Source organism: Nothoprocta perdicaria, unplaced genomic scaffold, assembly GCF_003342845.1.
Source record: "Nothoprocta perdicaria isolate Ctin4 unplaced genomic scaffold, notPer1 scaffold_10, whole genome shotgun sequence".
In the NCBI taxonomy this organism is placed as follows: Eukaryota; Metazoa; Chordata; class Aves; order Tinamiformes; family Tinamidae; genus Nothoprocta; species Nothoprocta perdicaria.
The window spans coordinates 2,321,666-2,393,754 of record NW_020454094.1 but is presented as its reverse complement, the minus strand read 5'-3'; the positions used below and the strand labels follow the sequence as shown (position 1 = coordinate 2,393,754).

Genomic DNA, 72,089 nt, shown 5'->3' with positions numbered 1-72,089 from the left:
ACATCCAGAGCTTTCAGCACCATTCTGCCCTGATCACCAGGGCCAGATCTGCAAARTTTTACTGCTCCACACTATTTCATTTAAGTTATTAAGCAATAAACCTCTTTTTTCCACAGTGCAGCAACAGTCAGCATCCCCAACATCCATATGATTTAAACATAAGCAACCAAAACAGGTTCTAGCTTTTTAATTCCTGTTTATTAACTTGATTTTATTCTTCTGGGGGTGAAGCTGTAATAGGGGAATTAACAGGGTACTTTGCCCAAATTTCATCTAATTYATGCATATTCTTACAGATATCCTCCACCTGTGTTACAGAACAACACTCACTTTTAATTCCCTGTGTTTTCTCTTGCAGATGAWAACAGGATGAGACAGGGAAGAACATGTAGAATCCCTCAGCTAACATGATGCTCATTTAGTTTTCTTCTCCATGAACCTAAGACACTGCTTTCAGGCTCAAGATAAATGAAAGCTGTTTACAGCATTTTATTGCATGCCTCAACCTCAACATCAGGACATCTTATTTGCACATTATAACTACTTTTTCTTTACAGAGATAAAGGGAGATTTAGATGAAATTGTAGACCCCCCCCCAAAAAAAAAACAGTTCTGGGAACTGAAAAAAATATATAGTTTCTGGATAAACCTCAAACCGATGCTGTTGGGTCTTGCGTGCACAGCTTCTAGAGGGAGGAGAGAGAGGGTCACATGCAGCCACAGCTTGGAGCACAAAAGATGAAGGTCTTTGTCCTACCAGCATACCCACCAGCAGATCGACGCKCCATTTTCCCCTGCATTGCAACTGGTCTCACTCTGGTGCTGCCCAGTCTGCTGCTTCTTTAGCTGCTGATTGCTTCATTTACCCTGTTGGGAAAGAAAACTTCTTTCCTGCAGGCCCAAAGGTACCTCCTTGGGCAGCCAAGAGGGAAGCCTGAGTGCACCAGCCGGCCCTTGGGTATTTAAGTGCCAGAGGCAGTCAGCTGTGACCCGTYCCAGACAGAACGAGTCCTTTAAAGAAATATGAAACCAGCAAGGTTTCATATCAGGGATGTGAAATATCAGGGATGATGATAACAAAGAAAGGGGAAAAAAAAAAAGAAAAAAAAAAGTCAAATTGTACTTTGAGCAAATCTGCTATCACAGTGTTTACCTATAAAAGAAAAGAAAATTTTTAAAAAAGTGTAAGGTAAAATCAGTATGTGTAAGTAAAATCAGTTTACCCATAACTGTACAAGAAAGGAAAAAAAAAAAATGTAAGTTAAAATCAGTATACAGAAAGGCAGAAGCATCTTCTCAAGGTGTAGATCAGATTTATTTGATAGATTCCATCCTATATAGCTAAAACTATCTGTGGTATTGAAGTTAAATTGCCCAGGAGGTATTACCTTGCTTTTTAGTATCCAGACTTGCTCAATTTCCTCCACGTTCCCTACCCAAGTACTGAGCCACCATCTCCATTTCCAGCTGCAATTCCTCCTGCCCAACCAACATGAATTCTCTCTTAGATTATTGGCTATTTTTTTTTTAAATAATGCAAATGTGGCAGCTTTCATGTTTAGCATGTCACAGGATAGGTTGCCATGTGGAAAACCACTTAATTCAGCTGTAGAAAGTATGGAGTGATTTGAGCTCTGTGAGCCAGGGAAGAGGACATAGCAAGGAGAATTTATAAGTCAGAACTTATGGAAACCAGGGGGAAAATAAAAGACACGGGTCTAATTAAGAAAATTACAGCAACCATCAGTATGAAGAAAAAAGTCTTTTCGTTCCTTTGGATGAAAACATGCTCCAAGATATATTAGACAAAGTATTTCCAGATGAGAATGGCAATTATTAATTCCTACTGACAATGACAATAGTAAGAAATACTATGCAGTGTTCTGATCACCTGCAGAAAAGTAACGTGATTAATTCACAGTGAGACAGACAGTGAAAAGCACTATGTGGAGGATCAGAGGAAGASAGAGCCCATCTTATGAGAGGAACCAAGTAATTCATGCCTGGAGATATGATTATTTTTGCTAWGTAGAGCAAAGAGAGAAGAGCAATTTAAGATAGAAGGCAAATTTGAGCATCAGCTCCTCACAAATAAATTTTCACTGGAAATTAGGGGGAAGACAAAAAAAGAACTCATTTTCTGAGTGATCTTTTAGGAATGGGACATGACATCCAACTGGCTTCAGGCTGGAGATGAACATGTTTATGAAGGAGGTTACAGCAAAGGCATTAAGAGAATGGGTGCAATGACCTTCTGAGTGGATCCTCTCTTTCGTGGTCTCCAGCAGGTAGACACAGCAWTGAGAACTGCTACTACTGCTGAAGCACATAATAGGACATCTCCTTTTGGTTACCTGGTAAAGACCTCAGCTAAGAGTCAAGATTTTGTCTCTGGCTTCCCACTTAAAATTTATATCAGATGATTCTGTTAGTTTAAGCCATGTTTGAACACCTCAAATGATTGCAGTGATTGCCACTGGGTGATTTAGGACTCGCTGGGTAGCACTGAAAGCTGACAGAAGTGTCTTGGGGAAGTTGGAGGTAGATAAGATGCACTTTGAGCAAAGAAAGCGGCCTATGGGTGAGCAAGCAAAGACACTGTCTCAAATGTGGACAGGGCAAACTTCAAGTGATGGCCACAACACAGATCTTGTGAACGTGCAAAAACCTTGGAGCTATGAGCCCTTAAGGCAAAGGAACAAGGTAGTGTGGACCCCTGAAGTCCACCGTCTCTGAGCTCTGGAGACACCCTGAACATCTCATCAGGAGTTTGGCAAGAGACACTGGGGCAACGGTGCTCCAAGTCTTGCAAAACCATCTCTGCCAGTGGCCCTCTGTGCTACTGTCTTCTTTGGGCTTCTCATTGTCTGGGCCTGCTCAACCACTTCCTGCCATGGAGAGGTGGCCACTGCTATATTTTGCATTATATTTCAGGCAGCTGAAGTTTGATGTTGCTCATTTAATTCGCTCACACTGTAGATGCAAATYCACCTGCCAAATTTTGCTGCCTTTGGGAGAAAATCAGGGTAGTCTTATATCTCCACATGGCATTTTCCACAAGATCATATTTTTATGAAAGACCATGGGTTGCAAAGGTCTTGCTAGAGCCCAGTGAGAGTATAAAGACTAATGTCTGCTTAGCCATGGTTATCTTAGCTAAGTGTGGTTTGCTCAGTTTTCTCTGCAAGCCATTCATCTGAAGAAACATCTAAGAAACGTGTAAGACATATCTCTGTTATAAATAAAACAGTAACATTAATACTTAATGTACTTAATAATCATCTATCTAGATCCGTAAAGTAAATTAAGACTTCATAGTCCTGATTTGGATCTCACTTACATTGGTTTTACAGCACAAAAACTATTAGTTTCAGAAGGGTCATTTGCAGTAGAAGGACTGAGGTCGACCTGACCTTGCATCGCTCTAATAAACATATTACTGTAATAGAGCATCCGGAGCCAAGAGGGGTTTGCCACCGGTTGCAACCGTAGCAATGTGTGAATAATACATGGATATAAGAAAAGCAATTAAGTCCCAATATCAGAGCCATATCATGAGTGCACTCTGCTCTGCAACACAAGCCGGCTCTATTGGAATTAATGCCTTYTTAAAATAATAGTGTTACGGGTCGATGAGATATTTAGTTTGCTCCTGTAGGAAACTCTTCTCCAAGTTTAGTATCAGCCTGATTTCTTTTTAATAGGATATGAGTTTTAAGGAGATGAGCTCAGTTTTCAGAGGARAGAAGAGCTAAGAGCTGGCTTTAGACAGGCTCATTCCAGGCCGATCCAAATTTCTGTGAGCAGGAGCACCAAAAATGCACCCCTGAGAGCTTTCAGAATAAGCTTTTGGTGGCTGGAAATGCAAAAGCACAGCAAAGACAGGAGTCTGTCCCACATCTCTTGGCTTTCATTCGTGGAAAGTTCCAGCTTTCAGTTCTGTCATACAAACTATCTGGCAAAAGGCCCAYGTTGGCCAAGTCTAGTTTGCCGCAAACTCTACGTGGTTACTGTTAGCAGCTTCTCACCACAAAAGCTGCAAGGTTGAGTCTTAGTGTCAAATAGAAGCAAAAAAATCTTCAAGGTTTGCTGTATGATCCAAAAATAAGCCCAAAATTTAGAAAAAGAATGAGTGTATAAATATGCATATAAATCTGCAGTATTTGAGTGGTCTGATTTTTGTAGGGGTTATGCCTGCCATGGACTCYAGTGATACACTCACCCAGCAAAATGTAGCTACCAGTGTGGATGGATTCCAGTCTTTTGAGAAAACTGTTGAACTGAGGCCTTTCCAACTATAAGCAGAGCCCAGGTGTGGAGCTCACCTGCAAGCTCTACAGCAGAGATGTCTACAACTGGGATGCATTTAATGCAAGTATTATTTTAAGAGCTCCGTAATTGCAGGAGAGAGTTCAGGTTCAACACTTTTTTCTACCTCTGTTTCTCCATCTATGAGCCAAGAACATGAATGCAGCATCCAGCAAAGTCCATTAATGGTCTTCCAGCTGTTTAAGGTCACTGGCCAAAAAGACAACACAAGTTCTCACACGTCGATAGTCAGAGCCTTTCCACGCTAGGCTGTTCTTCATGCAGTCAATGAGCTGGCTCTTGGCCTCAGCTTTGGCCCAAGCATTTTGTCACTTAGCAGATACCTCAGTTGGCCCTGAAAAGTGATGAAACTCCGAAGTACAAGATGAGCCTCCTTCTGTCTTCTTGTGCAATGATCATGGCAGAAGGAGGGACTCAAGGCTGACAGTTCAACTGGGCAAGTCTTGGTCTAGGTGAATTATGGATGGATAACTGAGAGACTGCATCAAATACCTGTCCTTTGCAGCAAGGAAAGCCTATTATCCTCCTGCAATTTTAATTAGCCATAAGCATGGCACAAAATTATGCAGCAGAAAGCAATAAGCACAAATTAGAAAGCCCTTCAGTGAGAGTTATGGAAATAATATTGGCTTGGGCAAGGGAACAGTACCAAGCTATTTTAATGGCTTCTGAAGCTTCCATTCTAAACAATTATGTGTATTCATAGACACATTAATATTAATGAAGAACTCTATTAATGCATATTTGTGTTTAAGAAGTACCCAACTGTACATTTGAAAAAAAAAGTTTCATAGCCAAAATGGAAAGTATATTCATAGATTGCAAAGGAAAAGAAACTTATTGAGACTGACTTTAAAAATGATATGCTTATTTCTTTCTGCATCAGGCAACGAATGCAATACACTACTTTGAAAGCATATGTTCTAATATTAAATATTTGGCACCTACACTTACCAACAGCACAAGAGTACTTTGATGTCCAGACAAGAAGCAATATTTCCTMAGCACTCATGGTATGTTAAGATATTGCAATGCAATAGTGTGGCATTAATGACTTTCTTTGTCAACTTCCAGCTAATATTCTGCTTGATGAAGTCTTCCTACAGTTCAGGTGTTGTGCCATTTTACCAGGACTTACCACTGCTGCAGCATGTTACTACCTACGGTTAAAGAACGGTGTTTCACCCCAAAGTGAATAGAAGTAGCTATTTTGGAATTCCTTAGCTTGAAAAGTAAAAAAATATATATATTTATGCATTATTTCTACTGTTCTTTAGCACAAAATTAAAGTAATTCATAGAGCTGGAAAATGTAGAGGAATAATCCAGGTTTCTAGCCAGGAACTCTACGAAGTGGGAATCTTTTGCTCAGTTGAGGACTGCAGTTCAGGCTGCATAAAGAGGATGGAGAAAAAGCATTTTGTAGCAAACATATGAGCTTATCAGAATGCTTTTGCGTACACAATACGTCAAAATCTCTTCTGCCACTTCTGTTTCTGCTGTTTTTACAGCAGTGCTGGGCAGAGGCAGCCCAGCTGTCAGTAAATGCTCTGGTGCAGGCCGTAGAAGAGAGACAGACACAAGCGCTGGTCAAGGTATTTTACACGTACTGCYGTGTTTGCCATTATTTTCTTCAGCTATTCATGCTCTTGTTTCATTTAAAGAAAATAAAATCATGCTGAAAATTAAGAATTCTTGAAGCTTTCCCATTACAGGCTGAGAGAAGTTGATTTATGCGGCCACTGCCTTTGCCTGCTCTATGATATTACGAGGTTTACTAATCACAAAAATTTTTTTAAGCCTAARTTCAGCAGAGCCCCCTAAAATTTTCACTGTGGGTGCTCAGAGGAGTGTTTAACCTGCGGGATGGGAACCAGCCACACCACGAGGAGGGTCCCCACGTGGCAGCCGGGTGCACGTGGCACCTGGCAAAGAACCTTCGGCCTCTTATCAGCTCCTCCTCACCTCACCTGGCACCTTTAATGATCAGAGCCGCTGAGATGCAGAGTATCTGCTRTTTTGCAAGCTGAAATCACAGGCTGTGACTAAGCCACTGAGCTATATTTGTATATAGGCGTGCTACCAGCCTTGTCTTTGGGATAAATTGTTTGGCACCTGATTAGCTAAGTGTCAGTGAAATCAGGGAAAAAATTGTTAAGATAGCAGGGAAGTTATTATTTGGGAGGACTTGGCGTTTTGGGTCACTAGTGATCCCTGGCAAGGTCTGTTTGGGGAAGGCCCCTGCCTGTATCTGTCTGTCGTCCTTCCCCAGCACCATCCGGTTCCAACGCTGAATTTCAGTGAACGTGGACAGCAAGTTAGAGCTCTCAGAGACACGCTTTTCCCATACAGTTTGTGAAAATTCATAGGAAWTATGACAAAGTCCAAAATGAAGAGCTGTTCTAGCCGCTATAGATATATTTGTGCCTTTACCAGCTATTGTAGAGCTCACAGAGGTAACGAATCTCAGCTGAGGAGTGAGTTCTCTAGTGTCTAATATGGCAGAAAATCTGATTTAAGCTCTTCTTTTTGAGGATTTGTAACGTCTCTCTGTGAGGTCAAGCCTCCAAGGTCTGTCATGGAATCAGSTCATTTCTGCCCTTGCTACGTATTAAAAACAACCAACAAGAAGTCTGCCGCTCGTGACCCAGAGGAAGACAATTTTCCTCAGCTCCACTGCTCACAAAGCTCTTTTGGACGCGCTTTAGATTTTATTAGCTTCTAGACAAGCATGATTTCTCCCAAAGCCTTATGTGATTGCTTAGCTCTGCTAGCGRCAGGCATTTCGCAGGAGACTCTGTGTTAAAGATGGATAGAGCAGATCACGGGCAGCTCAGCTGGCAGCACAGACATAAAACACAGAAGTGCGTTTTATTGACATGCTCATGAATGGCACATACACAAATTCAACTTTCAACAGGATTCAATGGTAAGACCGCAGTTATTTACTGTATGGAGTCCAGGTTTCTTCAAAATTAGCAATATCAGTGTGACTGGTGGTTCAGGATCAGCTCGTGTCCCAGGTGGTGAAGGATCAGCTTGTGCCAATGCGAGTGAAAGATCAGCTCATATCTCCAGTGGTGGTGAAGGCTCAACTTGTGCCACYGGTGGTGAAGGATCAGCCCATGTCACTTGTTGTTTAGGAGCAGCTCATTCCACTGGTGACTAAAGATCAGCTCACTCCACTGGCAGTGAATAATCAACTATTACTCRTGTTCAAAGATCAGCTTGTGGCACCGGTGGTTCAGGATCATCCGCTGGTGGTTCAGGATCTGCTCATGTCACTGGTGGTGACCGATCAATTCATGTCACTTGTGTTCAAGGATCAGCTCTTGCCACTAGTGGTCAAGGATCAGCTCATGTCACTGGTCATGAGGATTACTTCACTCCACTGGTGGCTAACAATCAGCTTACATCATTGGTGATGAACGATCAATTCGTTTCAGTCAACGATCAATTTGTTTTACTTGTGCTCAAGGATCAGCTTGTGCCACTGATCCTGATTGCAATGGCTGATTTCAATGGTGGTGATGGATCAGCTCATGTCATTGGTGGTGAGCAATCAATTCATGTCACTCATGTTCAAAGATCAGCTCTTGTCACTGGGGTTTCAGGATCAGTTTGTGCCACTGGTGGCTAAAGATCAGCTCATGTCGCTGGTCATTTAGGATCAGCTCATTCAACTCATGCCTGAGGATCAGCTCATGTCACTGGTGGTGAATGATCAATTCGTGTCACTCGTGTTCAAGGATCAGCTCTTGCAACTGGTGGTTCAATATCTGGTGTTTAACACCTGATAAGCTACGTGTGATAGAGCAGGGCTGGGGAAGGAGCTCAACTCTCACAGCCCACCCTCCTTGCTTGGCCAGGCTAGACCACGGCCAAGGTGCATTTGATAACTCGTTGTCTCCATATCTGCAGAGCACATGCTGCATTAACTGCCGTGAGAAGAGCTCGCTGCAAATGTCCGGCATGAAACCATGTCACCTGCCATGGGTTCATGCCCTGGGGTTCTTCCTCTGTGGCGTTCGTGTCCCACTGTGTCTTTCCCCCATTGCCTCTGTGCCCCACTGCACCTGATCTGCATGGGGTCCATCTCCCGTGGCCTTCATCCCCGTGGCATCCATCCTCCGTGATGCCCATTGACTGTGAAGTCTGCCTGATGTGGTGTCCCTCATCATGGTGTCCGTCCTCTGTGGCATCTGTCCCCTACTGCGTCTGTTGTCCGTCGCGTTCCTCTCCTATCATCCATTCCTCGCCGCGTCCGTCCTCGGTGGGATCCGTCCCTCACAGCATCCATCCACCCTGACGTCCATCCTCCATGGTGTCCATCCCCACCCTGTCCGTACCTTGCCGCTCCATCCCTGCCGTCTCCCTCCCTCGCTGCATCCGTCCCTGCCAGCCCACGGACTCTGTCCACAACAGATCCATTGTGGAGACGGTTGCCACCTTCCTCCTGGTGACAGCTGTGATGGAACAAGCCATGGGGACCCACCCTGTCACCTTGGCCACCTGCGTCACACGTGGTCCTTGGCTCCCATAGGGCTTCATCTAATGCCTGGGCCAAAATGCCCTTTTCTCACCCCAGTGAGAGTGCCACGTTGGGCACCTGCCCTCATTGCCGTGGTTGCAAAGCCCATGTTGGGTTTTTCAGAGCCACCCAACACACTTCTTTGTCCTGGGGCAATTAAAAAGGTCCTTTCCCACCCTGCTGGAGATGYGGGAGCATCTGTGTCTCAGCAGAGCTGGGCACGATGCAAAGATGGGCAGCACAAGCTGGGGGCACTGTGATGGCTTGGAGATGTACGAAGCCCTGGAGATGTAGAACACCTAAATGACAGCAGTTAYCCGAGTGCTGCCAGCACTTGGCTACCCAGGAATAATCTGCAGTTACTACTGCTCATTCACAGCTTTGGAGCTGGCTGGGAAAAAAAAAAATAGACATATATATTCATAAGAAGGTCTTTTTGAAGAGCTGATGCCCGTGRTGGAAGGAAGGAGGCCAGGCTCTGTGCTGACTCCATCCAGCAGCTTCCACACCCAGAGGCACCTTGCTGGGTCCCTCAGGACTGAGAAAGCAGCAGCCTAACAAAGCAAAAGGAATCACTTTGCCACCCCAAAGCTGGGTTAAAACACAACATGTGTTGCCAGACAGCACTGCTGAGACCCAAAATATAACCCGGCAATGAGGAGGCTGTGGTGGAACACCAGCTTCTGAAGGGTCATTCCCTCCTTTCCCTGATTCTTCTACTCTTAAGTATCGACTCCTGMGTGCTAGCAGAGACAGAACCCAGTGAAACACTCCTCCAAGTCACCATGGGCCCTTATTTATACTTCTTCAAAGCAAGGGCTGCAAATGCCGCTACGGAAAATGACGGATGCTGCAAACCTAAGGAAATGAACCATTTTGCGACTGCTTGCTCAGCTGAGCAATTTGCAACGTGATAGACAGCAATTATATCATACAGTGTAAATTTGCCTATTCATTTCTCCCTCTCCACGTTTCCTCTTCTTGATTGAATAATCACCAACCATAATCACAAGCAGCTGTAGGAAGGAAGCACATCCATCAGTTTTGATGTCAGCAGGAATGAGAGCTGCCTCCTCCGGTATTCACCGCAGTGCTGCATCCTCAAAGCCATTTACATGTTCCTTACAGCAGCGCAGCCTGTTAACAGCAAGAACATATTATTTCTATCACCTCTATCTGTTTTGATTTGTAATCTGGAACAATAGAGATGCACAGGAAAATATCCAATTTCAAATATATATATATGCTTGTTCCACTTACTATTCTGTATTCCCACAAATGCTTTTATGYCTTAGCTCCCCTGACGCTGAGAATATTGATGGAAGTGTAAGCTTCTAACGCGGTGCTGAGATAAACTAAATCAGAATCAAGCAAGATGGATTTACTCTGCATTATTCCTCTCTCTAAGGCACTCAACTTGCAAACCAGCCTGCGCATTAACCAGCTATTTGCTTATCATTGTATTAAAAGTGGTTCGTGTTTGCCACGCAGCTCTGTCTGTGCTCAAGTCACTGCAACGACGTGCTGAAAGGCAGCGATACCTGTCAGGCACGTCAAGGGGATCCTGCAGGCTGCTCAGTGTTATTTTAATTCATGCATTCCATGGCTTTGAGGCCCTTTAATGCAGACAGCTGAATTGCAGATTTGCAGAAGTGATTGAACCTAAGCGATCTAGCTCAAATTAGTCGATATCTGGGTCGATACCAGTGAGGTTTGCAGGGCCCATGCAAAGAGTGGCACTGAGTTTATTCTGCAGGGTTGAAAGCCTTTGTGAGCTCTAAGGTAGGAGCCCTCAGGTAAAAGTTTGAAGCTAAGTGGACCAGGAGCAGGATGAGATCAAGCTTTCCAGGATGGCAATATAAGAGATATAGTCCAGGGTGGGCACATTTCCAGCTCGTGCCAATTTCAAAGCATAGTGCAAAACGCCCCACTTCTTCACACAACTGCCTTAGCAGCAGCTGCAACAGCCTAAAAACCCCTCCTTCCCACAAGGACAACTGCCAGGAGTGAATCCCATGTGGGAAAACGAAATGGAGCAAGAGGGAGGTGAGGAAAATGGTCCTTTTGCACACAGCAATGATGTTAGTTGTTACTTCACGCAACGGGTCTGGACAGCCAAGGACAGAGCTGTTAGGAATGCGGAGTCAGGCAAAAAACGTGGATTGCGAAGGGTGTCTGGCACAGATTGCCAGGGCACACAGTAAATCACCTTGTTTTGTCGGTATGTCCTGTAGACTGCAACCCAGGATCTGACATTCAAGACCCAGCGATCAAAATACTGAATTCTCAACAGATGACAGAGCTCCACRGCGGCAGTCTCTGGATACGCGGCCCCATTTCCACCAGAAAGGAGAGCTTCAAACTCTCTGTGCAGAGACCCCGAAGAGCAGGAGACACACAACTAAGTTTGGAGGCACAAAACGCGGCTGAGAGCTTGCCTTTCAAAGAGACCTGTTTGAGTGGTTTATTCAATAGAATTAAATCATCTTTCAGACACACTGGCACGGACAAAGGAAAGGAAATACCCTGATTACTGTTTTAGTTATGGCTTACATCAATTGTTAGGCTTTCTATTACAACCATAATATAGCTACAGAAACACTAAGCAGAAATTACAGAGTGGAGAAAGAGATAAGTGAAAAGAAAGGTGAACTAATGGACATGATGTCATTAACAGCAGCATGAAACTACAGTGACTCTGCTTGGATTTCTCCACCATGACCATAACTACCATATAGAAATACCAAAAATGAAACAAACTTTATTTTTGCAATACCTCAGGCTCCATTAGCACAAAGACCCGTAGCTTTGCTCCAGTGTTTGCAAGCTGGAAATCTGTTTTCTTTCCAGTGAAAATGCGGGAGATACTCATCAGAAAATATCTGCTGAACATAGTACAAGTTACAGGGGCTGAACGTGGATGAGACCTCATGGTTTAAAATAAGGAGGAGCTAGAAATGAAGCAAAAATCACCACGTGCTGTCCCAGATAGAGCAGGTAGGAGCATTTGTCCTTGTCTATAGAGACAGGCTCTAGTGTCACATGTAGAGACAGGCTCTAGTGTCACACGTGAATAAAAGGGTATCACTTTGGCAACACCAAGTGGCAGAACAAATAGGGATCAATTTAATTCTGTTTGCTCCTAACCACTAAAACGAGTTATAATCATAGCCTTCATAAGTTGGATGGAGCAACTGAGACTCTTCAGTGTCTTGGTCCATCTCAAAGCACAGTTTCAGCTAGAACAGACATTTCAAGATCTAGCTAACACGGTATCTGATTTTGCTGGGTTTGTTACCATTCTACACGCTAACACACTTTRCAGTGATTGGTACAGCTGAAAATACACAACTTCTCCAAGGAACAAACACCAAGAACGTTTATGGCTTCTATAGGGAAAGCCTGCTGYGTCATGAGCACTATTTACAACTTCCAACCCTCGCACAACTGAGGCAGTTCTGTCTCTTTTTAAGCTCCCCACTAAGGCCTCATCCTTCATTTCTGGCTTTCCTCAAGCCCTTGGGGCTGCAGGAAGCATTCGAGGGGCCGGCTCCTTCACTCTAGCACRTCCCAAATGCGTCGATTTCCCTTAAGGTTACTTAAAAAAGCACTTAAGTACAATTGCTTGTCCATTTTGAATACCATACAGACAACGCAGCGATGCCCAGCAGCCTCACCCACGTTTAACAAGACATAAAATGGTAGTAGTTTGGGAGGGTCTTTTCAGAAATATGGGTTATTGGTGCAWGCACCAATGGTACAAGTACAATGGGTACAAGCACAGGGTCCAAAATTTTTCCTATTGAAGCCAACTGCAAAAGTTTTGCTGGCTTCCAAGGGAATGGGGCTGAATCCTGTCTGGAAAAYATTCACGTCACTGATGAATTCCACATGGCTATTCTAAAGCAAGCAGGAAAACACCTCTTCTCTCGCGGCACGTGATTCACACAGATACACAGGTAGCTACAGGGGGTTCATAGTGCCCGTGATTCGTAACAGCAATTAGCACTGCCACAACAAAACGCTTTGCATAGATGGTTTCTGAAAAGATGAAAGTGCAGAAATCTGGAAGGGAGCGAGACGGCCACAAGGTTTCTGCTTCCAGAGAAGTTCGTTGGTTACACACACCATTAAAAACACAGTATTGCTACTGCGCCGTATCTACAGTATATTAAAAATATATTTGGAAACAAGTAAATAAAAACCAAGAGGCTGCTCTTTCTGCCCAAGATGAGGGCCCAGTTGTGGAGGCTTCCTCTGAAGTGTACCGAGCTTTAAGGGATTTCACTGGATTTTTGGAAAAAATGTTAAGCCTAAGTACTGACTCCAGGTGAGCACCGGACTTTCATTCCCAGGGCATCAGCTCTCTCCAGAATTTTCCAGGGAGTTCTGTCATTAAGGACTGCTGAATTTTGCCATGTTTCCTTCCTAAAACACATGCAAAAGCTCCAGGGGTTTCTTCAGCTCAGCTGCAAACCAGTCAGGGCAGCGGGATCATTTCAGAGCTCTCCATKATCATTACCTGAGCTTGTGCCCTGTAAAATCAGAGCCTTGGTGWCAAGCCCCCGGGCCGCAGAGGATGCAAAGGAGAAATCCTCTCCCGCTCCATGTCCAACACTGCATCCGCCTCCGTTTTCCTTTCCRGAGACTGCTCCCTCCTGCTGTGTGCAATCCAGCAGGACACCTACCTCCTGCCAGGCCACTGAAGCCTGGGGAGCAATGTCGTGGCTCCAAGCTCCTCCAGTTCTCCCTACAGGACCTTTCCCAGGGGCTGGCAGTCCACTGCACGTCTCCTCCCAGGCATCCCAACGTGAGGGGCAGCCACAGCATGGCCCCTGCTTTGCAGTTCCCGAGCTGACCTTCCAAGCTCGTGAGCAATCACCCACAGCACCCTAAAAGACCAAAATGCACCTCTTGCTGTTAATTCATTTTAGCCAACAGCGGAGTTGGATTCCACGGATCAAAAGCAAGACGCCGTTATGATTTCAGCTAAATACTTCTTTCCCTTTGATCAGAGCACTGGCAGATCCATAAGCCTCCTCTGTTGACCCGGCAGTAACGGAGCAGCCGTCCTGGCTGTGTCCCTCTCAATTTGCATTGCCAGCATATGCACATCTCAGGAATTTCTTAAGACAGGCTCCTCACTAATGCCAGGAGTGAGTGATTACCCCATAATAATACCACGAGTGAGTGATTAACCCATTATATTATCATTTTCTCTCTGCCTGACTCAGATTTCGTATTCTCAGCAGCAGAGCCAGGATTAGTCTGAGCCCAGGAAGCGAGACCAGAGTTGACAGCCTTAATTCTTGGATGGGTTTTTGCATCGGGGGGTTTCTCTGGGATCCACAGGCTCTCCTGTGGGGAACCACATGCTGAGCAAACACTGAAACCTCCCTGGTGCTCTTTGCCTGGTGGCCCTAGGGAACAGAGCGGCTCGGGGGTCTATCCTTGGGCCTGGCTCCTGCGAGCTCCAACGGAGCCACTTCCATGGTGCTTCACACAAGACACCACGTGGCAGCAGGAATTTGATTTTACAGAGCCCACTGCAACGTAAAGAGGCCATATATATATATATATATATATATATATATATATATGTATATATGCTTAAACTTATGGCATTTCTAACAAAAATGCCGTAGCTTTTCTTCTATCATTTTTTGAACACTGTCAAGAACAAGAAAGAAAACACACTGCAATATGCGTGCCTTTTAAAGGACTATTTTATATATATTTCTTTGAAGATCTCTCGGCTCCCTATATCTAGCTATACACCTATGTACATCTTCACAGACATGTCTGGACCTGTTTCTGCAGTCCCTACACAAATAAATCTCCATGAATGGGAGTTCTTTCCCAATAAATGRTGCAGGATTCAGCCTTTGGTGTGTATGTGTGAGTATCCTGCACACACATTTTTAAATCATTAGAAAAATATAGTAGCTATAGGCTTAGAATCAATCAAAATCTAAAGTAAAACTGCACTTATTACAGAATAGCCTAGAAGTTACATTATTCATTTGCATGAAGCAAACAAAGGAAAGGAAATGTCTGTGACTCTGTTACAATTTTGCTTATCCTTTTTCCTGCCCCGAAAGTCCAAAACGACTTTTGCAATTATAAGAGGGATCTGCACCATTTCTTTCCACTATGTGGATGATTTTTCATGTGCTTTCCCATCTTTTTTAAGTATCTCTTGCAACATATCAGACTCCTTTCCATTCCTTTTGCTCACCCCAATCAACAAAGTGAAGAAAAAACCTTACCAAAGAAAGTATCCTTAGCAAAGCAGCAGCAACAAAGCAGGGCTGAAGTCACCCCGAGACCCTCACTCGGGCAGAAAAACAAGCAAGGGCTCCAGGTTGGAACTTCAGCATCCTTCTCATTATTATAAAGCTTAATGCACAGCAAAACGGCCAACCCCAACGGGTCACGTTGCTCTCTATATAGCACTTCTGTTACAGCACTTCATTATCAAAGCCCTTTGCACATTAACTTACGAAACACGGTGAAGACAGAGACCTCTTTTGCATATTAAATCAAGGAAAACATTTCATCCACGTGTTCACTCTTGGGGTGCTGCGTGTCTCACAGCTGGGCAATGCGGCGCTTTCGTTACTAACGCACGGGACAACTCCAAGACAAAAACCACGACGACACAAACAGGAAAAGCTTCAGCACAGGTCCCTGCCTCACCTCTGGCTGGTATTTCCCAAGGAAGCTCTGACACTTTTTTATGAAGGACATGGATAAATTAATTTGGAGTCAAATTCATCTGGAGTCTAGTGCAAAGCTAGAGAAATACCCACTCTCGTGCCATCCTGGCCACCTCTGCTCAGTAGGGGCTTTGAAATGGTGACCATCACGTTTCGCTTCCTTTCTCATCACCTACCTGTAAGGGTGAGCAACTTTCACAGCTGTCAGCAAAGCACAGGGACTTGTACAGAAATCTGGTGCTTTCACGCCTTATAAAATGAAAACCCAAGCCCTGATTTAAGCCCTCTCCGGAGACAGAAAAGTATCTTTCATACAGGACCAGCACTTGATACTCTAGCTCCTTGACCAAAGACCTTACAATCTAAGAAAGTCAAGGTAGAGTACTGAACAACAAGTGCTTTAATCTATGAATTTATACCAAAAAACTCCATTAATTTTGGTATGTTAGCACAGCTCAACRAGCAAACCTCACCCTCGTGCATGCAGTCATACCAGTATGGAAGGRCACAGACCAGCAGACCACCACCCTGTGGTTCAGCAGCCAAAATAAACCACAGCAATATATGTTATCTTTTCTCCATCAGGATTTTGCCAGTTTTAATTATATTAGGTGAAAAAACGAAGCCTGGCATAACTCATGGAGTCATGCTGGTTGCTTTCTAAAGAATATACCAGCCCTTTTATTGCCCTGCCATAAAAACATTCTCAACACAAACAAAAGCCACATTAGGACGTCTGAGGTCTTGAGATGCATGATTTTAAAACATGCATCACAATCCAAACCACAAAATATATTCACTCGCTTCTAACTTCATTTCCTGCAAGTGTTTATCATGGATGCCCAAAAATATTTCATTCGACCTGCACAATAGTCGACTGACATTCAAATACTCTTACAAAATCTTCTATAAAAAACAAAGAGGAGAAGCCTTTACTATGCTATGCTGTGACATTTAAATAAAAAMATCGACCCAGGAAATATAACTAGAGTAGTCTCTCTGCTATTCAGCCTGAGCAAAGCTTGCAGAAGCAGAAGGAGCACAATTCTTCAGCAGGGACTCCCATCTGAAGCTAAGACCATCACTATAGGAGAAAGTACACACRTTTCTTGTGTGCTAGCTAGAAGGAAAGTACGACAGACTATAAGAAAGAAAACAGCGTCAGCAAAGGAGACCAGAGCTATGAGACACTGGAAGGAATCAAAAAGAAGCAGCAGTAAAACAACTACACCCCATGATCAACACAGTTGCCTTTTGCTGGGATGAGAGTATAAAATTCTTTCCTACCTTTGCTTAAAAATTTCACTGTGATCTATTTACCCCTATCACATCTAAGTGCAAATTTTCACCAATGCTTTTGTGAAATTATGGAATAAAGACCTCAAGTTATACACTTGCCATTAGAACTGTAATGCTAAAGAATATTTTTGATAAAACCAAAAGCCAGAGAACAGTACTGCCAATAAAATCTAGCAATGCTCAAGGTATTCAATCAGAAACCTATGTAAAGTCAGTCTRTGCTAACCATCTCCACCACTGATCCTTCCCCAAAATGTGGTGCTTTTCTCCCAAGTGAGTGGATAGCTATATTAATGTGCTCTGTATCACACTAAACCTATTGGAAATGTGCTTCTTATCTGACCTGCTTTCCAGAGCAGTGCATATCCTGGGACAGAGGAGTTAGGCTTTACCCACACTGTTACGGACCCTGCTCTGCCAGCAGGGAAGATGCTGGTATCCTAGATCCTACGGGATGCAATGCCTTCAGGAAACTTATATCAAATGATTATTGCATAATTTCAGGGTGTAATAAAACCTCCTACACCGTACACAGGCATTGAGTTCCCTTTTGTGTCAAGAGGAAGAGCTGTCCTCGTCAACAGCAACTACAGGTCCCCGTATGAACCCGCAGGATCCCCTTGCTGTGCATGTGGAGGAAGTTGAAGATTTCTGAGGGCATCGCATGAAAACCGGGGCGAGGTTTGACATTGTCATAGTAGTGGTGAGTTATAAAAATCCCTGAGGGGTTCATAGGGAAGGCCCAGAAGCCGAAGAGGTGGACCTCTTCACAGAGCTCCAGAGCTGCAGTCACCAGAATCAGTCCGGTGCTTATCCGCTTGGCCCGCACCCCTAGACCAAGCCAGTAGCGCGAGACGTTGATGAGATACTGGGGRTGAAAGTAGTAAACAGCTTGCTGAGATTCAAAATCATCCAGGACGTATTTGACCCGGATGGAGACATCCGTGTTGCGGGTGTTGTAGAAAGCCGGCAGCAACACGGAAGCRTTTTCGTAGACCTGGAGCACGTCATAGAAGGGTTTCCTCCACTTCTCCAGCTTATGGAATCTAAAGGAAAGGGATGGAAGTGAGGGTCAGACCAGCAATAACTTCACTTTTGACTCAGCAGACAAGAAACTTGAATTGGGTTTGTACCGAAACACTTCTGGTGCAGAGGTAATTGAAATTATGTTTCAGTTAAGAATAGGAATATACTTAGATTGAGAAGTATCTAAAAGAAAGCATCAGCATGAAATGTAGGAAAAAAATGAAAGAGGAGAAAAATATCTTCTCCCCTCCTTTTTGTAGTTCATGGAGCACTGGACAAACCTTGCAGACATTTCTGGCCCTATTTCATCTCTCATTTAATTATCAAAAGAATGCAATTTTTCCAAGGATGACCAGCTTTATTGTGCACTTTGCAGTGCAGAACTGTATAAAAAAGTAGCCAACAACAAACCTGAGCAAAACCTTCTGTGACACGTCCAACTGTACAATTAAAAAACAAACCTGCAACAGCCTGGAGCCTCCAAGTCTTGCGAACACCCCCAAAACTCCACGGTGTGCAGGCATTAAATATTTTCAAATGAAAATCATTCTGTCAATCCTAGCTACAAAAGTGAACGGACGTTTTTAAAAAACATATAACCATGCATTGTATTCAAGCATTTAGGATGGCATCCAGTTTCYTTTCACACTGCTGCATGAGTGGTTGGCATGGGGTTGTAGGCTTACATAGGACTTGGAGGGGAAGGACAGCTCTGCTGATGGGACTTTAGCTCATCAGCTTCCCACCTTCCATTACCAGACCATACAGGTCTAAGTGTTTAAGGCATTTCTATATGTTGTTATTTATTTCTTATACTGAATAATTTCAATTCAGCAAAAAAACAACGTATGATTAACAGTGTTAAGTTTTGACTAGTATTGAAAAAAAAAAAAACTTCTCTGTAAGAGTTAGAATTTAGTGAAAGGTAGATTTGGAAAAGTGATAGGAGATGAAAACACAAGAAACAGAAATGACCTTTCAGTAATAATGCTGGGATTAACAGTCACAACATCTGTCTTCACTCCCACGTCTGTAATGTATTTCTCAGATATAGGAGGCAAATTGCACCTAGAAAGAAAAGAATTAAGAAAGTTAAACAATTCCTTGCACCTTTTCAAGACTGTAGATTTGATTTAAGCATTTTTTTCCAAGCTAGAAACATTTTGCACATTTGTAATTGTAGCAAAACACATTGATGTCCGAACTGGAGTATTAAAATAATACAGTCTTAGGGACTGTAAGAAGACCACTGTTCTTCCCTGAGTCAGGCAAAGCCGACCCCTTTTGCAGATATAGCTAATATTCACTCATTTGGCTTCCCTAAGAGCAATTCAACTATTTAATTGGGCAATTTAGTACTGGAAAAGTTGGGAAGAAACCCCAAGGACAGTCAACCTGAGCCTGCCCAGCCTCTCCTCACCCACTGGCCCCGTTGCATCATTCTRTGTTTAGTGGATCCCTGAAGTGATGCCGGAGTTATCAAAACACACTAAAACACACACAAATCTATCACCTGAGCTCCACATCCAGGGGAAACATGGATTAAAAACCCCAAATCTTCAGCATGYACCATCAGCAGAAGAACAAGGAATAGCTAGTGTTAGATTTCAACTGAAACTTCCAAAATCTTTCAAAGTGCTCCTAAAAGCCATCGCTGCTTAGACACCTGAATTGCACATCTCGACAATACTACCCGGCCTAATTCCCTAACACCTCAAAACTTTTCATCTACAACTCTCMAGAACCATAAAGACACTTAAGTGATGCTCAGTGCTTTCAAAACATTAAAGGTTGGCTCCCAGCCCTTAAAATAAAATTTCTCTATCAAGAAGAGGAGGAGAGGGGGGAGCAGATGAAGGCATAAAAGTCCTTTAACACCTTCTCGGACTCAGGAGATTCACATCACATCACCAGGAGCTCCCAAAGAGTCTCCTTTTATAAGATCAGAGAATTTTCTTTAATTTGTCCTTCTCAAGGACAAAGTTATTTCCAGCACTTTTTGCTGCTAGTTCGTTCAATGGCCTTTCAAGGTCCTCAGTTACACCTAGCACCAAGCATTGGATTCATAAGATTACATTCAAAAAGGTTTTCAAATATTCAGCACCAGCAGTGGCTAAAATCTCATGACAAGATTAAGAAGTGACAATTTACTATAAACATTATATAGTCTGCATAAACTGTATTTTTGCTTAGAATTAAAAACAAACAAACAAACAAAAAAAAAACCCATGATTTTTACATCGATGAGAGTAGTTTTGCCTCCCAATRTTTCATCAAAAATTTCCGCTCTGGCCAGTAGATGGAGATAGACAATAACAACTAGTAGATTATATTTATGCATATGCATTTTATATATTCTATTGCAATATAATTAATTGCTCTCCCAAACTGAGTTAACAGAAAAAATCTTGGTTCCATCCTACTAACCACAGGCTTCATGTCAGTATCAAATGGCTGACACAAGCACCCTGAAAGTGTCCATGAATTTAGCTGTGCTCCACAGACAAGTATTTTAAAGTATTTTAAAGAGTCATTTTGTTGGCAACTAAGACAGTGCTGCCCAAGAGTTTGTCACACCCGGGTGTATCAGAATGAACCTTTCATTTCAACACTCTAATATTTATGATTCTGCATAGAAGAAGTGAATCTACTGTATTTGATGCATGTAGTTGTACTAGTCTTTTAAATTGAAGTATATTATGTCAAGTCTGGACTGTGCTACAGATTAAAATTAGGACACTAGCTTTATATAAAGACGGCCCTAGAGGCAAACACAAGGGCTCTGAAAATATTAATAGCAAAGGTAGGACCTATACAATATTTCTCATTTGATGCCAAATTAAATTACTAAGGCGATGAGCCAAAATCTGACCTATTTTTTTCTAGTATGAAATCAGAGAAATTCATTGATCTATGTAGAGTTACTCTAGATTTAGAGCAAGGTACCTAAGGTCAGAAAACAGACTGAGATAAAACATTTTTCATTTGTTACAAAAAACATCGTGAACCTGTGAGTTATCTTGCATATACCTTGACCCAGGCAAAGAGCTTAACAAGTTTCAGAGAAGAATTAGCCAGACAATTAAATAATAACATCTTTCCTTTACATATTAAGGATGATAAAACTCCATAATCTGGCAACACAAACTGGACATCCTGGACGATACAAAACCTGGAGGATACCAGATATGGTGGGAAGAGCTGCAGAAAGACACCCAGCCTCCAAAAGCACTTGGGTATTTCTCAATACCTGGAGTCTACAGGACTGAGTGGCAGTACTGAGCTGGCTCTTTGCAGTCATATTCTTCCTTATCTGAGTTAATCAGCCTTACTGGACATAGGAGGTGTTTCACAGAGACACCCTCTTCAAGCTTCTGGCTTTTTTTTTGATCCATGTTGCTCCTGATCTTGGGTTTCTGCRGCCAGATGGTGCTGAACCTGATTTAGTAAATAATCTGTGACTTGTGCTATGCAGTCAAAGTGACAGCATGGTTTCAGAAACACGGGTCCAAGGCACAGGTGTTGCACCAGAACTGAGTTATTAAGCTCTGGCCAAGCTTGTGCCACACATTATAGGAGAAAAAATCTCTGGGAAAATACAGCCATGTTCACATGGTTCTGTTACTGGGATAATGTCCTGTTACTGGGCTAATGTCCATGGAATGATAAAGCCACAACCCGAATAACAGGAAAGGCCGAATAAGGACATTAAACTTTGCAAAGTCAGTCAGTGATTAACGAAGTGGAGCCAGGGATATATTAGCCTCCCAAGCATCATTTTTAAAACCATTCCACACTGGGGTGCTTTTTTTTTTGAAACGYTGCATTTTGCACAAGAAGCAGACTATTGATTTGGTCAAATCCCTTATTTCCATGTGCAAAAGAACAGCTTYGCAAATCTTTATTCACGATTAAAACAGCCGAAAGAAATGGTGCTACAGGAATTACCGAAACACGAAGTCTGCACTGTCAATCTCCCGGCCACATCTGCTGTTCTTCAGAATTCCTCCATTCCCAACCACTGCACATTTCTTGAACTGGGAGCGATGGTAGGGCATATCCTGCAAGGAAACAGACAGTCTCCTGAAACACAGAGGCAACAAGTAGTTGTTTTCCCCCTCCCTTTCCCTTTATTTTTATTTTTTTGTGTGCAATYGCATTTTGGAGAAAAAGTCTGCATTTGCAATAGGAAGTACTATTAGAAAATATAAGAAATATTWTCAGGAAATAGGAGATATATTGCAATATAGGAAGCTGACACTCGTTCTGGCATGCAGTACTCCCACGGTGTACATGAACTGACGGGCTCATTTTCTTTGCAATTAGAGATGCTATGGGCAACTAATTCGGAAGGAAAAASCAATGACCTGTTTCTCTCTAGATTTATTAGAAGAAGAAGCAGTTTTAGAGGCCTGCTTTCCCTTCAGACTTCCACATGGGGGCATAAACCATAAAATCAGTGTACCCCAGGTGTAGCTTGCTGAGCTGCCCACAAGCTGCTCACTTCTCAGGCTGATGTCCTGCTTCTGAGCAGCCTGCACCCTGTCCCCAAGCAGCRTGCAGAACCCAAGAGGTCTCTCTAAGCCATACGGAGTATTATGGATTTTTATCAGAACTTACTGCAAATTCTAGTGCTTCCAACACATTCCTCACAGATTGTGCTAATGCTGTTAATAATTATTAATTATCACTTACAGCAGTGCCTAGAGCCTTTGGTCAAGCACCTTTTCAGGCTGAGAGGATGAATCCTTCTCTGATCTGCAGGGCAAAATCCTGCCCTCAAACACACGTGTGCAGCTGCTGATGAAGCCAGAGAGCTAAAATCACATCCCTGAGAATGAACTGGGCCATGAGAGTGAGAGRGCTATGATGCAAAACTGAGCCGAGCTGCATCTTATGAATATGTAGAGCTGTGCTTATATAAGCACGAGAGCACTCCTTTTGGTACATACATATTTTATGAATAATTTCATATTGCAGGGAGATGCAATCGTGGCATGACATTTCTAGGTGATTTTTCCCAGAATCCTGCCATAGCACTGATAAGACTTCAGGCAAGAGGGCCTGAAATTAGAGTTATTTCAGAAAAGCAGCAGCTCTCTGGCACAGAGGCATTCTAAACTTGACTGTGCTTTATCCAGCAGTTCCTTACTACAGAATTCCTTGGTACAAAGGGACTTAGATGTAGTCATCTAAGTCTCTTTTCCAAAGTACTTTTCTGGATCTGAGCCTTTCCCTCACCCTGCTCCAGCTGCCCATGTGCACATTTAGGTAACACTGCCCTCCCTCGCAGCTGTGCTCACAAGACAAACACCTTAAAAGCTGGAAGACTCTGAAGGGCAGTGTTAGTAACAGAAATCTTTGTAGCTAACTTTGATATTTTGCTCACTTTCAGAAAGGGATGGTTTTCACTTATCCTCCCAAATATGCCCTTTTAAACTTAGAGAGTGTTCCTCATGATAAATCAGTAGCCATATAACCCTGTTTCTGCACATAACTGACAGYGGGTAATAGGAATTGCCCAATGCCTGTAACATTTACACCTTTAGCGGCCATCAGGTCAGGGATTATTTCTAAAAATGTAACCTTTATGATAAATACATTTAAATTTCTGCAGGCAGTTCACAGAGAAACTGCAAACAGAAATAAAGATAAAAACAGTCAGTGAYTGTGAATATGGATTATAAAGTGATCATGCCAAAAGAGAGAGACCTACCCTAGATGTTGAATTTAACGTATGTAGGCGAAACCTTTTCAAGTCAGTAACTGCTGGCCAGTAAATGCTATTTAATCCATATTTCTTAAATTATTTCATTGTCCACTTTGCTGTTTGGTCAATAATATTCTCCAGAGAAACAGATACTGGATCGTATTAGAGCAGATGACTGTTGGAAAGTAGGATAATCAACTGGAATATCATATGGGAGATAAACATACAATGCAATACAAGCAATGATGCTTGCARGAATGTGGAACAGTGAGTTGCTGATGCTTGGCTATGGGGCTTTATCTAAAGCAGCAAGTAGAATAAAACCGATTCTGCAAATTGATACAGGTATAAAGCACCTTCGGAAACATTTTGAAGATTTCTTGGTTGATATGGAAGATTCCACTAGTATCTACTTCGTACTTCAGTTTAGTCCCCARGGGAGTATTTTTCTGGGTAGTGAACAGAAAGGCGGGGGCATTGCAACATCTTGACAAAGTCGACCTGTAAAATGAAAAAGAGATTGACTAAAGGAGCTGATAACCTGCTTTAAGAGTTGCAATTAGAATGGAAAATCTCTCTGAAATGCAGCTGACATGGCATTCATTGTCAAAACTTCTTTTTAATTACACAAGAGTTAAAATGATAAGCTAGAAGACATGAGACCTCTGTACTGGTATTGCTTTAGGCTGCAGGAGATGCATGTGCAAACTCTGCTCTGCTCCAGCCCACAAAACTGAGCTTCTTCCATACCCCAGGGAAAAAAACACACTAATGAATTAGACCCTCTCTGCCTTAGAGGCTCTACACCTTCTATAAATCATTGTATAGGGACCGGGCAGGAAACCTGGGGATCTAGAAGCCAGATGGGGCAGGGACTTAAACACAGCGATACTGTGTTTGTAGGCACTACCCACCTACCAAAGTGGTACATGATACACCTTGGTTAGAAAAGACTCACCTGCTCACCCAACCTCCCCACCCGCTGCTCCTCATAGCTGCCTTTTACCTGTCCTGGCTTCCCTCCATCTCACACGAGGCCTAGCACTGACCTCTTAACTTGAGTTAACTCCAAACTTGAGACTTCTGTCTGCTTTTATGGGTTCTTTATGGCTGCAGTTTCCTTACACATTAATTCACTGATGTTTCTGTCCCATAAGAGAAAATGAAACACCCCCRAACTTCCCTGTTTTCTTGATTCCTGGGATTATTTTTCATAGAACCAGCTAATGAAGGACTGATTATATCTAGATACTGGCAGCACCTTAAGCAGTGAGACATCAATCAATTTAGCCACTGACAGGAGTGTTTCATCTCTTCTTTCTCCCAATACACTGAGCAGGATGGAGTGGGGCACTTCACATAAAGTGCAGGTGTTGGTAGTCAGTSTTGGTGGCCTAAGAGAGACTGCTAGGCCTCCAGGTGGTCTTAGATAATAATTTCTTATCATTCCCACCCCTAGGCTGACCTCTRTACTTCAACACGCTCGTAACACCTTGTACACAGTCATTAAAACCAGTCCTCTCACTCTGAGCACTCTTTAAGCCTTGCCCAAGATAGGAAACTCTAATTCTGGTCAGCTCTTCTCTTGCAAAATGGACTCTGATAGTGGCCCATTAGATATTTTTCAGAAAAAAATCTGAAAGTATTACAGAAACAAACTGCAAAGGTGTCTGAAAACTAGAAGAARCATTTAAAGACAGTCAAGGAGTACATAGTGTCAGCACACTATGCAAAAAACTTACACAGTACAGAAAAAAATCCTATTTGAGAATTTTGTAGACTGAATTTTCAGTGTCACCAATTATATCATTATTTTACACCACCAGAGTTAGGCTCATGGGTAAATGCAGGAGGTGTAAAGATTAGCTTTTTGGCTCTAGCCTCACTTGTGCATGAATCRTACTCAGGAAAGCCTTTCCCATGCCAAATTCTTTGCTGGGATGACTGTCCCATATGGCCCCAAAATTCTCCTTCATCAGTCTTGCTGTTGACTTTTTTGGAAATAAGAGAAGTTGATATTTATTCAAATGGACAGGCTCTGCTTCACTTGCAGTGTTATATTGCCTACTCTGGCAATTCCATGTGAGCGTTTCCCCTCTCCATAACAAGCTAAAGTCAGACTGAAGTAATTCTTACTCCGTCTCATTAATGTGAACCATTCTTACTTGAATAAGTTAGCTTCTGTGACATTCATCTCCCATTTGCACATCTGTAGGCTCTTCCACCTGTCAAACAGTTCAGTTTGCTTCACCCTAAAAGACGARAAGAAAGAAAATCAAAATTTACTCTATTACAAGGCATTCAGCTCCTTCACTCACTCAATGCAGCCTGGGGACCATGCCTCGGGGAAATTAGTCAGCTCACCCAGTGAAAACAATATCATTCTTTTTATTTCTTCTCCTCAGAGACGTCAACTCTGAGCCAAGTATAAACAGCACTGATGGAGCTCTTCAGGTGTATACAACAACTTTCTATTCCTTGATAACCATGTTCCGTTTATTCAGGAGAGAAGAGGACATATTAAACAAGAAGTATCTACTCTGATTTTGCTGGGAGTCTCCAGGGAAGTCAACAAGTCTGCCAACTATTGCGCTTTCAGGGGAAAAATGTGCTTAGCAGGAAGGCCCAGCAGAGGAGGTATTGACAGAGAAGATGCTTTCTGTGGTTTTCCAACTATTATTATTGGAGGCTTTCCTTGTATTTTGAGGAGTATATAAATCCATCCTACAAAACAGAGGTGTCAGCAAATCCATTTTACAACTGGGATAGTACATCTAGTGACAGGAGTTGTGAGAGTAAGAGGACATGGAAAGCTCTTTACATAAGGATTTCTCCCTCCTCCTTTCTTCAATAAATGCCTTCAGATAAATCAGTGTCACATCCACTTTCTCTAGCTTGACACACGGTGGCACATTCTTTTTGGTATCATAAATTACAACCCATTAGTTTTTTATTTCATTTTCTTCCTTGYAGTCTATTCTGATGTATTACAGTCAAAGACCTGTGTTCACTTTATTAAACTGCCTTGTAAGGCCGTGGATTTAACATTACAGCCAAGTGAAGGCTTCAGTTCTGGATGAGGGACTGGGGAGAGCCTCAAGTGGAGGAAAATATACTTAAGGTAATGAAAAGTTCTTTAATAGTTAGTAATTTCATGGAAATATGACCCAGAAAAAAATATGTCTATAGATTTGGCAAGTAAAGGTCAGTGTCTTAAATCTCCTGGACAAAAGAAGTGGAGCAAGCTAAAGAAACTGCCTCTACTTTAGAGTTCTTACATATTCTTCCACATTCGGACAATAGAAATAACTACAGCCTTGCAAACATCTGGAGCTACAGAGTAATGATTTGAGATTCCTTAAAAGACTGACAGATCTTAACATGTTCTTTTCAGGTTGGAGGGTTTGAATGTCTAAATAAAGCAAAGATTTTTKAGATAATTACATATTTTAGGTGAATATACTTTAGGATTTCCCAGGCTGTGGAAGTCACAGGAAGGAATTAGGTCATATTGTACTCTCTGTGGCTCACGGGAGCATGTTATCTCACAAAACTTCCATTACTGGAAGGGCTGATTTGGAAAATGTAGATATTTTGCAAGCACATTAGAAGAATCCAGCGTAGTAAAAAGAGTTCACTGTCAAATGGTGTCAACTGCACAAGTAAGGCTGATTCTATCCAATTGAGTGGGAGTCCACAAACATCTATGTGCCATTGGATACGATGAAGAGAGATGAATAATCCTCTCTACCATCTGATAAGTATGCAGAAATGCAATGCCAAACTCACTGTCTTCAGCAGAACATTGGCAGAAGTGTCAAATTCTCACCCTTTCCATTTATTTTTAAGCAATGCAAGTCAGCAAGCAGTGTGAAGTCGTTGCTTGTGTATCCTTCAGCCAGTCCCATAAACAGAAGACAAGGACGTAACCTACATTTTTCTGGGCACAAAGTCAGTGAGGGAGATATATTCAGAATTCATGTAGACCTGGAGCAAAAAATTGCATTTGCCTTGATTGCTCTTTTCATTAAGATTGACACACTCGTATAGCACCTTTCAGCTGAGATTCTCAAAGCACTTTACAGGCATTAGTAAGTCTTGTGGATTGTAGGCAAGAATACTAAATACGAAAGCTGCTGGTTTAAGACATAGTAAGGGATTAAGCACACTCTGAGCACCTAAATTCAGAAAAATGTAAAAGGATAACATGAAAATATCCTGCTTTTTCTATTTAAACCCTTGAATGCCTGAACTCTATGGGCAATCTTTTTTATCTGTTYCATTGCATCTCTACGGTTTTACAGTTATGTCTCAGGTAAAGCTTTTTTCTTTTTTTTTTTTTTTCCTAATATGCTTATAAGACCAAAGAAGATAAAATTAGGATATTGTATTATTTGTGAGAATCACAGTTGCCTCCTTTGGCACCGAATGTGTTGTTAACTTCTGCAACTTATTGTCACAGGAGATTGTGGACATCAAAAGTGTAATTGGTCTCAGAAAAGACCTAAACAAAGTCATAAAAAATAGGTACATTTCTGACTGCAGTGGTATCGACTCCACCTATATCTCAGTCCCCATGCCAGTACTTGTATTTTATMAGGATTCAACCTCATTTTGCTTAATTTCTTAGCCTTCACTATTGGCCACTGTCAATGATAGAGTATTAGGCTAGATGGGCATTTACTGTAAGCCAGTCTAGCTGTTGTGTTACCATCATATTACCCTCACTAGAGGGCCTGGAATATACTATTATAGGCAATATTACAAACATGGTATTTAATTCCAGCTACTGACACTGGGCCTGATGGAAATTTCTTAATTTGTGTGAAAAGCTTCCAACAATTTCCAACGGACCTCAGATCATACTGACATGTCACTACTAGCACACAGAACAGAACCTCAGACATCTCTGATGAGACAAAATCCCTTTCCATGGGATTTCTTTAGCCTTGCATCTTTGATAACCTTGTAAGTGATCGTTTTATTCTACCAGAGARGTGGCAAGCATTCATTCATACTTACATGGACAAAACCTTCACTGCAATGATATCCTGCCGTAATTCCAGACATTTTGTGGAGTTGTATTCCAACGGCCCCTCATAAAACTCAAAATACCTGAAGGAGAAATAAGAACAAAGGTTATAAGTAAGCCCTAGACAYGCAAACATATCTTATGTATCAAGGGAAATGTGCTTAAAGTTGTCACCTGTGATCTGCCTAACTTAACCCTAYGCTGTCTGACCTAAAGGCAGGGAATTATACCAAGAAAAGCACAGACATCATTGATGATGACAGAACTGCCCATGTCCACCTTGGCCATCCCTTTAGGAATTCAAATGTGAATTATAAGATGTTCAAAGGGGAGAGCACTCAGCAGTTTTCCTTTAGTTAATCTGAACGAAATGGACTAAAGTGACTAGAATGCATTTGAGTCGCTTGCCGCTTATTGAGGTTGTACGTGGCTCTGTTTGCAGGAGAGTTCATGTCCCGTGCAGGCACCACCAAGGACTAGCCACTTTTCCCAGCAGTCAGCACATGGCAGCTGCAACTGAGCAAGGAAAAACAGTGAGCATTTAGGGAATAACATCCCCATCCTCTGGGTATCTCAGTGTACGTGGAGAGTTTAACAAAAAATCCCTTAAATTCTGTTCTTAGGATAAAAGCAAAACACTGGAGGTTTCATCCTGTCTGTGGAGCCTGTAGAACAACCCTACACAACTGAACTTTCTCTGGGCTTTACTTTCCAGGTACATTTAGAGGGGAAGAGAAACAGGAGTTTTCTTGTTAAAAAATTAGAATGCTTTTTAGAAAAGATTTGATGCTCATGCATTTTGCAAATGACAACGCTACTCTTATTTAAAACATATATAGATGTCTAATTTTCTGGTTAAACTGCTCCATCTTAGTCCTCAGAACGGGGTATAAAACAAATCTGTAGCAATTCATGGTATGGATCAAAGGAAGCTAGACTGTCTGGTGGATGCAATGAGACTACTGAAATGATGAAGACTGAGGTTTAAAACAAAGCTCTTTATCGGCTTCACTATTCACCACGAGAAGTTTGACTTCAGCTCAGTACCTAAGAATGGCACACAAGCACACAGCAACTACTGGCCTAATGAAGAAATAYGAGGCAAGGACCTTGAGGAAGGGGTATTAATACAGAGGCTAGACCAAGTTTACTTAATGGTCCTTTAAAATATCAAAATTCATGACCCTGTGTCTATAAACTATCATTTGAATTTTCAATGAGAAAGTACAAGTTTTCCTCACCGGAAAACTATGACCTTGATACCGTATTATTTTAAAATAACATTTAAAACCTTCTTTGACCTCAATTTCTGTTCAGTTCCCAATACATAATCCTTGTTATTTTTGCCGTAGTAGTTCATGTTTACAGTTAAATACACAATTTGGGAGGATTCTGACTTGGATCCACGCTGGAGAACTGTTATGTCTTTATRAACTTTCCAGTAAAGTGGTAGCAGGAGTCGTGTCCATAAGAATTTGGATGTAGCCTGTCCATCTTTTCTCCTCCCACAATATTCACTTTTCCTATGTTGTTTTCTTACGATTAGAAGCAGGACCTGTACAACACTTAGCATGTTAGACACCGCTAATCTCTTGGGCAAAGGGAGGACAGCAATGGTATATGAGCCTCAYCCTGGCCTTCCATGTAACACTGGATTTCAGTGCCCTATATGATCCTCAATACAGATGAAGGAATGAAATATTTAATTAATATTTATTTTTATATTTCCTGTGGACTTCTGGRTCTGCTGCTAACTTAGAGAACTGCAGCTCGGATGTCAGGTTGCACATGTTGTCGGGCAGGAATGCTGTAGCAGGGGAAAGGTGGCCTCCGCAGCGGCACTAGAGACAAAGATGTCATTTTATGACACACACACAAACCTTCCTGAGCCCCAAAGTTCCCTTTGGTCACTGTCCCTTTACTCAATCTACGAACCAAAAACAGTGAAAAAAGAGGATGTGTTCCCAAAGARGCAGAAGAGTAATGAGGAGAATTGCATTTGAAACAGTTATTCCATCAGGCTTCAGAAAAGCAAGTCTTRCAAATCCCACAGGTATCTCATCTCCTAAAAAGCCTCTAAGTTTCCAGTAGACTTGCTGGGTGTGCTGAATTCACAGTTTGTCTCCTTATGGAAGTACAAAGGAGAACCATGAAACAAACCCAAGAAGACACTTGACGATCTTGAAGGTCTTTCCCAACCACTATGATTCTATGATTCTATGATTCARTCCTGATGGGACGCCCACACACCTCCTTGGACAGAGGATGGGCACACTGGCCACACGGTCACTGCCTGATGGCAGAGGACTGTCATGGTAGGAGCTCTGCTTGGTCTCCACATCCATGCAGTCATTTTCTCTGCACAGAACGAGGAGTTATCAGCCACAGAGTGAACTTGATTGACGTTAACTCATCCCAAACCAGTGAATGAYCATCATATGGAGAGTCATTCACAAAGCCTGGATCTATCTGAAGCATCCAAGAAGATGACTAAGGGATTAGAGTATCTATCAACTGAGGAAAGGCTAAGTAAGCTAGGCCCGTTTAGACTGAAGAAGAGAAGATTGAGAAGGGATGTTATCAACACGTACAAATTCCTGAGGGGAGAATATAAAGAGAACAAGCCCAACTCTTCTCAGKGGTGGCCAGTGCCAGGMCAMGGGGCAGTGGGTGCCAGTTGCAGCGCAGGCAGCTCCATGTGCCCGTGAGGAAGARCTTGTTTGGGGTGAGGGTGCCCAGCCCTGGCCCAGGCTGCCCAGGGAGGCTGCGGAGGCTCCTGCTCTGCAGATCTGCCAACCCGCCGGGATGKGACCGGGTGCCCCGAGCTCTGGGTGTCCCTGCTGGAGCAGGGGGCTGSRCTGGATGTTCTCTAGCGATCCCTTCCAACCTCAACCATTCCTGGGACTCTGTGATCCAGTAAGGCATTAAGCCTCCGTATCATTAATTGCACTGATGGTACAAGCTACAACAATGCGACAATAACATTAATCCATGAGACAGCATCTAATTAAGAGACAGAAAAGAAAATCCAGTTTCCCTCTCTTTCTCCCTGAAGTATTTCCACTATGTGTTTGCTTCACGACGCTTCCCCTGCCGCAGACACTGATGCGGATTAGCAGAGGCAGCTCCCTGGAGCACTGGCCTCACAAGAGCTTCACACTGTATTTCGCTGGGATGCAGGTTTCGCTCAGCACGAGGCTCTGACGCAAGGACTATGGGCCTCCCTCCGCCACTGCAGATGTCCTTTAAATCCAGCTCCTCCGCTCAGCAGGGCCCAGATCCCGGTCCTGCCGGGAGCGCCTGGAAACCAGCCCACCGCGTGCTCTCACAAGCTCAGGCTCACCCACTCCCTGCGTTTTGAATGCTGGTTCTGCCTTTTAACTCCCACTCTAAATCATCTCTTTCCTGGTGAATGAAGATACATTAGCCTGTCAGAAAGCCTAATTAGCACAAATGGAAGCTGTCCTCCCCATAGTCTTCCTCAGTTTGTTTGATACCCAGCTAGGAAGTAAGAGCGTAGTGTAGCTTATTTTGATTTATGTTATTGATTGGTGACCATTGACCCTTCCTACTATGCTACTCATTTTGCTATGGAGAAGGTCCGTGTTTCAGCTTTACAAGAATGACAACTAGGTTTTACATCCACACTACAGTGAGTCTACATGGTAGCTCCCAAATTTTCTGCCCCAGCATTGCCTTCCATTCTCCTGGTGAAATAAAAGTAAAGAACTTTTATTCCTCAAGAATACAAGCCTACAGGAAAACCTACCAGCACAGAAATCCGTGATTCTTTACAAGAGGGAACACAACAAGTGAATCAGGACACACTGAACATTAACACACAGTGAGGGGTTGTGGTTTACAACAGAACTTGACATTGCACAGGACTTGCAGCTCCATGGGCATCCAGGCTGGTTCCCATTTTCTAATCTAGAGCATTCTTCCATGATTAACTTAACATCACATAAGCTGCAAGTGCTGGGAAAAGATTCTTTCTTTATGGCCCTCAGTACTGAATGTCCAGAAATGAAATCCTATTCACTCTGTAATTTTCCATCTCTGACTGAGACTTTCTTCTTTTGTAACCTTCATGTCCCTCGGTGCCATCTCACTTATACCTGAGCATCTCACTGAGTTCACCAGTGAAAGGCAGAGTTGGCTTCTAGTCCACTAGCTACTATAATGCTCAGGTCTTTGATCACCTGTGGTCAGGTTTGTCCTGTTTTGATCAAAACTAAGATTTTCTTTATCATTCTGCATGAATTCAAAGGTTGGCGACTTCAATCCTGCCTTGAAGGGCCACTTGAATTGGGACACTGCTTCATTTGGTATTTTGCAAAAAGCATTAAAATGTAATTGAGGGTAATTGTCAAGCATCTTTTAAATGAGATTGTTTTCACCTGCACAAGCTGCCTTCCTGTTTTGCTAGTTCCTCCAGTGACAATTCTGCACTGCTCATGGTGAGGCTGCGGCACGTAGGTTTCAAGAGAACTGAGTATTGCAGGAAGGGTTCTACTTCCCCTGCAGGAAAAACAAAGATCTTTCCAAAAATACACATTATCCACTGACTAAAAATGAGAAGAAATGAACCAAGCAGCCCTGCAGGTTTGTGCTAACTACTTATTACGGGAACAGTCCAATTAGCAGAGCCTGCATACATCAGCAAAAGCAGATGCATGGCCAGCCCCAAGCCTAAATTCACTTTCCAAGGCTAGTAACTTGCATAGGATTCACATTGGATTCACATTGACCCAGCAAGGTCAGCACATGATATTTAKGTAACCACATAGCAAGAAGGTGGCTGAGGAGGAGCACATTTTGGCTACAGAGATTCGGGAAAACTCAGTCACAGGATGGCAAACTAGGTGCGGACTTCACCAAAGTACATTGCGAGAGACAAAATCCCACTAGCTTTTGCCTCCAGTAATATGGCATTGAGGTCTTCAAGATTTGGCCAAAATGTTGAGGAACTTTGTAGGTTTTTATCTTCCTCAGACTTGCTTCATACCATGTAACAAGGCATATACTCCCCAGATTGTGTGCATACCCATTCATGGTGGTTGGAAGGCACATAGGTTGTCTCCTCTGCTTGACAAAGATGCTACAGAAGTTAAATGACAAGACTGTGGTGGGCAGGAACTGGGACCCTGGGCTTCTCTGCTCACTGATATCGCCCAGACTGCAGGATTACTACTGAGAAGTTAATGACCTTTCATACCATTCCTTGCCAAAAAATCCCACCTATGGATATAACTGTTGTTAAATGACTCCCTTACTCGCAGAACTGGCAGATGAAGCTGAAATGTTTCCTGGATTAATTTACACTTCTCTAAGGCTGTGAGAGAAAAAGAAAAAAAATCACATTGCTGCATGTGCTGTTTCTGCAGCTTGAGAGTCTGTGTTGATTTGTCTACATAGGTCTACATTTCTGGTGCTTGAAAGCCTGGAGAGAGAAACTAGCTGCTGTGGACTTGGAAGGGGTGGCAGAAGAAGCTGTAGCCTTCTTCTATAGGAGCTGATGAAACTTTTGACCACTTCTTCCTAGAAAGCAACGAATCTAAAAGAGATGGATCATATTTCTCCTGGCTCCCACACTGCTGAGGCCAATAGCATTGACATTGACCAGTTTTAATCTTCCAYCAAGAACATCTCAAATGCTACTAGGTCTCCACAATAAATTTGAATTTAAAATTTGGTATTTAGGAAACACTAACAATTGTTTTACAAGTTTGTATATAGCTGTGAATCCTTATCAAAGCTAAGTGGTAACATTAATAATTAAGAACAATTGTAGCAGTGGGAGGTGAATAAATGAGTTTGGAAACAGGCAGAATTTGCAGAAACCAGAGRTAAACTTACAGGTCCAACTGATCACAACCTTTCAGTATATGACTAAGAATGAAATGTGGCACTAAAGGAACGCAACTGTCAAGCAGGAGAAAAYAGTGAAACATTTTTTCATTGTATTATATGGTTAGAGCACTTCTGGATTACTACATCCAGTTCTGGTCTTCCAACTTGGAAAACAGTTTGAATCAATGTGCAGGAAAAGGAAGGAAAAGGAAAAGGAAATAGGAAAAGACCTATAAGAACCATGCCAGGAAGTACGGAAGTCTTATAAAGCTTAATCTAAAAACATGGTGACTGAGTACAGACCTACTACCCCTGAAAGCCTAGTGGCAGGAAGCTTTTCAATAACATAGGTAAGGAAAAACAGTACCCGGTGCCTGAAAGCTGAAAATAAAAATAGTGTCTTTGGTTCCAGCCCATTTTGCTTTCCAGAAGAACCAGAGAAATYAAATAGAAAACAGGAGCTCAAACATGGCCTCAGTTCCAAGAGATTTTCCTGGATGAGGTTAAATATTATTAATTCATGAATCTCCTGATCTTCCACCTAGGATATTCTGAAATGTTTTATTAGGTTTGTTTATTCACACTGTCAAGGGTTTCTGCAGGGTTTTGCTGGTAAGGGATGGCATGTGATACATGTCTGGACACCCAAGAAAAGCAGTTTCCCAAGATAAATCCCTCCACAGAGCAGACCTAAATTCAAGTTTGATCAATTGTAGGCTTTCATATTTCTGTCCTTTAAAAGTGTTTCATTGATGGCGCTCCATCCCTCCCAAATAACTTCAGAAAAAATCATGAATCCATCTGCTAAGTCTCCAAGATGTCCCTATTCTTACACTCTAGTTTTGATCAAGCTGTGTGACTTCACAGGCAATTTACGCATCCGTACAGTTTGGATGATAGCTGTGATGCCCTGWGGGTATTTTTTCACAGGACTACGAAATCTCCTGGCAAACTGGCACTTGCTGCTCGCTGCCACTCTGGTTTGGATGTCCTGTCCTCCCATCTCAACACGTGGATCATTTGGGAGTGTTTGGCTCTGCTGCGCACAACCAGCAGCAGTGAGAACTCACCAAACACACACTCCTGCCAATGCAGATTTGTCCTCTCCTCATCTGTCTGCTTATTTGGGACCAAAGTCGCCCCAAATTTTCAGCCCAATACGCTCTCCAAGATACCTCTACTCCAACAGCTGTGGATGTAACAGCAGGAGCTGAAGCAGAAACAGCTCTGGGGACAGCAAAGATGAGGCCACGTCCTGCACTTCATTCCCCTGCCTGGGACAGGCCCATCTTGCAGGCCATCCTCCTGAAGAGGACAGATGTGACCCCACGGCGCCCGAGCTCCTGGGTCACCTCACGCGCTGCAGGGAGTCCTACTTTACTAATGTCATTTCAGGACTCCCCTGTTTTGAATATCCTGCTTTTGGGCTGTTTTAATCAACTCCATTCCCATCACTGATTGCTAGAAGTCTCTGATCTTGTTATCCATATGATCACCTGSGAGGCATGACATAACACATATAACACACAACAGTGACATCTGAACAACACATTCTATTTTTCCAATGCCAGCAATTTTTTTTTTTTTATGATTCTCAAGATTTTAGCAGCTTTATATTATGGGTTCAGCAGTGCAAATTAAGGAACATCCTCAGATGCCATCCTGGCCTATAAGCTTTGAAGGCTCAATTCTTTAGGTACATTCTTGGGAAAAAAGATCTATAACATGAATCCAATTGACTAGACCGTCTGTTTTGCTGCCACTGGGGACACAGTCCAGTTCTATCATATTGAAGAACTGAATGTACAAATTAACAGACCCCAAAGCATAAGGTTCACTTCTTCCCTCAACCATCTAAGGCTCTTGTGGTATCACAAGATCTTCACCTCAAGTGAACTGAAGAGGTTGAGAATACGATAGCCCAACCATTCAAACAGCTTCTTGGCATAAAATCCCAGTAAACTGCAAAACATATTAGAAAGACAACATAGAGGAACAAAGTGAGGATCTAGGAAACAGGTTTATATTTTTTTTCTTCAGGTAACCAGTACCACATAGAACTTTTTAACTTAATTCCTTGCAAGAATGTTCTAAGATTTTTAGGGTCTTGAACAAGCTACAGAGGAAAAGGAAAGCTGAGCAGTAGCCATGGAAAGCTATGGCTGACACATAACCAGCAAAAAATTAACCAATATTAAAGGAGGAACAGCWGGGTGAAACTGCATCCAAGCAAGATTACCCTAATGCACTGGGATGAAGCCCCCTGGCCAGCCTGGTTTCTATGGCTCTGAGGAGTTGTCCTCAGACTCATTTTCTGTACTCCAGTCACAAGCCATGATTCAACTTTGTGCACTAGTTAAGGCCTGAATTAGTTCCTAATGAAATCAATGRGAAAGTCTTCGGTGACTTTAATACATGCTGATTCAGGTATAGGTGTTAACGCAACCATCTCTTGGCACTTGGGCTGCAGAAGACTTCTGCATTAGTAGTCAGGTAGCATGAAGTTCTTCACTTAGTGAGCTATTTAATGCTCTGTATGCRAAGTTTAATCTTCCCTGTTCATTTTGATATGGCCACTGATCTCGTGAAGTCTGTATTTTCATCTAATAAATCACTTTGGTCTTACAGAATGAGGTGTCAGAGTCTTCTCAACAGCATATATTAAGTTATATGGTTGAAAGATAAACAGTTTTTATAGAATATACATAGGCCAATAGTGTAAATGTATGACTAAATGTGTTCCTGTATACCCATAAAAATATAAATGATACAAATCAATTAAATGGTTACCATTTCAGTGCTAAATTATAATCCAAAAAGCCTAATAATATCTATTTCAATTAATATCTTTAAACAACAAACCTTTTGCAAGGAGATAATAGTGCWTGATAAACTGAAAGCCAGGCACTGAAAGGTATTGACTGTGCATATGCTGGCATAGACTCAGTTTTATGCTCTTTAGATATGTCACTGGAGACTTGTAAATATATACAAATAAATCAGGTCAGGTCCTTTTCAAGTCATTAACATGCTGCTAACTTGAATTTGGCATCTTTATATTATCACATTTGAACTTTATACCTGAGTTGTGAAGCAAGAGCCCATTCGTATAAAAAGCACCTACACCCTGAACCTCTCACTCTTTGAAAAGGTTAAATAGATTGAGAACAGCACTGTAGCTCAGTGCTCCATAGCTCATACACACCTTGCAGTCAAGGGATTTGTCTTCGCCCTCACACTGAGTGACAGCTCAATTGCCTCTCTGAAGGGTGCCGGGAGGGAGGAATCTATTAATTCTCTTATCTCAGCAAGACAATCTCTTTTTATTTTGTCACATTGCTTTCTGATACCCCAAGTGCCCAAAGTGAAGACTCTGAATACACAAACTACAGATGCCCACACAAATGAGGCAACAAAACCAGCGACAGGCAGACAGGTTCATTTTTGCCCTTGCTCTGGGCTAAGCCGCTTCTTTCCCTAAAACCTCCTCCACTAGTTAAACCACCGGCACAGCAGCGATGCAGGATCCTGTTGCAGCCGGAGCTGTACCGGGAATTGCAGCTCCCAATCAGGAGGTCCGGGAGGCTGGGGGTTTGGGCAGCCGGATTCTGCACCTCCGCTTGCCTTGAAACGCTGTCAGCAGCTGTGGGGCACATGGGCCCAAAATAAACTCCCTTAGATGGGATCACTAACATAGCTCACCCACAGAGACCAGTCCTTATCACAGGTAATAAACGTCTGTTTCTCTTCTTATTTTTTTTCTTTACTAATTTCTAGGATTTTCCTGGTATTTATAGAACCTATTCAGGTTCATGTGATTCAGGATCTCTAAATTCAAGTCAACAGGGACTGTGAGTACTATACATTGAAAGTCACTTTTTCAGCCATGCACAGAGAGATTTCCCCTTACGTTGCTCTGCACTAAGGCTTCTTTGCTCTTGAAGACAACCATGCTGCAGTGCTCCCTATGCCAAAATGGCTAAGTGAACAGTTTGCCCCACAAGGGAGTTCTGTAAAACTGAAATCCCAGGAAGACACCCCAAATATGAGACCCTAGATTTGTGCCAATGGCTTGTGACATCCATGGAGCATTTCAGCAGCTTTCCCAGCTKAACAGATGCACAACCAGGTTTCTACCACACATGGAGTTTCCTGAGCCCTCAGATACTTTAAATCAGAAGAGTCTTACTACAAATTATGAAGTACAAAACATGCAACAACACATCAGTGCTTCTTATAAGTTTCAGAACAGGATAAATAAAGGGAGTTCTCTGATCTTATCTTCACAGAATCACAGAATGGTTAAGGTTGGAAGGGACCTCTAGAGATCACCTAGTCCAACCCCCCTGTCTTACTAAAACATTTTGCTCAAACCAGGCTCTAGAAAAGATTTCAAACGAACTATGTCTTTCTCAGAATACATGCTCTCCCATAAAGAAAGCCTGGGGTCAGATTTGGGTAGTTTCTCCCTCGGGGGTTGGTACCTGGTGCCTGTGCCACTGCCACTCTTCACTGCTCCGTCATCGGTGAAATTAACGGTGCCGGTCCAATTTGCCAATTCCTCTCCATTCTGCCAGCTAAAGTGCAGCCCTCTAGCAAGAAAACGAGGCAGTTGATATTTGATATCATTCATTAGGTTAACTCTTTCAGCATTAGATTGTATGTCCTTTTCTTGTAACACTGTGGATATGAYACATTCATGGAAAACAATAAAGAAATATCAAGGACCACAGGTTGTACTCCACAAATAATTAATATTCTTTCCTCGTAACCAAATTTGGCTGCAAACAGCATCAGCCTCCACATCCAAATTAGAAAGCTGGTAATCATATATGCTCAGTAGCAACACATATACCTGGCACAAGGTGGAAATGTAATTCCCAGAGACACAAGCACAAAAAGGTGGACGCACTATAGGAAACTGCAGTGGATCCATAGGGCCAAAGAGGGAAAGCCCCCAACTTGAATTTTACAACTACAGTTTTTATTAAAAGTGATGGGGMCTGGGTCTTTTCACAGATTTGTTGGTCATGATAGCAAAAGATTTATAATTATTTGTGATATTTGGTAACTTGCCCAAGTCACACAATACTAACTCTCCTCCTTCTTTGGGAAGATGGTATTTTTTTAAGCAAWCGCATTATCACAGTCATCCCTACTTCCCTGATATCCAAACTTTCAAAAATCCATGGAAAGCTCTGTGAGGCCTGCAGTCTTCTGCAAACTACCAACTGCAGTCGGGTAGAAATCTCACACATATTTTAAAAAGCAGGGTCTGAAACATGAGATAGTAAGAGCCAAATCCTTCCTTTGGCTCAGAAGTCAACGAAAACGCATCCTGCGGATTGTTATTTTTAATCTTCTCCATTTTCACCCAATTGCAGGATGTTAGAAGGCTGGCAGCGGAGCTGTGAACATTTGGTGCCGCCGGTGCTGAGCGGTGCCGCCCGGCTGGGCCGCACGGGGACGACACGACGGGATCTGCCAGCAGCCCCTCGGCCTGCAGCGCAGGGCGGCCCGCTCCTGCCCAGGTTTCTTGCTCAAAAAAGCTGATTACAGGAGCTGGAGCCTCTCTGAGGCCACCTCCTACCCCGAGCCGAGTTGGCAGCAGATATCTGTGCAGGAAATTAAGCAGGAAAGACCCGCAGCACTAAAATGGGGCATCTTTGCTTCCTACAGCCAAAAAAATAGAAGTTCTACACGGCTCTAAAAACATATGGTAGGAGCTTATTTGTAGTGTATTGTGGAAAAATGCAGGCCACCACAAAGGCCCTTTTGCCTCTTGAAAACTATCTATTTTGAAAGAATTTCTGAAGCTTGGTCTTCTGCGTTTTGTGCTTTTTAATCTTGCTTTCTATTGAAAACAGACTTTGGGAGCAGAGCRTTTTGTGGTGGGAAGGAATTCTGAAAGCAAAGGGAGGCTCTTCAGAACTGCGGGCCATAATGAAYGAGACTCTGAAATGCCTCACCTCAAAAACTGCGAGAAAAGCACTACGAAATGCTTTAAAAGCTTCCTCTGAACCTTTCAAATGCATTTTCATTCCTTGCATTTTTTCCTACCTTTCAAATTTTGCTTTTCCAAAAGAAAAAAAAAAAAAAAAACACCCTAAGTATAAAAAAGCGACTATTCCAAATACTGGAGCCCTTTTTTTGCTCAAAGGAAACCCATTCTGACTCCCTTTTTGTTAAATATATGAATGCAAATCCCTTGCTTCCCAAAAGATCAGGCGGAAGGGCTTACTATTTACTATGAGCAAAATGAGAGGACACTGCACGGCTATAGGTTGCCTTCAGCTTGGAAAGAGCTATTTTGGTGATCAACTTAAGCGAATCAGATCAAACATGAAATACTCAACAAGCAAAGACTTCTCTTCAGCCTCTCCTGAGATTTAAGTTATCACCGGGAATCATCGTTCTCCTTCCACTGACTGTRTGGATTCAGAGCTATGGCCAGGGAGTCCCTCATCTTCCACTTGTCTCTAACTAATTTATCAGCTAAGGTTGCCTGAGGTGACTACTTCTGAGTAGAACATCGGTGTTAAGAAATAAAATTCTCACTTAAATAAAGACACCTTCAATTTTAGCCGKGATAAAATAAACACTTATAATTCTCTCCTATGCACCACAGTCTTAATATATTTTTTTTTCTTGCTGCTCTTTATAACCCTCATGGAAAAATGTTTCATTTCAATGTGCATGTCCTTGTAAAGAGGTCTTTAAAGGTATGTCCTTAAAGATAYGTTTTAGCTCTAAGGGCAGCAGTAAATGATACATGAGAAGGGATGGCAGAATTGTGGGGAAAAAAAAAGAACTTTTTAATTGGACGTAAATTAGTAATTTGGGGTAAGGATACTTGTTTGCAAACTGAAACGGGCAGCAGTAATCCAGATATACAGTTGATATTGGTGTGTCCTTCAGCGGTGAGCTCTGCTAAAACACAGCCAGTGTTCTGGCAYGGAATGAGGAATTAAAGCAGCAGGAAGGTTCCTTCTCCTTGTAGAGCCCCACAGCTAACAGTTGGAGGTAAAGCTGAGCAAAAGCTCCGAGGCGGAGGGGAGAATCTGTTCATAAAGCAAAAGAAATGATACAATCCCCCTTTAATGCCCTCCTCTCATCAGGACTTCTTTTGGGAACACTGTGTTCCGGGCTGAGGATGCAGTTTAAAGGAGGACATGTGCGTTTTGGGTAAGATCCAAGAGGAGATAGGGAAGACTAATGCTGCGGAATGGGAGATATGTCGTATGAGGAACAGCTTAAAATACTTAGCTCTGAAGTGGCCGGATGGGGGATCTAATTAAGRCACAAAAATATCTAATGAGGGCAAGCAGGGGTCTGGCTCCGCACCTTCTCCCCTTACAGGGTAAGGCCAAATGACAACGTTGCTGCCTGAGCCCGGGGTCAGCAGCAAGGGCCGGATCCTGTACGAGCAGAGCATGAACCRCCCGTGTGGTGGTTCCTCAGGAACTCAAGAGTTTGACATCACGTGGACCGAGAGCACAAAACCCATCACGGAAAAATCTGCTCAGAGGACGCRGTATCTCACGGAGAGCCGGCAGCCCACGCGCTGAATCTTCTGGAGCACCTGTACGATAAACTGATGCCTCCTGTTAGAACAGCTCCCATAAATAATGGTCTGTAGCATTAGGGGTGAGTGGAAATTGAGGGTGAGTCATTTGAAAGCACTGACCTGAATTAATTCCGTTCCTAACAAGATTGCTGGGAGTTTAACCGTTGATTACAGTCAGCCTTGAATTAGGAGAYTGCAAGTTTAAAAATGCAGGATTTGCTAATGCCTTCAGTTGTGAGGGAGATCTTGCAACGGTAAGTGCTCATAAAGCTCTCCGCAGCCAGAGAACATACATCAGAGACGCAAACTGCTCCACCACCACGCTTCTTTGAGGTATCAGGGTAGTGAAAATCTAGCACAAAGAAGAGGTAAATTAAGCTTCTGTGCGTAAGACTTGCATTAGGAAAGCACATGCAGAATGGAAATACGGGAGAAAGAAGCAGGATGAAGAAGATGGTGAAAAAAAGGGGAGAAAAAGAGGAATCGGAAGTAGCCATATTGGTTATTGGTCCTCTACCTAATTTGAACAGTTTATGTAAAATAAAATAAAATAAAATAAAATAAAATAAAATAAAATAAAATAAAATAAAATAAAATAAAATAAAATAAAATAAAATAAAATAAAATAAAATAAAAATACTTGGGATCATTAACAATGACTCCCGATGGTGGAACTGGGCCAGTTGCTCAATTTGTCCTAGTGTTATTTCCTTCTAAAATTAGCTTGGTTCCTCAATGCACGATGCTGATGAAGACAAGGTAAGTGTCTACAAAAGATGCAATAACCAGAAATGCTCTTATTTGAGAGATGTTTTGTTTTGCTCGTTGACTCTAAGCACGTTTCTCCTCAGGAGAGTTCTGCTGTGGACAGAAGTAGTATTTAGATACTCATCTATGGACATCATTAGTCACAGGACTTATCCCTAACAGATATGAATCTGAACACACTTGTATTAGTTAGCTCCCTAAGTCGGATGCCTTAGCAATAAAAACATGGAGTTTCAAGTAAATGTCAGAGCAGCATTTGGATCCTAATCAGTAGCTCTAAATGTCGAATCATTTTGTGGCCAAATACACACTGGCATAACGGGAGGACAAAAGAAGGGGGTGAAARGGAAGCAGAACTTTAACGAAGCAGCCGTAATGCCCAGAAGAAACAACTACTGCATGATCAGGGGGTGGACAGCAGAGAATGTCGAACAGTTATGGGGTTTCTGAACTGCTAAACAGGCAAGGACGAACAAGTGGAGAGACTGCAGCAAGAAGCTGAGGAGCAGTGGTGCCRCCCTGTCACAGAGATGCCACCTCCAGGGTGTCTCATGAAAATGTCTCATTTCTTACTAAAAATTCACCTCAAACAAGAAAGCAGGGTTCTTATATGAGGACTATTCTACAGTGGTAAATGGAGAAGATCCAAAAGATTTTATGCACTTGCTGGTATCCTACCTGGGCTCTAACCAGAATGCAGGCCAGGATTGTGCACACTGCAGATGCGTTTCAGGGATCTTCATGCTTTGGAGGCACAAGAGCAGACTGGGGCAAGTGACTTAATGACACAGTGATCAACATCCATGTTTAATGAGGACTGAGTGGCTCCAAGGAGGAGCAGGTTCCTCTCCAATGTTAACCTGTTTCCCAAAACTGCTAACTCAACTTATTTTATCCCAGTCAACAAGCTATTCCCACCCGTTTTCCAAGGTGACAACCACCAACATTGCAGTTCTGGACTCTCCACTACAAGAGAGATGTGGAGCTTCTAGAGAGGGGCCAGCGGAGAGAAACAAAGATGATGAAGGGACTGGGGCATCTCTCTTATGAGGAAAGACTAAGCAAGAGGGGCCTGTTTAGCCTGGAGATGAGAAGGTTGGGAGGGCATCTGATCAACATGTATAAATACCTGAGGGGAGAATGTAGAGAGGATGGGGCCAAACTCTTCTCAGTGGTGGCCAGTGCCAGGMCAAGGGGCAGTGGGTGCCAGTTGCAGCGCAGGCAGCTCCATGTGSCCGTGAGGAAGAGCTTGTTTGGKGTGAGGGTGCCCAGCCCTGGCCCAGGCTGCCCAGGGAGGCTGCGGAGGCTCCTGCTCTGCAGATCTGCCAACCCGCCGGGATGGGACCGGGTGCCCCGAGCTCTGGGTGTCCCTGCTGGAGCAGGGGGCTGGGCTGGATGATCTACAGGGGTCCCTTCCAACCTCAGCCATTCTGTGATTTTTTTTTTTTTTTTTGACATTAAAAAGTCATTTTTTATCTGTGAAGCAAAGCCAAAATCTAACTCTCTTTGCTGGAYGGACCTACTGGTGGCCAGGCAAGGAGGAAGTAGTGGGTAAAAGGATAAGAGTGCCTCGAAGAACAAGACAAATTGCAACATTTTCCTTCTGCAAGGAGGAGAAGCCCTCTGAAACCCTCTTTAATAATTCTTGTGCCCTCCAGAGGAAGAACTAAAGACTTCAATGCTAATGCTCATGAAATGGAGAATCCCTGGACTATTAACTGTCCCTAGACTATAAGAGGGAGGTCTCAGAGGAATAGGAAAGTCATATGGTTAATCTTGCTGAAGATTCAGTTATTTCTTTCTGCAAAAAGAGAGAACATGACTCATTGTGTCCACAAGGTGTACGGAAAATAAAACAATAGTGCGATCAAACTGACCTGCAAACAAGAGCCATTGAAAACACTTTCTAAACTGGACCAGAGACAAGAAGAGGTTGGATAAGAAAAGAGAAAAGCAAGAATCTGCAACGTAACAGGCTGATGCACAAGTGGAGATACAGACAGGAGCTGATAGATATAAGAACAAGTGGAGTTTGAGAGGAACCCAGGAATCCTGTTTGTTCAAGAAACAAGCTGAYTTATACTGCCCTTGAAAAGATTTCAGAGGGTCTTGAAAATGTTTTTAATTAAAGATGCTATGGGGTAAAGCATCCACTAAGCTGCACTGAGCTCTTGCCATCAATCCAGAGCCAGCAGGGTCAAGGCAGACAAGCCACTTTGTCCAAAACCTCCTCTCTGCTGCCAAAAGGGCTGGAATCAGTAACTGAAAACACTTAAGCTGCACAAGTGAGAGGCACGTGATTACTTTAATAATTGATTATTACTATGAAAGCTCCAATCTATTTTTAAATAAATATCCAAGACATAGCAATCTAGAAAGACACAATATGGATGRAAGAAAAGTGTATGTGCTTGCAACAAGCCCAGGTCCAGAGTCATCCTGGCTGCAAGGGCAATAGAAAAGCGTGTGGCCTGGCCTCTTTCTGCGGAGAATCCATGGACATAATCCTGCCGGACACGGCATGAAGACAGCAAACACTCCCCAGACCAACTCATGTACTTGCTCCTGYCCATGACAACGTCTGCCTGCACCTGAGCTGGTCATGGAAGATCTGTCATTCTGTCATTCTGTGATCATAAAACACATCTGCATCTAGCAGAGGCATATTTGAGTCTGACCTCTTCAGTGTTGAAATATACTCATTTTTCCAGTAAAATGGGCAAAATGCCAATTTTAGTATGGATACCTACTCATTCTGCTCACTGCATTAGCAGAGAGTAGTCCGATACAAAATCAGTCCTATCTCAGTGACCTGCTATGATGTCAGTAGCTGCMCAGATGTCCTAACAACCTACAAGGTGGGTAAGTAATGAGCTGACTCCTTGTTATTTTACTGGGAGAAGATCATTGAAAGAGGCTTTGAAAATGTGTGGACACATGGGAGACAGCAGGACTGGAATATTCACATGAAAAGAAGCAATCGCATAGTATGGATCCCATGAGAAGCAAGATATGGGGAATGCTGGAAATGGGCAGATCTGCTTCATCACACGCTGGGTTAAACAGTATTACATCAGGGAGAAGCTTGTCCCTGCATGTTAGAGGGAAACAGTAGTAATAAAGTGGTGGAGGAGTCTGTTTTGACTAGCACATAGCACAAAATTGGAAACACAGGTGGGAAGCCTCTGGATTATAACCACTATTATACAGAAAAAAGGAAAGGTTTTCTTTCATGTAGCACATTTCACATTTGCAGCAATCCTTGTATCAGATATTCATCTGCATATTCTGAAAAAAAAATCCAAAATCACTCTGCAAAAAAGATAAAATACTCCCAATACTACCTAACTAGTCTGCTTACAATGGAAGAAGTGTTGACAACGGCACAGGGGACATCAAAGATCCCTTTCAAAATAATATCGACTTTCTGTTTCTAATCTATGTCTGGAAGATAAACATCTGAGGAGTAACAGCTAATCTGCTTGGCTTCATTTTGTAATAGTTATTAGAATAAAAATATTATTTGTAGTGAGTAGGGGAACCACAAAGCCCACGGTGAATGAGCTGACAGTGAGCGTGGTTGTGAACTTTCCTAAAGGAAAGGCCAATCAAGACCCAAACCACACTCAGAGTCAAAGGAAATCCCAAATATTTGAAGATACCAGAAAATTCTATCAACATTTTAGACAATAATTCAGTGCAAAGATAGTTGACCCCGCTTGGGTATCACAAGCAATCTTACCACACCATTAGAAATATGACTCAACTAATTGTTTGGCACCTCATGTTTCCAAAGCCAATATATTTAGAAGTGGATCAAGCGTCCCTGCACTGTACTATATTCTGCACTGTAAACATACCCAAGGAGCTCCAATTGCACGGAGGGTCTGCGATGAAGAGGATGTGCAAATGCTACTTAGAGTCAATGTGTACTCAATATTACCCATGGGAGTGGGCAATATTCCTTCTCTCCACTCTTAGAAGAAGGCTCAATCTCATCCTTCCATGTGTGCGGGCCCTCCAAGCTGTTGACAGCACAAGAGTTTCAACTGGGACTGGGAAAACTGAAACTCTGACCAGATGGGTTATTGCAGAAAGTGCCGTGAAACTACTAGTGACCAAGACTCTTTTTTGTGGTTTTCACCATGAGAACTAAAGYATAAAATAAAATAAATAAAGAGGGATGGAAGGAAAGGGACCCTCTGCAGGGCCAGTGAAGAAACAGACTGGAAGCAAGCAATTGAGGACAAGGCCACAAAGAAATGGGAGGCTGACTCCATGGTYTGCCTGAGGGAGACATGGCCGGCTGAGCAATACATACACTTGAATTGAAAAATAAGAAAGGAAACGAAAAAGCAATCAAGGGTAAGAACGAGGAACAGTGGAAGTAGGAAAATGCCAAGCTTTGCCCAGCAATTAGGTCTGAACGGAATTCAGAGAGTGTAAGAACAGTCAGGAAACTTGAATCGGGTCAAGAATGAAAGCCTGAATTTCCAGCCATGTGCAAGAGCAGCCATGGAGGTGAGTGCTCACGGCCCGGGCTGGGGGCAGCAAAACTCAAAACCCCAGGGTCCAGAGAGCAGAGAAACGGAGCTGTGCTCCAAGGCATCTCACCCAACACKTTGGAAGAAGGTAGATCCCCCAGGAAAGCATTCCCCAAAGCCACTCTGCTCAACAAGGCGCCAGCTGAGATAGTGGAAAATGAGGAGAAAGGCGACTTTTAATTCCCATTCCTCCCAGACAATCAGGTTTCTTCCTTACTGTGATAGTTATTCACGCTGCTCCACGGGCCTTTCCCTGCTGCACTTGAATTCCTACCACGTCACACGTGGGCGAGGACGTTTAGAGGAGCACACGGGCAGCGGGCGAGCAGCACAGATTACACTGCATTGATGGATCTCACTTTGCACGGATGTAGGTAGCATTGCTTTTCACACCTGCTCACACACACGTAGAGCAAACATCCACATTTTTCAAAATGAGGGTAAAAAGTAAGCAGCAGGTTATAATCAGTTATTAAAGAAAGATCTATTTGAAAGGACAAAAGCAGGCCTAGATCCCCACATGAGAGGGAGGAAAGTGAGCTGCTACTGGCAGTTCTGTGGATCAGAATGAAGATTTAATTGATCCTGTATTAATYGGTTATTAATTCATCATTAGCCACTCAACACCATTTTGCTAAGGCAGGCTAATGCAATTTGTATGCATTTGAGAAATGGGATAAATGAAAAAGGAGATTTTAGTTACTTTAGATTACTGTGTCCTAGGGAAGGGCTACGGACTGGCCATTCACGGGGATGGATCAGCAAGGGGGTTTTGTCATTTCAGCAACAGAAGTGCAAGAGAATAATGTCCGTAATAAATTAAGTCTCCGGGGAGCAAGGGTTCAAATGCTGCCTTGCCTTTTCCATCTCAGCCACAGACAGCACTGAGGCTTCAACTTTTGCCACTTGATGCTYTTCTTAAAAAGCCAGGGGAAGGGATATGTCAGAAAAAAAACTTCAGGTGACAGAGGATAAAAAAGCAATTTGGGGACCTTTTTCACAAGAAAAGCCTCGGTGGCGACCTGCGATAGAACTGCCAACGCGTGCGAGTTTTTGCAGAGCTTTTATTCACAGCTCAGGTACTTGCAAGGTCCCTCCTTTTACTTCGTCTAGGAAGACATGGGCATTATGTAAAGCAACCAACAGCAAAGAATGAGAAAGGGAATAGGACCAGCAGCTAGGAGGGGCTTTGGAGGCAGCTGAGCGACCTTCTCCAGCCCTTTTCCAGCTGTCTCCACTCCTGCCTTTGCAGGGTGAGTTGGACACGATGGTGATGCCACCTCGCAGGTCCCCATGGCTCTCTGGAAAGCAGAACATTCCCRGGGAGTTCCCCATATGGCTGCATGTCCCTACACTGCTCTTCCTACCCTAGACTAGATCCAGTCATCTTAAGATAATGTGCCCCATGCCAGGTGCATACTCCGCTTATAGACATATTGGTGTATGTGGCATCAGAGGAGATCATGGTGTGCAAACAGTCGGGATCCAGTCCAGCACATCTGGAGAGAACAGAGTGAGAAATTCCTTCCAGCAACACGGGGCTATGTGCAGAGCTGCTGCAGGGACAACCAACAACAGCTTCTTGTGCTGGAGAGAAGCTCAGTGCACTAAAKAAACCACCTACAGCAGGACCAGCAACATCTGGTACGCACTAGTCATAGGAGGATGTAGGAAATCAGTGAGGTAGATAGGCTGAACAAGAGGAAAATCTGGGAAGTTGGGCTTTGCTCTCTCCTGAAGTTCTCTGTTCCCTTCTCCTCTGTATAAAATTGGGAAAACCCAAGAGCTSCTTTGCACAAAACCTGCTCAGGATTCAGCGTGGTGACTCACGGGACACGTGCCATTTCCCAGGGATAGTATTCCACTTTGGTTGGAAATGGAGGGGACACAGGACTGTGTGTTAGAGAGATGACTCACTAGGTGACCTTCAGCAGCATCTCTTGGGGAAAATATTTACGTGGAAGGGGAGTTAAAGCCCTGGAAGAGCTTGTTTTAGGAAGGGTAACATCTTTGGAGGATGTCAAGAACAGAGGACATGAGTTAGCTGCAGGTCCCCAGCACCACAGTTTAGGCCAACGTGCAGCTCAGCCTCATGCAGCCCCTGTGCCCAACTTGCACTAAGTGACCCCGCAAGGTCTAGTCCAGCCTTGGCTTCTGGGGTTTGTTCCTCGTCTGCCCATCCTTTGCAAGAGTTGATCATAACATCTCTTTAAGTTGCAAGGGTGAGGAAAGGCATAAAAGCTGTCTCAGAAAGGACTTGCAACTGCTGGACAARAACTGCTTCGGAAATACCAACATGGTGGTATCAACTCAAGCTCGAAGAGTAGGACAGTAATTACAGGGTGCACATACGTAGGGAGGAGTGATGTTTTATTCTCACTTAAAAGACTTAAAGCTTTCAAATAAGGCAGGCTGCCTCCATAGGAAGGCTTACTGGTTCTTGCTGTGTGATTGAATTACTGCATGCTTCCCCCTCAACGCACTCCAGCGTAGCCTTTGTTTAAATTTTTTAATAGCTTTTAAAATAAGTTCTTCTCACTTGTGGCCTGGGGAAAAAAAAAAAAAAAGGGAGGGAAAAAAAAGCATTTTTAAAGATTCTTTTCTGCAGCTGATTCTCACTGTGTGCAAAAATCAGGCTGCTAGAAAATCTGTATTTAGCAGGGTCCCTGCCAAAAGAATAAAGATATACAGGAAATATCTGCAAAAATATACAGCAAATTCTGACAGTTTTGACTTGCCAAAGCAGGCAAGGACTCTCCTATTGATCTCAATGCCACAGGTTGGGAGATGAGACCATTTCAGTGACCATTTCAACGTTTTTTATGGCAGCTTCCTGATGTAATCCAGCATTACTCCCTGCTGGCCAAGCAAGGCTCACCATAAAAAAGAGGCCAGACCTCAGCTGAGCATCTGATTCAAAGGAAAATTCAGCAGCGAGCTGAGCCCTGGAAGGATGAATCAATACGCAGCGAGCTGCAGCTCTGGATTTCAGCGGAAGTCCACAGCATTTAACCTACTTTAGCAGATCAATGCGGYGGATTTTTAATCAACATATTAATCCTCAAATAAAAATAATTACCCCAGAGATCCGTATTAAAGCCCCTTAATTATATCTCATTTCATCACTTTTTTCACTCGGGATGAAGAGCTRCAAAGACCAGAGTTTCTCAGTGTCGTTTTCAGGCTTAAGAGTCTCCCTTCCCGCTCGGGTTTAGCTGCTCGTGAGAGGATGAGACGTTTGCCRAGAGCCACCCATCCCTCCTGGATGAAACCCGGGGGAAAAAGGGGTGAGCAAGCAGGATTTGGCCTTCCACATGCACATGGCACATCACAAAACAGCAGGGGAAGGAGCGAGGAATGTTGTACAGTGTGTGAAAAAAACATGGGAATGGCTATAAATCAAATTGCAATGTCCTCTCCTTTTGCCAGGAAAGACCCTACCAGGGCTCTGCCGCCTTTCCCGAATTTCCCTGCGTGGAGGGGACTTACCATGGAATTTCCTTCCCGGAGCAGCCTCTCCTGCCTGTCCTTCCCTAATGCAAGGGGTTTAGGAAAGAAGAGACTGGGTGAAGGTTGCACAAACCTCCGCATGGAGCAACCTGGGCACCGTCCCTTGGCTTCCCCCCGGCCAGCTGAGTGCCAAGGGCACATTGAAACCCTGACAAACCGCAGAAGGAGAGGCCAAGAGCAGGAAAGAAAAGCTGAGAAGTCCTTTTGTCCTAATATTTCACTTCTACTTTATTGTTTTTTATTTCAGTTTATGCTCRGGGTTTATTTTCCCCCGCAGTTGTTTGTGCTTAGGATGACTAGGGCTGCAAAGTCTTTAGGACAAGTGGGAAGAGCTGAGAAAATCAGGTGAGACCTCAGGTGGCCATCAGGTCATCGCTCAGAGCACAAGGGAGCTTGCTACTCCATCACCTTCCAACATACTCCAGAACTCCTCCAAAAATGGGATTTTAAACCTCCTTAGGGAGTCTCACCCTTTAAAAGTTCCCCGGCGTGTCTGGAGCTAAATCTTTCCTGCTGTAACTTCATTTCTTCTCCTCACAGGGGTTATCGGAGCAATTCACCACATTCCTTGTGGCAGCAACCGTTGGGGTATTTCAGGACGGTTATCATTCCTACCCTTTATTTTCTCCAAGCTAAACAACCACAACTGGGCTCTTTCCAACCAAAATGCATCTTTTGGGAAGTGAGGTGCCCCACGCTGGCCTGAATCCCCCGGCCAAGGCCTCGCTGCTGAGCAGGGGGCTCAAATTCCATCCATAACCACAACACTCCTGTTTATCCATATTCTTATTACACTTGCTATTCCCTGCAGCGAGAAACAGTTTCCGACTGTCAGCATTTTGCTTGCTCTTGGCACTAGATGAGCTGCAAGCTAGGCAAGAACTGAACCATCGATCTCTTTTGGCAAATTACTGCTCAATTACAGCAGAACCTTCCATAGCAGCTACCTACGCTACCGAAACCCACTTACCTCAAAGCACGTAACAAATATTCCCTTTTAAAAATCACACCAACCATAACCATCTCATCTTCGAATGAGATTTAAGTAAAATAAACCCTGTGTGGGTCAAGGTTAAGCACTCAAGGTTCCCCACTGGTGTTTGCTGTAATAAGAGCAGGGCCGTTTGCAGATCAAAGCCTGATGTGATCTACAGCAAATCAGTCTCAGCAGTAAATTCATGCGAAGGCAGCAGGGAAAACGTAAAGCAGCCTCCTTGCTCTCTGAAACACTAACAGGGTTGCCTTGATTGTARGAAAAGCATCTGCATTTTTGCTTCTAGCAGCATTAAAGTTTCGGCAAGTGACTTCTGCAAAAATTTGACCTCTGGAGCCGTTTCAGCTTGAATTTACATAGGGTGAAAAGCCTGTATTGCACAGTCTGACCACAGGCTGACATCCCACTGGCAGAAGTCCCGAAACTTAAGTAAAACCTAGCTTTTTACAGCAGCTGCAGAATAAAGCACAGTCCAACAGATAAACAAATCCAATCCTACCTAACACTGGCTTTTGCTTGCGGTCTAAGAGACATTACAGATGCTGGACACATCTTCCCAAGAGAGATTAACCTTGTCAGCACAACACGGAGCAGGGATGCGAGCCCGTGTAATGGTACAGCTGCATCCCAGCCTCAATTCGCCTCTCCAGACAACTTTTCCAGCCCCTCACGGCCCCTCTTACCTTTTGAGATAGTTTCTCCCGTAGAGGATCTGCTGCAGCAAAGTGACCACGGCAAAAGCGCAGATGAATATGAAGAACAAAGTTCTGTTTCCCAGCAAATCCCTGCTCGAGGAAGGGTCCGTGTAGCCCATCCTGCAGCCGCTGAAGCTCTGCTGGAGGAAGCTCAGTCCATGGTCACCTTTATGCCCTTTCCCTTGGGAAGCAGATGGGGACGCTGGCTGGCTTTTCCACAAGAAATCCAAGGATAAGGTATCCCATTGTTCAGCCCTGCTGCCCCTTCCTTGCCCCTTCTGGGTGTTCGCTCTGGGGTGGGTGGCTGGCTTCCAGCGGAAAGTTTCCGGGCAATTCAGACGTGGGCAACATCTAAAATCACCTCTCCAGAGCGCAGGCAGCGCGTGCTGGGCGCGAGGCGTTCTGCGCCCTCCGAGCCTCTCCGCAACACCCGCTGCTTGCAATTATCTACTCCAATCCCATTTCCATATTCCAGACGGGGGAAGCGGCAAGTAAAGCGGAAAGCTGCAGGCAGCGGCAGCGCTCCGGCGAGCCGCTCCGGAGACGCATCGCGGCCGGCTCGCGCCCTGGCTGCGGCTGAGCGCCGCCGGCGTGAGCGGCGTGCGCCGCGGCCGCGCGAGCCTGCCCCGCTTCAGGCAGCCCCCCTGCAAAAACAGCGGCAATGTGGGCAGGGGAGCGGCGGAGCGGCCGGATGGGGCATCCGGAGGGCGCTGCGGGAACSCGGTGCCTGGAGTCACACGCCGCTCGGGCTCCTCCGATTCCGCCGGTTATTCCTGCGCTGGGAGCGTCTGCAAGGTCGCCGTGCAGCTCCTCAAGGACAGAGCTCTCCCTTCCTGCATGCTGATTTATTGGAGGCTTCTCTGTAGCCTCGCAGCCGCAGAGAGGGAGAGACTGCCCCTCAGTGCAGGCTCTGCAAAACTATGCATTTAAAGAGACAAATATTCTGATGGCTCCTGCGCCCTGAGCAGAGCTCTCTTGTCGGGGGAAGCAACAAGACTTCAGCTATGGGCAGGGAACCTCTTCTGAAGGGTCCCTGCTGCCAGGAGGGGCCTGATTCTGCCCCCAGGGCAATGGGGGGGAGCAAAATCTGCCCCCAGTCTTTCACTCCGTAAAGCAAATGCCTCTGTGAGCTTTCTCCATAAACGAAATGCCTGGGCTGCACGGTTGTTTAACCCCAATAACTGAGCGGGAGAAGTATTCTGAAAGCAAAACGAGGGGGGAAAATGCTTCATGTAAGAGAAGGGCAGGATTTTGACGTGAATAAATGTTCCWGCAGTTCAATCAGCATATGCAAAAGGCTGCCGTGTGCCAGCAGCCCAGCTGCGTGGAGCTGTGAGCAGCATCTCCACTCTGCCCGTTGATGAACTGGGGCTGCATGGGAAGAAGGGCCACGGGTAACTGTGTGTGACCTTTTCAGGCCAGTTCCTGAAGGCTGGGCTCATCCTCCGCATGCACCTAGGCAAGAGAAACAAAAGGTTAAGCAGCCCTTAGTTATTTTTTAGCATGTAAGAAAAGTGTTTCAGGTAGGACTGGTCACCATGAGCTCCCTTCACAGACATGGATCTCCCGAGGGGAGATCCAACCCTTTGTCATCCCTTGACTTTGTGGTTACAGTGCAGGCTTCACACATGCTCTCCTTCAATCCCTTTCACAGCTGTCACACATGCATTTGAGAACCCATCTAACGGCTTCGTTTATCAGCTGAGCATAAACAAGGAGTGTTTATCCCAGATTAGCGCCAAGATTATCCAGTTTAATGTCCTGTCCATGTGGGGAAGAGTGGAAGAAAGGGGCAAGGATGGAGTGATACCTCCTTGGGGACATCCTCAAACATTCTGTGGTTCAGGATCTTCCCGAACCAGGAGAAGCAAAATAGGATTTTGGTTAGAAAAATAAATGATTTGGATGCAGTCATGTGCATTGTACAAGGAATAACACGTACGATGGAGGACAGGCAGATTAAATAGCAGAACCAGCCTCAGTCCCTCTTATAGGACCAAGATGTTGCTTTTAATGACCAGAGAGCAGATTTTGACCATTTCTATCCTGTCACGGGTGTGAAACCAGTTTTACAGATCCTAATAGCACCAAGATTTTGGTGAAAACTCTTCCTGTTTTTCTTCGTCTCCTGCCCTCTCTTCCAAGTGATTTGCTACTGAGATAGCTGTGCTGTGCTGCACCAAACGTGTGAGTCGTGTCAGTCTTTTTGCTGTTTCCTCTCCTGATTGAATGGCCAGCATGAGCTGGAGTAAACAGCACCCATGTGCTGTCAGTCACGCTTTGGCTCTCCGTATCCCCTCATCCTTCTCTGCTCTATCAGAGCTGGCTGGAAGATGTGGCATCTGAGAGGACTACGTGCAGGAGAGCTGCATCCCTCAAGCAAGCAGCTCAGTACTAAGATACATGTTATAAATGGAGAGGGTTTTCTGTGCCAGATCGTGCACAGATACTGTTCCTGATGTCATGGGTAAAAGAAATCTATGTTTGCTGCCTTCAAACCAGCACTACAGTAACGCAGCAGAACATGAAACAGAGCAGCTCTGTGCAAGCATAAAGGAATGGGATGTCTATTGACAATTTTCAAGGGATGCTCAAGGTTGCCTGCAAGATTTGTTGTGAGCAAAAAAAGTCACATGGTGTGTGGAGAAGGGCTGAATGAGCAATTGCAGCAGCGTCTTCCCAGAGGCCTTTCGAGAGTCTGACTTGTCAGCTACAGCCTCCTTCAAAGCATCAGTGAGTTAAAGAGGACAGATTTCTTTTAAAATGATTTTACACCCTGTGCTTAAGCAAACAAGCAGCAGCARCAGATCCCCTCCTGCGCCTGAGAGGGGCTCGTGGCAACAGACTGTGACAGCCAGATTGTAAATGCAGATTTGCTGAGTACGACGGGGCTCTAGTGGAGTAGCTGCTGCCTGTGCAATGGGCAATGCAGCTGCAGTGCTCCTGGGCAACACTCCCTGGGGTTGTGTTCAATTCCGTTCTGCCCTTAGGGTACAAGCACAAGGAGCCTGGGAGGCTGCAAGAAGCCCACGAAGAAGAAGCTGGGCAGTTCTGCAAAGCACCCCAGCTAATTGACATAAAAAATAATGAGCGTCGAGGCAAAGCAGAACAGCCCATAACCCTAGTTATAACCCCAGTTAACATGTCAGTTAATCTAGTTAGAACCCTAGGAGTCTGTGTATAGTCTCAGTTTTTCTTAGGTGTTGTTTTCTTAGCTTATTTCTTGTATTTTTTTATTTCTCGGACCTGACCTGGTTGCTGAATATCATCAGGAATAATCTTTCATGAAAAACTGCTCCCATGTGTGCAGTGAGGTATGAGCCCTCTGATGCTCCAGATTGCTCTGAAGCTAAAATGAAACAAAATGGAATTAAAAAGAATTTTAAAAATAATAAAAAATGAGTTAAAATTGAATCCGAAACAGAAGGAAATCTTTTACTGAGATGATAATTCTGCAGCTCCACACAGGAAAAGATACATTAGTAAAAGTAGAGAATCTGTTAGGACTCATATTTGACTGTCTGTGCAGAGAATGTGCACGTCTTTCTCTGCTGAAAGGACATTACATGGCCCTTATTCCTAAACTGCTGTCTCTCTTTTAATACAAAATGAAACCASTTTCTGATGTGCATGTGCAGCTGGGAATTTCCTAAGATACCTCGCCCTACAGGTGTCATTTAAACCAGCGTTTGATGGATTCTGTGCTGTCCTTTCAGGTGAAAGCAAGAGCTTTAGTCTCTTGGACAGAAGGATCCGTGTGCTGGCTGTGCCCATCACCGTGCACATAACCGAGCGCGTGTCATGCTGATCCAGGGCAAAGCAAAACAAGCTTCCCAGTCCCCCCTGGGATTTGTGACTGTTCAGCCCCTCTRCACCCCTTTCTTGAACGCTCTGAGCATTAATGAATTTTCTCATGCAACACAGCAGAATATTGTGGGATGGAAAAGGTTTAGCAGAACATCTTTTCCATCTCTCTTTTGCCTTTTCCAAAAATAAATAAATAAATTGGCTCTATTTACASTTTCTGCTAAGTTTCTGCCTACTGTTAGGTCACTGACTTTGCGAAGCACTAGCACATAGGTACATGCCTGGAAGATTTTGCTGTATTTGAAACTCATAAGCATATGATTATCAATATTAATAGTTTAAAAGCTATAAAACATGTAATTATTAGCATAAACCAGTGCTCAACACAATATCCAGTCCCCCATCACTATTCTAAGTCCTTGTATCTACAACTCTGATATTAAAGGAAACTAAAAGGATTCAGCTAAGCTGTAAACACGGATTTCCTTAGGAGCTGGGCTAAGGCATGAGGATGCCAAGGCTGCCAAGGGCCACGCTGGCACCGTGTCCCCTCCCTTGGGAGGAATCTCCCATATGGGGGATATCACAGCATCCCATAGCATATGGGTTATTCACTGGGTATCCATTACATCATCCACTGAATYCTGATTTTATCCCGTTTCCTCATATTGCAGGGCTCCACGCTAGGGGCAACCTCAGCAGCCCAGCGCTGTTTCCAGCCTTTTCCAGATTCTTTGAGAACTTAGGAACTGCAGCCTGATTTCCACAGTTCTGTGCACACTCACAGCAACCCTGCCAAGCTGTGAGAATGGTGCGACTGCAGCTTCTCTGCGGGGAAAAAGAAACAGGGCTAAATTGCTTTTACAGGCCTGGTATCTGTTAAAAATATTAGTTCTATTTTGCAGCACTGTGTGGGAGCCCTGGACTTCACCTCAAACCAGCAAGGCTGGATTTCTGCTCGAATCATGGATTGCAGACACAGAAATCCCGCCCCAGCTGAGCAAGAACTGCTCCCTGCACAGGAACGGGAACCTGCCTCTACCCAAGGCAAATCCCARCTCCCATTTAGTTGCACAAAACCAAACTTAAAACCTTCTAGTGAAAACGTGCAAAGAGCTGGAGTTTGTGGCACTGACTTCACAGCGCTTTTTTTTTACATTTTTTACAGCAACGATAGAAATGAGGCATTTATTCTGAGATATTAAAGCTCCCCTGAAATCTGGCATAGGAATTGAGATGTAGTCAAAGAAACAAGGAATCTGATCCTGGAATGTGTTTCGCAGAGTCAGTGAATATCATGAATCAATATGGGGGGAAACAAAAGCAGAAAAGGCTCTTTTGCATAATAAGGTAATTAAGTACTTCAAAAGTACTTCACTGCTTTCTTGCAACCAGGAAGTGGAAAATAGAGTTAATATAGGAAATGATTTAGCCTACGGAAAAATCACCTTTGTCTTTTTAGCACAGCATTGCATTGACTTGGTATTCCAAGGAACGAAGTATATTCCTCTTGATTTAATCATCMGCTCAATTCACATGAACCTCCAAGTGCTCCAAACATTCATCTTTTACACCTTCTTCATGATACCCTGCTACAGCAATTTATCGTAACTTATACTTAAAACTTATACTAAAAGCATYGTAACTGTACTTTATACTAAAAGCAACAAGTTGTATCTTGGATGGTCTACCTGTTTACCTGAATTACTATTCTAGGCTAAGCCATTATGTTTTCAGACCTATAATGATTTTTTTAAATGAATTTTGCATCTTAAATTCCTTCAGTCTGTGACAGAAATTCCAAAAGAAAATCCTTCTGGTTTCTGTGGTCTTCAAAACTCCCCCCTCTTCCTGAAACGTATTTTATTTTGCTCTGCTAACATTGTGGAGCTGCTCAGTGGAAATTTGGATAACTGACCCTATGGAGATAAATTTCTCGTCCTGCAGCACTGTGCCCAGCTGTGTCCTTGRGTCCCTCCTGTGAGTGTGGATGCAGCCTCCAAGCTCTGCACAGCATCCACGCCGACCTGCACACAGGTACAGAGGCAGCTACTAATAAAAGTGGTGACCCTTCCAAGCCCCTTCCTTTGCATGGGTAATTCCTGTGTCACGCTTATTTGTATTAAGGTAGCAGATACCACTCCTGAAGCAGCATTGTGCTGTGGCTAAGCATTATCAGAGCCCATCCTTGCTAAGAAGAATTTATGGCTTAAGCAAGCACTAAAGAAAAGGTGARAGAAGGATTTATTCACTCTGTTCACAGAGGGCAGGAATCGAGATACAGAGGCTGTATTTGAGAGCACGTGGCCATTCAGCTTGTGTGACTAGGAGCCAAACCCAGCCACCACAATAGGGCATTTTGCCCCCAGGGAGGCCAGAGAGGACAATTTGCCTCCTAGATCAAGAAACTGAGGTGTAGATGAGGCCAGGCTCATCCCTCACCTCTGCCAGCAGCTTGAGCTCTGCAGAAGCAATGAACTAATTCACATCTCCCCCATGGCAGGGGCAGTGCTGAGGTGCTGTTAGCCCTTGGTTACATAGACTGCACCCTGCCAGTCATTTAAATAGCTGAAAACAAAGTCCCTTACATACATTTTTCCCTAAAAAATGAAAAAGAGGGAGTAGTAGCCTGTGCACAGTCTTTTATTCACCTCCAACGCACGGGAGCTGCAACAGCATCTGGCCCACAGGATCCAGTGCTCTGCAAGARAGCTCTCCTTTGAGCACAGGGAAGCACAGCATGGCATCCAGCCAGAACTGGGTCTGCAGAACATTCCCATCAGCATCAACATCTTTATTTAAACTCCACTTTCAATCAGCTTTTTTTTTTATTTATTTTCTTCCAGGTGCATCCAGCAGCTCCTCTGTGGAGCTAAGAGGTCTGTGGGTGGCTTTTTTTTCCTGCAGTGTGGGTAGGAAGGTATGTGGGAACTGTAATTCAGTCACTTTAAATCACATGAATCTAAAGCTTGAAAGGAAAAATAATAATAAATGGTGCAGATTGTCAGGCTTGGTGCAATTCTCATTCAATTAAAGCTTATTTTAGCACAGGGCAGTTTATTTTTAAAAAGTTCTCTTGGCACTTTAATGCTTTCAAGCTACCGGGTAGCTAAAAAGGTCTTGCTGGGAACAAATTGCTCTTGGTACAGCAATTTCTGAACTGCATTTTTATTTTCTGTCAAATGACAATAAATAAGATCCGCATGAGCAAAGAGCAGCAATAAAATAGCTAGYGGGCTAGCTTAGGCCTTAGTGGCAGTGAGGAAGCAAAGCTTTGGCCCCTGGTAAAAAGAAAGCTCAGACTCAAGCATGGTCAAAACATGCTCTTTCGGGCTTTTCTTGCTTGCATCTACCAAGCTGTTCTTCAATGTGTCCAGCTTTAAACTGTGGTTGGGGATTGTCTGACACTCAACAGGGAAGGGCAAGCGCTGCAGGACTGTTGCTACTGTTTGTTTAATCCCAGAATGGTTGAGGTTGGAAGGGACCCCTAGAGACCATCCAGYGCAGCCCCCTGCTCCAGCAGGGACACCCAGAGCTCGGGGCACCCGGTCMCATCCCGGCGGGTTGGCAGATCTGCAGAGCAGGAGCCTCCGCAGCCTCCCTGGGCAGCCTGGGCCAGGGCTGGGCACCCTCACMCCAAACAAGCTCTTCCTCACGGCCACATGGAGCTGCCTGCGCTGCAACTGGCACCCACTGCCCCTTGGCCTGGCACTGGCCACCACTGAGAAGAGTTGGGCCCCTTCCTCCCTACCTTCTCCCCTCAGGTCCTTGGACACACTGATCAGATCCCCTCACCCTTCTCTTCTCCAAGCTAAACAGGCCCTGCTCACTCAGTGTCTCCTCACACGAGAGCTGCTCCAGSCCCTTCCTCATCTCTGTCACTCTGCACTGGCCCCTCTCYAGAAGCTCCACGTGGCCCTTGTGCTGGCGAGCCCAGAGCTGCAGGTTTGGCCTCCCCAGAGCTGAGCAGAGGGGCAGGATGAGGATCCCCTCCCTGCCCTGCTGGCAACGTCCTCCTGATGCAGCCAGGAGCCCATGGGCCTCCCTGGCCACGAGGGCCCTGCTGCCTCATGGGCACCTTGGTGTCAACCAGGACCCCCAGGTCCCTCCCCGCAGAGCCACTTTCCAGCAGGTCAATCCCTAATTTGTACTGGTGCCAGGGGCACCTGCATTTTGTATCTAGAGTTTTGTGATAATATCTTAGCTCCCATTTCATAATCTGGCTGACACATGAACAGCCCAATGTGTATTCCTCTTTTCCAATCCATGCTGCGTTTTAGGAAATGAACCACAGTGCCGAATTCTCATTGAAATGGGTCCAAAAGCTACTAGATGATGAGAAAAGCCCTTTCCTGATAATAAAAAATCATAGCTACTACTATTTTTAGGTCATCCCAATTTATGAGAGTAGTTGGCAAACAAGACTGATGAGGTGAGTTCACCCATTGGAATAACAGGCAAAATATTTGCCTAGCAAAATGAGCAATAATAAAATGAGCTCATGGATATTATATGCTATATAGTTTCATGGTGTCATTATAAATTGACTAAACTATTGCTCTAAGGTTTAACGGAAAAAAAAAAAAGAATTTAAAAGGAAGAGGAAAAGCATGTGTGAAAAACATCCTTCACCCTCTTTAATTTACAGCTTTATAACGTTCCTTTGCTTGTGAGTTGCTTGATTTTTGCACTTCAGGCCTGTGGCCATGCTTCAAATACACTGTATTTGTTTGCATTTTTTTTACTTTTTTTTTTTTTTTAATTAAAACTCTAACCTTCCCCCCAGCAGCCCAAAAGCCAAGTCATCTGTATTCTCAATTCTGTATCATCCCAAGGGGACAAGAGCCCAAACTGGGATGTGCCCATTAGGAGGAGGGTGGGCTCCACTCCACGCTCCACCAGGCTTCCTTGCCCAGGATCCCTGTCCTCCTCACCACCTTTTTCCTCCCTTGTGAGCTGGTGATTGTGGCACTTCTGGATCATGCAGGTGTACTGCAAGAGTAACAGGCATAAATGCATGAAGCTTTTCAGTTAGGACATAAGGCAAATAAAAATTCTAGCTTTAATCATGAGGCTGTGCCAGCATGAGGGCTGCGAGGGCATGAGGTGCCTGACCAGCTCCCTAATTCCTTGACTACCACCTATTCTAAAATGCCTAATTCCTTGAACTACTTGACATGTCCCAGAGCAGAAGATGCACCTAACTGTCATCAAACAGGGACAGCACACAGAATTTCACCTAGATTTCCAGTAGTATTTTGTTCTTCTTTTCTCTTTCTCTTAGCTACTAAAGATGATCATCAGCAAATTAAAAAAGTATCTTTTCATCCAAATGAAATATGCTCTGGCTCCCTGCTCATTTTCTGTTCACGAGGCTAGTGCTCCCCTTTGCTACCCCTTCTTCCCACTCCTACTCTTAACTTCCCTTCTCTCCCAGTTAGAGGAAGAAGAGACAGATCTGGGAGTTGGCATTTCTTCCTCTGTGATATTCAAAAATATTCCAGGAGAGAGGACAAGAAGGGATCTACGCTCCAGTCAATACGATAATGAAAAGTAAAGCAGATATTTTAAAATACCTTCTGGCAAAGCACTGGAAGAACTGAGAAGGCAACAGAGATGGAATGACAGTAATCTGAAAGTACTAAAAGGAAATGCCCCGTTACACAACACACAGCCTGGGGAGGCCCTTGCCACAAGGCAGAGAGCTCTGTGAAAATCAAAAACTTATTTGATGGCCCATGCAAAGGCTAAGAACATGCCTGGATTGAATGGCAACTCCCCAGAATCCCTGCGTAAACTGGGGAAAATTGAGGTCTTTTTGCAACTGTCCATTCAGAGGGTGGGAGATAGGAGCAGTTTACATGATCTGAAGCATTTACGCTTGCATTTTCATGCCCTTCACAGTGATACCCAACCTTGAGGTTCACCCGAATGGATGTCAGGGACAGATGACAGGAATTCAAATTGCAAAACCTCTCATGTCAGCGTAACTGCCTCCCTGACCTTCAATCTGAGGGCGAAAGAAGGAAAACTAAGGGCTGTTAACAGAAGCTGCCCTGGGTTTCTAGGTTATTTCTCACCCTTTGGTCATTGCATTCTGCTGCAGATCAAACAGCACCCTGCTGTGCCAGTAACAAGTGCAGCTTTAGGGGGGCTACAGCTTCCTGTGCACTGCTCTAGTGCCACGAGCGCTTCAGGAGGAGGAATTTAAATGCCTGCAAATGAAATCTTCCCTCGCTCTGCACTTAAAGGCTAGCACAGAACCCCCTGAACAGCACGCAGCTAAGGCCTGGGCAGATGCCAGGCTTTGTGAGTTGTGCCAGGGCTGGATTTGGCCTGGGATTTTTCATTTGTACAACCCCCATAAAGTTGACTCATTGGGCAGATGCTGTGCTACCGCTTAATCAGAGCCTGAGCCAATATCCATTTAAATCAATGGGAGTCTGACTTGATTATCAAGGGAGGTAGCAGAATCTAGATCACTGTATTATATCAATTCAGCCTCGTTTCCTTTTTTTCTCTCCCTCTCACACACAGCAAAATTTAACCTGCAAAATTTAATCTTCCATTATCATCAGTGCTGCAGAGACAAGCACGCAGACCCTTAATCCTGCAGCCAGTCCAGCACCCACAAGCTCTTTTCAAGCTGCAGAGAAGGTTTGGAGCAGCCCTGGGAAGCATCCAATATTTTACTGGACTGATATGCTGAATAGTTATTTCAAGTGTTTTATTTTTTTCCCATTTCTTACGATGTCTGATAAAAAAAGCATTAACTAATTACTTTAATTGCACTTGTTTTGTAGTATTCATGTGGGACCTGGACTGCAGCTGCCTCAGCTTGATCCCATCTGGCTGGCGGAAGGGAAATTATTATAAAATGTGTTTTCCCCAGAGCAAATTGGACTTTCTGCTCTCTATGGAGGTGGGGAAGCTATTGGAACCAGGTGTATTGCACATAAATCGTCCCTGGTTTGAAGCAATCTCATGGAATCCAGCAGAAAAAATTCAATCAACTCTATGGAGTCAAATCAGTCTAAATCCCCTCCCTTTTATTTTTTCCTGGGAACATTCACACAGATTGCATTTAATATAAAGAAAAGGTTTGTTTGGGGATTTCTTTTGCGGGGGGGAGGAAGATGTCTTGAAAAGGTATCTATGGCTTTCCAACAAGAATATTACTAGTTATTGAAACTAAAAAATTTGCAGCTCTTTGGAGTAGTTGTTACCTTGCAGGCAATAAATTATCCGCAACATGATTAAGATCACTTATGGAAAAACATGCTGCGAGGAAGGGAAGGGAGGAAAACACCCCCGTACGAACCTGATTAATCWAGCATAATTGGCAGCAAGCACCGAGGACAGATTCTGTGCTTTCGTGAGGCATCAGACGTGTTTCAGTGCAGATGAGTTTCTGCCTCAACTCCAAGGGACATCGTCGTGGTTTCTCTGCTCCCATCCTTCTCGTCAAGCCCTCATGTCCTGCCTCCTTTCACTTGGGCTCCAGTCCTTTACAGATGCCTGGTGCTTTCACAAGAGCCAGAGCTCCCGTGAGGATCTCTGAACTCRGAGCTGCTTTTTGCACAGTCCTTTTGGGCTCTGCTAGAGGGTCAGATTTTCCCCTTCACGCTTAGAAATCAATGGCCAAAGCTGAATATTACTCCCTCTCCGCAGCTGACTTTGAGGAGCTGACATTTTTGCCCTGCGCTACTTTAACTTTGTTTCTGAACATGCCRCAGACATGCCCAGAGTCCAGAAGAGGAGCTTTGGGAAATGTTTTCTCCTTTTTCACTAAACAAGTTCTGACAGGTCGACCATCCAGAGCGGAGCAGCTCCCTTCCCTCTCAGACCTTTGGCTCGCAGCTCCAGGAGGCTGTCAAAGGCCTTTCCTCCTCGCCGAGCAGGTTCGTGTCTGCAGCCTGGTTGTCTGCAGCGCTGTGCAACACCCTGGGGCCAGGTGGCATCTCCTGACTCTGGAAAAGCCTMAGATGTGTCATTTTGGGCACAGGAGCATTTTAGGACTCTCTTACAACTGCACAGTGAAGGTGCAGCATCTGTTCTAGCAGGTCCTACCTCTCCCAAAATACCATCTCCCAACTAGTTGTACCCGGCTATAGATTATGTAAATACTCACGGCGTGCCAGCACAGGATGGCTTTCTTGGTTCAAGGCAGCATGAAGCTGTAGTATCTTAAGCRCACTAACTTGGTCTAAATTGATATTCCCATGGAAAAAAGAAAACCTGTGCTGCTGCTGCTCTCAGCTCTGCATCTCTGTTGTTGTACAGCACACACAGATAACCTGGATTAGAATAAACCCAGCAGGGAAAAAAAAAAAAAAGATAGTTTTCATGTAGATCATCTGCTTTTCCAGCAGAACCAGCTTGTTAGGTAAGTGGGAGGGTAAAGAGTGGGAGGGTAAAGACATGTTGCACAGACCAAAAGCCCATGGGTCTACATAAACACAAGGAGCTTTAACAGCAGGAGAGCTACTGCCTCGCTGGGTGACCCTGCATGAGGAGCCTGAGCACATTTTGCCTTAGCTGAGAAGCTGCTGGGGAAGGGAGAGGGCGCACAGGGCTGTGAGGGYGATGCTGGGTCTGAGCTGGCCTTTGCTGCACGTTGTGCAGCTGCCGAGGGGCAATTATGTGCAAAATAACAACAGTGACGCTCCAAAGCTCCAGGCATCTTCCGCAGATTTCGCTGGCCATTATTCCAACAGAAGGCTGCTAATGGCATCTGATTACTKGCTTTGTGCTACTGTCATTTAAGGTCACTTGGAAGGACACAAACTCTTCCCTATTTTACTGTGTGAGATTCAGGCAAGAGCATGAGTTTCAGAGATGGGGTTTTTAAAGGGCAGTAAACTAATGAGACATGGACTTTTTTGTTGTTAAGTGCAGATGTGTTTTTAAGTGCAGGAGGGCCATGATTTAAAAAAAAAAAGGAATAAATGAACATCTCTGAACATCTCTGCTGATAAATGAAACACTACATAGGAAGAGCAGAGTCTAACACTGGAGGATAACATCCTTTCATCAGGGTGAGGAGGTATCAGCTGTCACATGCGGGGAAAAAGAACAAAAATAAAAATGAGCCAAGCTAGAGAAAAGGAAAACCAGGAAGGCCTCTSCCTGTCTTGACATTATGGCATCTCCTCATGGGCATCAGCAGTTGGAGCTCAGTCAGAATGGATGCTGAACATCAAGGTGTCTGTTACTTCTCAAAGATCTGCGGCTTCTCAGGGCTAATTAGAGTGATGATGAAATTGGGCTGCTCAGCATGGGCAGCCTTCCTGCTCCTGCCCAGAAGGGCCTCAGTGGAAGCCCAGATAAGGCCTTGATGAGACCTGCGGTCAAGGGCTGGTCCAAGCTACCTACATTCATCAGCAAAGAGCTTGGCAATGTACTTGGGAGCAGAATTGGAAGGAAAGGAGTGAACCAGCTGTTTCAATCTGTGCTGTAAGCATTCCTGATTAACCCATATGATTAACCACAGCTGATGGTCTTAGAACAGTAGGTCTGAGGATTAAAGTATTATGTAGGCTGAAAACACCACATGCCACATCCCTAAATCACTTTGCTTTGTAACATTTAATTCTCTGCATACTCTTAGGATGAATTCTTAAGTCCTTATTCACTAATAGGAACTTCCATGTCAGATCTACTTAATGGTGAGGGCTATTCACTCACCCTCAGAGGCTTTAGCAAGAGATTCYGCCTGCAATTCTACTGGATCATATTTTCTCACATATAATCTTCAAATGCTGCCTTAATGGTTTCCCTGGGAACCACTTTGGGAAATGTCCCAAATGCAGAATAATGGGAACTAAAACCTCTGGGYTTTTTTTTCCTACAGATAATTCTTAGTACAAAATGTCCATTCCTTCAAGTATTAATTGTAAATGAACCATCAGAGTGTATCATACAGCCTTTCTCCAAAAATATGCACAAAAACATGGCCAGTTCTTAAAAATTCACGGTCCAACTGTGCTCTGTGTACATGTCCAAACTCCAGCGCTTTGCTTTATCTGGGGGACTTTATTTTCTGTTGGTTGTGGTAACCAGAACAAAGTTTTTACTTTGTATATGTCATGTTACATAGAAAACCACATTATGTTGTGGCAGATGTAAAACCCAACTAATGTTCAGTTCTCACAGCATTAATGATATGCATACCTCATTAATATTGTGCTGTTTCTGAACTGAAATTAAAAAAAACAGTAAATCTATCATTCCTTCCAGAGGAAACATGTCCTGGCTCTTGCTATGAGTGTGCTCAGGACAAAACTGGCTTAAACGATGAGCACTGCCTAGAGATCTAGCTTCTTTACAACTAAAACTAAATGAAATTAATCCTGGTGTTAAGACTTGATTCAAAGTTCACTAAAGTGGAAACTGTTAATAACAATAAATAAGTGAATTCCCCAAACTACGGCATTCCATGTCTGAGCTGGGATATAAACTCAAAATTCATAGAGTGACAGATGAATTTAGGATGGAAGGAACATGGGGAGCTCCTCTAGTCCAACCTGACACCCAAGGAAGGCCTGTTCTGATTCTAAACCAGGGCTTGTCCAGTTGAGTTTTGAGCATCTCCAAGGATGGAGATTACCGAGTCTGTTTTAGTGGCCTGTTCCAGTGTTTGAATGAAGTTCACTAATTAAAACTGCACTGAGATTCTACAAAACTTTGGTAATTTGCCTCAAGACACATTTTTCTCTCTCTCTCTCTCTCTCTCTCTCTCTCTAGCTATGAAGCTATCCCAGAATCTAATCCACTGTGAAAAATGTCATTAAAAATAATTGATCAAATAATCTGAGTCCAGAGACCTGACATACCAACAATTTGCTCACAAGGCAAATTCAAAACTTTATTTTGTCCATATTATTTTCACATTATTAAAATGTCAAAGCTTAGGTAGGAGCCTTGCCAGCTTTGATGGGCTCGCTTTTTTTGGTAAGAAGAAAATTCCTGCTTTTCAGGTGATTTTAAAATCAAAGCACAGGACATTAAAAGCTATGGGTCACTACYGAACATAATGTAGCAATATTTGGAAGTTTTCATCACAAAGAACACAGACTTCTTGAAAAAAAAGGGTAAAGGGGATAGATGCCTCAAATAATCTGGTCTGCTYTTTAAAACTGGTAATGGGGAGGGTATCAATCTCAGCTGCCAGTCAAGGGAGTTGCACATGCTAAACAACTCTGCTCATCTAAAAAAATTTCAACAAACCTTATATTCTTTAAGTGGAGGAATGACATAAATTCTCCCATGTAAAAACAACAACATCCAGTAAAACTGAATAATATATATATWTTTTTTTCCTGAACAGACTGTAGTGCTCGAAAAATGTCATACATTGCATGGCACAATAATGAAAAGAATTGATAGATAAAATAGATAGATGGATACTCTGGAGAATATCTTTGAACTGAAAAAATTAGAAGTAATGGAAATTTAAAATTAGCTATAAAATAAATAAGACTCCAATATAAGAAAGGGCTTTAAAAGAGAAGGTGTTAGTTTAGTAGTTTGGTAATTAATAGTTTGGTAATTACAAAATACTGAAATGCATAACTAGATCACAGGGAATAAACCATTTCTCCAATAAAGAAAATGAGGGCACTACTTTTACATAGGAAATCACTTAAAGGGTATTGGCAGAAGTAGCAGCAAAACAGAACTGGTACCAGAGCACATAGTTCTTACACTCTGAGGAAAAACAGGCCAAACAGGTATTTCTTTCTCAGGTCTTGAGGCAGGAGATATGTAACAGCTCGCACATTGGCACTGCTGATTTGTCCTGCTGCACAGGGCTAAGGAATTTTGCTAAAACCAAATAAGCAGAAGCAGGCAGAAATACTCTCAGTATTTGAACTTGTCACACACACGAAAAGATGCTCTTCAAATATTAAAGGCAAAGATGGTGACATGAGATTTCACGGGTTTTGTTTCTCTTTCGGTTCTTTAAAAGGAGAACTAAAAGCTCCTTGGTGGGTTTAACATCCTCTCTGGTGAGAGCAGAAACCCATGAGAAACCCAAAAACTGTTTTTCTTGTATAAATTAAAACCAGTTTTCCTAACAGAGACTTAAATGATAACAATAAGCAATAACTTTGAATATTTTACAATAATCCCTTTCATATCTGAATGTCCAAATTACAAAACTCTCAGGAGTGAGATTCATATAAGGCAACTGCATCTTAATTCTTTGAGAAGTTATTGGGAGTTCATTAAATGGACATTAAGGGCTATTTGTGGTCATGATGAGCAGATGCCTGGTGACCCTCTGTCTCATTAGAGCAACTCACCTGGCCTGCAACACCTCCTGTCATCCTCTTTCCTAAATCTCTTTCACACGGGTCATGAGACCATGGAACCCATATGTGAGCTTCCTGGACACACATGACATATGTCCTATGTCACATGTCATGCCACAAGGACGTATGCACATGGGTTGCACAACAGGGAACACATTTGCTCACACAGCAGTATTAAGCCCGCTAACAAAGTAGTTTATTGCCAAAAGATGGGTTATYTGTGTTCAGGGTGCAAGTTCTCAGTTTCTGAAGTGCATGGACTGTCATTTATATGTGATTTCACACTCGATTCACTCCTAGGCCACTTGCTGCATCGAAGCCGGTCCGATGAACTACTGATTACATCTCTGTTCTGTGACTTAGTGACCTAGTATGCTCCCAGCATCCCGCATTCAAAGCCACTTCATAACTAATAGCAGTCCTGAAGAGAAACTTGCAGCAAAAATAACAATCTGACATTCCCTGAACTTAATAAAAAGAGGTTATTCTAATTAAACTGTATTCCAATACTGCCTCCAGTTGGCAAAGCTCCATGGTTAGACTTTAGCTCTAAGAGCAATCCAACAACTTTGCAATTACTTAAGTTGTCCCTTCCCTCATGCATAGCTCAGTATCATCTAGAGCAAGCCATGCCTATAGGTCAAAGAATTAACAACTGAACTATTGGCAGATGTTTTTCCAACTTTCCATTCCCATGYAAATCCTAAGACTCAGAACCTCCTACCTGCACCCACTGCATGACATTCAGTTGTGCAAATACCACACAGTCATTTCCTGATTCCTCCRTGGATCTTGAGTAGCTGAGTATGTGCAAAGTGCTTCTGGGTCCTCTGAGACGAGATGCTACATAAATGCAAACACTGACTCCTCACATTTTCTCACTTCCTCCTAAAGGGAGTCTTTCCACCAAAAGGAARACTGTTTTTCAAAACTTCAGAAATGCACTTCAGTGTCTAACATACAAACTGGACTTCTGAGATGGGTTAATATCACAGTACACAGAATAATAACCAAAAATAAAATCAATGCTTTCTTTACATAATCTGTAAGAAATTAGATCTGGAAGGAACCAATATTGATGATGAAAAACAACTGCAGTCTTGATGCACTAATTCACCTGCTTTAGAAATTTCCTTAGAAATATTCTAGAAAAAGGTAGGCCTGGCACTGGCTGCCCAGGGAGGCTGCAGAGTCTCCTTCTCTGGAGGTCTTCCAAAACAACCTGGATGTCRTCCTGTGCCCTGTGCTCTGGGTGTCTCTGGTGGAGCAGGRSGTTGGACTAGATGATCTCTGGAGACCTSGTCCAACCTCAGCACTTCTGTGATTCTGTGTCTGTTAGTCTTCRTAACACTTCTGCATGCTGATCTGAAACCAAGTAAATTTTAGCCCTGCTCATACCAACACCTGCATCATCTTTGAGCAGCAATCAAGCTGTTAATATAAAATACTGCACCTAATCACCCTAATCAGACATCTCATTCTGATATCTGTGAAAAGCAAAGTGCAGTTCGTCTTTCAACAACGTGGCTATAGACATAAATGTGCACAAAACAAATGACAGCTCCCCGGGGGCAGGTTGCAAACCAGTGGTGAGAACCACGCCGGTCCTCACTGCAAGGCTGCAGTAAGATATGGGACAGGCACCATTCCTCTACAGAGCTGTGACCTGCTAATACGGGAGCCCAAGCACTTCCAGGAGACAAGCATGAAAAGGCACAAGCTGTGTTTTCCCTTCTGGAGTCATCTGTGCACTCCTAGATCATTTGTGGAAAACCTGGAATTTATCTTGTTCTCTTTTCTGTGATGTTGCCTCATTCGTAAAAACCTTCCATGTAATTAGAGCATGTAATGCCAAAGAGGCGCAGTGCTGTTGGCAATCTCCTCTGCATGGGAGCAAGATTCATTATTGCAATCTCACAATAAATGCTGGGTAACTCKAGATCAGAGGTTTATATGGAAATAGGAAGACTTTAAATTTCTCCCTCCGAGGGTGGAAAGAGTGWGACTTGCAGGGTCAGATGCTAAGATCTGGGTTCCTCTCTCATTCTCATCCACGCGCTGGTGATTTGCACTGCCATTCAATTTAGTTTAATGGGGTCCCACATGATCTGCAGCCTCAGCAAATGTCCTGACCACTCAGCCCTAAAACTCATGCTCAAAGGAGTATTAATTTGAATAACTCGGCAGCATCTGCACAGTGTTCAAATACTATTTAGAYAGCACAGGAAAAAAACAGACTGCAATCCCCGAGAAGTCAAGTTAAGGCACGTCTGTATCGTAGTCAGATTTGATAGGACTAAATTTGACTTCCCCTTGTTTATACTTCATTACGCAGCCATTTTACATTATCATCCCTCTATTTCCTTCTTCCATGATTCTGCACTATTCTTTTACACATTAAATTATCATTAAGTAGGCTAAGATTTGCAGATGCTATTTTCAATGTGAATGYTCACATTTTACCAGTACACCTAAAGGAAACAATTTAAAGCATGCACAGAGTTCAGCAACTAATTCCAAGTGACTTWTTGCTTATGATCCTCCCCCTTCCATAACATGCAGGCATTTTATAGATGTCGTGGCTTCCTCTGAACTCTTTCTTGCTTACATGCASACAAAGGGATTTTGCTCTAAAAAGCATTATTTGAAAAGGAATTCTTTTGTGTTGATAGTTGGTTCCTGTTTTTTTTAACAAAGCCATTAGATTAATGAAGACCACTGCAGCCCCAGTTTTCTCGTGAAGGTCTGCATGGACAGATCACAAACGTGCTGTAGAGATCACAGSACACACCAGCTGCAGGAAACCCAGCCAAAGCAGGAGAGCAGCAGCAACCAGACACCTTCCAACCAAACTGCAAAAAAAGCGCCCCTTATTTTACTGTGATTACTTATTTACCTTCTACAAGTGCTGAGGCTGCTCTCCTGTTTTGCCAGATTCCCTCTTTCTCTCTGTTTCTCCTCCTGTGCCACTCATGGACTCCTGCTTCTTTGGCTCTTGGAATCACTCCCCCTTTCACCTCCCCCAAGCGTGGAGCCAGATCCAGCCTTCACCTCTGCATCACAGGCAGCTTCCACCAATGCCAGGATCTAGTCTCCTCCCGATGGCAAATTCCAGGCCAGCCCACGAAACCCACCCCCTGCCTTGGCTGTTGCATCATGAGCTGGAAAAACCTCCTGTGCTTAAGGATATAAAAGGGATGTTTGCAGGGAAACAGCAGYCCAGGAGGGGCTGGGAAGGGTATTTACAACTGACTTTGAAAAGACCCCCCATAGATCTCTGCCTCCCCCGTTTTACCAGCACTGCCATTTCGTTCCTGCTTGCCTCTTTATTCACTTGCAGCTTATTTCTCTAGCAGCTTTTCTTCTGTGTGACAAAACCAGCTGTTTGT

At 43.6% G+C, this 72,089-nt stretch overlaps 1 protein-coding gene across 2 annotated transcripts; it reads right to left on the bottom strand.

Annotated features, from left to right (window-relative positions):
- Nucleotides 1-14,651: 14,651 nt before the first annotated feature.
- ST8SIA5 (ST8 alpha-N-acetyl-neuraminide alpha-2,8-sialyltransferase 5) lies at nucleotides 14,652-53,127 on the bottom strand. Of its 2 annotated transcripts, XM_026039887.1 has the most exons (8): nucleotides 52,565-53,127; nucleotides 38,983-39,090; nucleotides 28,636-28,728; nucleotides 25,779-25,865; nucleotides 23,970-24,114; nucleotides 21,852-21,964; nucleotides 18,879-18,971; nucleotides 14,652-17,923 (listed from the first exon to the last, which is right to left on the bottom strand). In XM_026039887.1, exons 1-8 carry the CDS (start codon nucleotides 52,693-52,695, stop codon nucleotides 17,455-17,457), a joined length of 1,239 nt encoding a protein of 412 aa, XP_025895672.1. In that variant the 5' UTR covers nucleotides 52,696-53,127; the 3' UTR covers nucleotides 14,652-17,454. The 2 variants fall into 2 exon arrangements, with proteins under 2 accessions (XP_025895672.1, XP_025895680.1); XM_026039895.1 differs by lacking the exon at nucleotides 38,983-39,090.
- Nucleotides 53,128-72,089: the final 18,962 nt, after the last annotated feature.